A 72,089-nucleotide genomic window follows, 5' to 3' on the forward strand; every position below is an offset into this window, starting at 1 on the left:
GGTTACATATATACATGATTTTAATTTATTACCTAGTACATTTTTCAAACTTTTTAGTATGCACATTAATCTTTCAAAAACCGGACAAATAGTCTTAAATTCTGTCTCTCCAACTTTTTTCCCTTCAAAATTCGTACCAAATTATAAGGTGGATAGTTTTTGGGAAGGAGCACTAAGAATAGTATTTGTTCAGCTTTAAGTTGATAGTAAGTTTAGCTTGCAGGTAAACAATTGCGTTAACATATCATGAAAGTCATTACCTTTAGACGGCAAATTTCACGTCCTCAGTTCGAACTATGCTAGAAGGCTTCAACCAAACTCAGCTATAACCATTTGAGATGGAACCTAAGGTTTCTGAATAACTTTTGACAAACTAACCAGCAAAAATATCACATATCGATAATCGGAAGGAAAATTATGAAGACGGGATAAAACACTTACCTTAAACGTGTGAGGGCTAATTTTGGCGGTGAGAGGCAGTAGCGGTCGTGAAGCCTAAGAAGCGTGACACCCACATTATCAACACACGCATACAGGCATCATCAACACACACATACACCGTTACAGGTTACATACCAGACGTCACTGTTGCATCAGTGATTGTTGCATTCATGCATTACTCGTTGTATCGATGGAGGATAAAATAAGTAATATAAACGACATGTTAATTGTTTAAAATTAGGTAGCTAAATTCAAAATTCTTGGTGGTTGCTTACATGAGGTTTGGTACGAAAATAGTAATAAGTAAATCATACCGGAAACACTTAAAGAGGTAAAGAACTGATTACACTTGTATAAAGCACATGTTGAGAAAAAAGACCAACAATTTAAATCTTTATTCATTGATTTCATGTTGAGTTTGTCAATTTAGTTTTTCATATTCTCCTTTTCGTCCTTTAATGTTTGGTTATTGGTTACATATATACATGATTTTTATTTATTACCTGGTACATTTTTCCGTAACGTAAAAAGTATTGATAAGAAATATCATGAAAATAGACACTTCATCAGTGAAATTACCAAAATAAAGACTGACAATTGCCCATCGATACATATTGTTAGTCTATGTGGGTCTGGTTATTGCACCGTCAAGGGACCCAAACAACATTATGCATAGGTCACACCAATATAGAACCAAATAATAGAATAAATAAAGCAACTAAACAAATGAAAAGTTACCTCTATGCGGAGAGTCGCCGAAGTGGGCCGGTGTGGGAAGAATAGCAGATTAGGTATCGCAGATTCATGGGAGTAAACGGAAAACGGCCACTGTGAGCGCAAAAACATTAGGCATTGAAGATAATGGTTTTAAACAGTAAATCCGCAATAGTTTTTCGGAACATATACAAAATGAATTGACAAAGACACCACACAACAAACCCGCATGTATCGCTCAGCCTTCGTATCAACTATTCTTGCACCCTAGTATATTACACAAATGTAAGAAACTTAAATCAAGTTATGAAACCTTTAAACTCGATAGTAAACTATTTGAAACTGGTCAAAAAGGTTGGAAGTTGCCAAGAGGCGACGTCAAAGATTTGCATTGCCGTAATAAAATTGTACATGGTAACTATAGCTAACGCATTAACTATTTATTAACATAGTTTCAACAAATTAGAAAGAAAAAGTGTTTTAAAGGTCAATTGGACCTGACCAGACCCATTATAGAAAAGAGCCGATTCAATCTGAACCCATTTTGACATGTCGCCCAGCCAACCCATCTTGACATTAACTTTTACATATTTCTTCCCGTTACCTTCATTCATCCCTCGTTCATGGATCTCATCAGCGATAACATGAGTTACGCCTTGCAAGCTGCTATCTAGAAGTAATCTTCTAAGAAAAATGACAGTAGTGCAAAATAGAATATGGGTAGCCCTTCCTTTCATTCCTTCAAACCAAACTTTAGATCCAACCTTTGGAAAATAATAGATGTTTGAAAATAAAAGCATGTTACTAGCTATTACAATATTATTTAAAGCTACAGATTAGAGAAAATCGAAACACAAGTTTATATTTAGTCAAATTAACAAACCCCATGTCAAAGACAATAATAACACAGAACAAAAGTATATCCGATCAAATGTAAAACCCGTTATCAACGAACACATCAATGGTAAATATCAAAAACCTATCCATTTTGACCCGTTACTCAACCCAACTCGCCAAAATCAAAAGAATTATAATAGAGAAAAATAAAAAATGCTTCCATAAGGATATGTGATTAAGATGACATTTCAATTCTAACATTGTTCATATGACTGCATACAAACATATATATCATATATCTTTACTAAAAAGACTATCCTTTACTTAGAATTTATCTTCAAACATATACACAGATTGAGATGATATATGATTTCCAAAGACTGATATACACACCTGAACTGGCATAAATTGCATTACTCATAAGAAAAAAAATGAGCACTTAAAACAGGAAAAAAAATCAAGATATCACAAAACATACAACATAAACAAATAGGTTTTTAGACAATTTGTGATAAAATCCTTGACAGCTTGTTGTTATTAAATATGATCAGTTGTGGTTTTTTTAATCAACCCGTTTAGAAAGGAACCTGTTTTGACTTGAACCAAAATTTGAAACAATAATTAGTTAGCCTATTCTGATCCGAACCCATTTGACCCGTTACCCAACAAAACCTGCCAACATCAAAAGAATTATCATACAGAGAAGTAAAAAATACGTTAGCATATAAGTCAGAGATGCATAAAAAATACATATTGATTTTCAAAAGAATATATTAAACTACCACAAGTCTAATTCATTTACACAACACAAAAACGAACATGAATTTCTCAAAAATTTCTTATGAAAAACCCTGGTTTGAATCATAACTTTAATGCAATGGAACTCCGATTTCACAATTCTAAATTAGAGTCATAAAAAATATCCATTTCAAATCAAAATCTGAATCCGAATATCAAAGATATGAAACACGCGTGTTTCGATTAATGATTGATTCAAATTAAGATTATACACATCTGAAACACTATTCATAAAAAACATACATTGATGCAATTAGAGATCGAAGAACCTTGTAGCGGAGAAGATGCTGAATGCTCATAGTTGTTTATATTCAGAACAAATCGCCAAGGTTAAACCACGGCTGAACAATTGCAGTCCTGAATCAGTCAACTGAACCCTAGAACTTGGGTAACAATCAATAAAGAATTAGCTTCTATCAAGTCAAGAACCAAAATACTTAAAACCCCAAAAAGGTGAAATCGTGAACACCGATTATTGCAAAACACCAACAAATTCCATGGAATGTAAAGCGAAATAAACAAAGGAATCTCGGATTGAAAGATCAAGTAAACATACCTCAGAATATCACTGGTGGACATGAGAAACATATCTCGTTCTTGGATTTGTGAGACTGAATCGCCGATTTGCTGGGAAGAACTTGTAGTATTAGGGTTTGTGAATGTGGCTGATGAAAGAAAATGGGAGGAAATTAGGGTTAATGTGCGGGATAAAAGAAAAAGAGAAGCGTACGTGAGAAGAAATAGGGCCGCGTGAAAGAAAAGAAGAGAAAAAGTATTCCCGCTTATTCTGAATTCTCTAGCCTAAGAGGGTGTCCACATCATCAAAATGGTTGGCTAAGAATAAACCTTGTGGCTTAAGAGAATTCATTTAGTATAATAGATGGATATGATATAATCGTTTTTCTAGTATTGATCCTGTCTATAGTAATTAACTAGGTTATAACCCGGGAATACTCCCGGGTTGTGAATCTTTATATCTAAAAAAATAAATATACATCTATATATATTAATTAATAAAAATATATCATGTAGTTGTGAATCTTTATAACCCGGGAACTTCCCGGGCAGGAAAAATCAATTTATAATCTAATTATGTCATTAAATAAATTAAAAGACATGTTTTCAAACGTTATGAAATGTTTAAATAAATAAGTTAAAATTTGTTGTCAATACTATGCGGTACCAATGTCGAAATTAAAAGGCATGTTTTCAAATGTTATTTGCCGTAAAATAACACTTTTTTCCATGGGGCGCCTCCTTCCTTTTTCTTTACATGTGCACCCCTATGCTATGCGATACGGGTTAAGCCAAAGCACTTATGAAGAAATGAGTTAAGCCAAACCACTTTTTTTACCATAATCCCAAAGAAATAAAGGCACTTATGTTTTTACCTTTTTTAACCGAAACCCGATTACCAAACCTGAGCCAATGCTACCTAAACCAAGTATTTAACACAATTGTACATGAAGCCACACATGAGCTAAGTAAAAACATAACAAAAACTTTTCACATCAAACTTTCCACAAAAAAACTTTTAAACGCATTAAAAGAAGATAATTGAGATATATTTCCTTTTTTAAATAGCCAACAAATCAAATTTTATTAAAAAAATAGATTATCATTGTGCTAATCCACATCCAAAAACAACCAGACAACAAACTACATAGACCCAAAAAATTAACACGAAATTTCGCCAATTTTCCTAAGATAAACCAACGGATTTTGACTGATGTTTAACCCATAGGTACGCCAAAACTCTAATTTCCTACTTTAAACTCTCCACCTTTGGTTGTTTACGGTTGAAGATAATACTGTTTTGACTTCGCCAAATGCACCACACGACCGTTAGAATAATGGAGTAGACAACCTTTCTCCACTTCACAGAGCCTCTCGCTTCTTATAAAACTTCAACTGGTCCTCGAATTCAAAGAAAAAGAAGCCATAAAGCATGTACCAAGTATTAATAAAGTCCCAGATAATTTGCATCATCCCACATGATACTAAAAGATGTTCTGCAGACTCCTCATATGCTCCACAAAAGCTGCACATATTAGACCCAATACTAACACTTCGTCTTGCCGGATTTGTACTCATAGGCAAGTGATCCAACCCCAACCTCCACGCTAAAAATGACTTTAAGTGATACCCAATTGTTCCATTCAAAGACCGTGCCATGCTCCGAAGAAGATGTTGAATTCATTTTTTTGTTTGAAGTTCTTTAGCAAAAATACACCAGATGCATCCGAACTCCAGACCCATAGGTCGATGCCAAATCTGTCTGGTAAGATGGATAACAACGTTGTTATCCCGTCTAGTTCAGTTACCTCCTGGAATGTGGATGGTTGTTGAGCCTAGTCTTTTTATTCTAAAAGTAAATTCCTTGTATTAAATAAAACCAATAATCTACTTAAAATTGAACATTCACCCCATGAGAGAGTGAGATGATGGCTACCTTATACAACATCTACTCCAAAATCTTTAAATCATTCATGTAGTTGTCTCCAGTGGAAGTGCTACCTAAAGAATGGATCAGATTTAAAACATGATAAATTCAGTCAACATACTGAATATACGGGTGCGGGACATAATTTAAACTTGACAAAATCATGAAAATAGCCATTTTTATGATTGTGTTATGATTAATAGATAATTAAAATCATACAAAAAGTACTCAATATTACCTACAAATTCACAAATCTTTGAAATATATTATTTCTTATCTTACATATCCAGCACGCTTCCACCCTGCATCACATGAACCTAATGGAACAATGGAGATGTGGCAAAATAAATGGGCTGGTAACAATTCAATATATTTTTTGTCCGAATTTTTCATAATCGTAATGTACATCACATATAATTATACACTTATATACCTATATTGCAATAATAATATAACTTCTGAATAAAATGACTTAGAAGGTTTAAAGCATTAAAAATACACTTTGAACAACTAAAAGCCAGTTTTTCGCTAACTTTTTCGGTTAACCTACTATAACATGAATTAATCCATTATAGTCACTGATAAGTAAATACGACAAAAAAGCCACCTCCAAAACAAAGATATAATGAGAGTATGGTACCAGAATTCACATAAGTAGCCCAAGCGTGAATCCGTTCCAAGGGCCCATTAGGAGTGTTAAAATACACTCTATACTTGCTTCCGTGAGGAATAGCAGGTGCGTACTTCTTTAACCACGCTTTTCTTCCTTTACGGGTCTCAAACCAGTAAGCAATAGGAGCCCTTTTAGCCTGAACATTTGCTCGTATAATTTAGGAATAATTTGAAAGCATAACTTTACAAACCGATCTTTTCCGGGCTCCGAATACTCATCGTTTGCTTTTTGGAAAACTTCGTCAGCAGTGACACCACTATCACCCTTATCGTAAGACATAATTATACTGTTGAAAAAAGAGTTCATCTGGTTCTTCACCGTCTCTTAACTTATCTTCAAGTATCACGAACCAATACCCGTAATCATCGTGCCCGTATGCCCCTCTCTTGCACAATTTTTAGTCGGAGACCAATCCTTGAAATCCCCGACAATTGCACAGTAGCGCGCACCTGATTTTATTTTCAGTATTAAAAGCAAAACCCTTTTCTTTTTACACAAAAGAATCATCATCTCAGTATAAAGCCAAACCTGGTGCCTATTCCATGAAATCCACTCGATGTTGCACGTTACGGTGCATTCCTAACAACTCAAAACTATACAAAGAACGTAAAGTAACGATCAACATAGACATATGAAAAAATTTACAAAGCTAACCATTATAGGTGGTGTTTATATGTGCTTTTAAAGTGATTATTGCAAGTTGAACGATCCGTATCAGATCATATAATTTAACATTTATTTCAATAATCATTTGATCTTCAAAAACAGGTTATATGACCCTAAATTATCAGATAACCATAATCAAATAAAATATTCACCACAATCTTATTATTACTTATAAAACACGATCAACATAGAAAATTAAAACTTTTTCCACTCGATGTTGCATGTTACAGTGCATCCCAACAACTCAAACCTATACAAAGAACGTAAAAGCAACACAATCAATATAGAAAATGAAGATTTTTTCCATACCTAAACATTACATTACAGGTGGTGTTTATATGTGTTTTTAAACTGATTATTGCAACTTGAACAATCGGAACCAAATCAATAATTTTACATTTACTTGAATAACCAGTTTCAAAAACAGATTATTATACCCTAAATTATTACATAACCACAATCAAACAGAAATATTTAGAATAATCTTAATTCTTATATTTACTAAAAAACTAAGAAGAAAGAATGCATTGTAAAACTAACCAAGAAGCCATATCTCAAAAATCAATATGGCGCGTCAAGAATACGTTACAAGCTATATGACTGTGTCGTATTCGGGTCGCTTATATAATAACCCTGCTATATGACCCGTATGGTAAATCTTCTTCAAAGAATACGACTTGTTAAAAGCGTTTTCCTATGAAAACCATATAGTTCAAAGAATAGGACTTGTTAGAGGCGTTTTCTTATGAAAACCATTCAGACGAAAAGGTTCTGGTCGTTACCCGATTTAACCTGTAATATTTTTGTTTGATAAACATTTTATGGCCAAGGACTATACAACCCGCATGGTCAGAATACAAGCCGTTTAGGACTATCGGGTATAAACTACATCATCAGACTTTTGGCCTGTTTTGATATACTCAATAATTTTGCTACACCCATTTTCATCTTATGAAACCTATAATGGAGTTTATAGTCTTGCCTAAAAATTGGAGAATAGTATTACTGATGTGATTAAACCTTCTGTTCCTTACAGGTGTATAAGCATATAAATTATGCTTTGAAATGTAAGGCATGTAATATATCTTACCCCTTTGAGTGAAGCTTTTCAACAATTGATATGGCCTCGATTGCAAAGCAAGCTAGCATATTTGTTCGTCTAACGATTGGCCGAATGAACTCCAAACATCCCAAACACTCGGTCTGAGCATATCCATGACCTGAGAAATATGTTTTTTTTATCATGCTACAATATAGAAAAACTAAGCTGGTCATAGAAGTGAAAAGGTACAAGCCAAAAATCACCTTGTCGGCCCTTGTAGTGGACCCATGGAATACCATAGCATCCATTCAATGAACTTTTTGCATTATAAATGTGCACATATTGGTTTATAAAATATTAAAATCCTAAAAACATCTTTTGAACCAATTAGGGTTTGACACATACATGTATACTTGCCACTCATAAGGAGGCCCGTAGTTACAACCTTTACTATTACAATGCTCAAACTTCAATGCTACCTATAGAAGGATGCAAAAAATATAAAACTATAGTTCGATATGATAAGTTATCATGAACAAACAATGCATGTATTGTGTTAACATACCTCGGTTGCATCAAGTCCCGTTCTACCACTGCTACCTGTCACCGTCCTGCCAACATAAACCTACCCAAAACCACCCTTACCCAACTTCCTTTTTGTCTTATAAAAAAGAGAACGACCCACTTGTACCTGTGTAAAATTAACATATTAAACTGATTACAAGCCAAACATACTGAAAGAAGATAACCTTCACAAAGAATGTTAATTAGTTTGCATTATAAAAATATTCTTTCCATGTATAAAAATGCAGAAATAGTATCCTATCAGGTTCGGGAGTTGTGTTTCCTTCTTCTTCAACTCAAGTTATTCTATTAGCACTTCCTCCCTCCATAGCAATATCCTTATAACGAACACCATTTACAACAGGTTCCGCAACACCAACAACAACGTTTGGAGCAATCTCACAAGGTGCTTCCGGGTCTAACCAACCATACAAACATACATCACATTTCAAAACACATTTCATCCGTCATGCTTGACCCGAATTCAGGATTTCAACCCGAATAACAAATGGATCCCGCATCCAAAAGAGTATTTAGAATGATTCCCTCCCAAAACAGATGGCATATGACTTGTGGATATGCTTCACCTGCAAAGCAAAAGACGCAAATATTAAAACAATATATATTAAACCTTGAGGATACAAAGGTTACTTTCTCATGAAAACTCTCTGGTATTAATAGATGCTATTTAAATCGAGCAACAATAAAAGAATTAACAATAAACTTTTCAATTTCCATTTTAATAAAAGTTCAATGAAGATTGAAATTAACAACATGCAGCTTAATAATATTGATTATATCTTAGGAGTGAACATCATACCAGATTCAACTCATCAGAACCCTAGCCGTCATGTTGGAGGCGGCGGCTATGGCATTTTTTCCCAGTTTTTGGATCCGACCCACCACATAACCTACAATATTCCTGCACCCAATAAATACGGAACATTCAATATTCCTACACGCAATTTTCCAGTGCGATAGTGGGAGAAGAAATTACAATGGCGATCACATGCAATTTCAATCCATTAATCTTATGGTTTGCAAACATATAAATTATAATCATAAGAAACCCTAACTGAAATCTAGATGCTTACCATATTGCGAGTGAAGAATCAAAGATTTACACCGGATTATGCTCAGAACAAATGATGTAGGGTTTGAAACTCAGAAAAAAAAAAGCTTTGAAAAAAACTTAGAAGTTGAAGAAACACACAGAGAATCATAAATTGGAAGCAAGAATCAAATATTTACACCAGATTATGCTCATGCTTGATAGTTGTTGATGCGATTAGGGTTTGCGGGGATGAACAATTGATATCTTCTTTGCGAAACGAAGTGAAACGGCCAGAATGATAGTTTAGGGTTAAGAATCAGAAAGAAAATTGATAGTTTAGGGTTTGAAATAGGAGATGATGTCGGCAGAGAAGTGGCGTCAATTGTTGGAGGAGAAAGAAGGAGAGTAAAAAGGGATATAAAGGATCCGTATGGATCATTGGGTCTCCCAAATGCATTCGGATCCCGCCTATTTTGTGTGAAAATAGTGAACGTAGAAGCAAAAGCCAATTTCCCTCCTAAACTCACTAAAAAAGATTGCCACATCAGCAAAATTGTCCAAAATCCAATGCCACATAGCCCACATCACATCTCATTTATATATATATGTAGATTTTAGAAAATATCGTGCGTCAACACTGTATAATCTTTAAAAAAATATTTTTAATCAAAATTGATTTTTTATCATTTTCTAAATCGGGTTAATAAACATTATTTATTTTAAAATCTTTATTTTAAAGGTTGACCAATACATTTTTTGTTAAATTAAATATTCAAAATTTTCCTATAAAATAAGCTCTTACTTCACATATATATCTTTTTTTTAATTTATAATTTATAATGATAATATATTTTAATTAAACTTTACCAAAAACATATTCTTTTAAATCTTAAAATTTCAAATAAAGTTTTGATTGTATGAATGAAAAAAAATATATATGATTCTAAAGAAAGCTATGTGTTAAGACCATTTCATACCTAAAATTTATTTTTAATTAAAGTTGGTATTTTTATTATTTTTAAAATCGGGTTAACTAACATTGTTTATTTTAAAATACTTACCTTAATAATACGTATTTACTTCAAATATATTTTTAATATAATCAATATTTATAAATTATAATAATTCAAAACCATCTGAGCTCACAAGTCTTTCTCTTAAACATCTAATTGACATATGACAATCTATTATGATGTATTGACTGAATTTGAGCGGTAAAGAAAACAAGGGTGTTCAAAACTTTTTTTCTCTCCCATGCTATTCAGTCATGTATCATCTATTCTCTCAATTAAATTCGAGTTACCTAAATTACTAATTCGTTTCCTTTCAATCTTTTTTAGACCTTAAATCTAATTACATGTTTGTTATCATTCAAATATTTGTGGTCAACATTTGTTAACATTCAAATTTCAAAGTCCATTAATTTTGGCTACATTTATTATTTTCTAAAAATTGCGAGTGATTTTTTTAATATAGTAAATGTATATTTTGTAGATAGTTTTGCTATTTAAGGTAAATTAAGATTATCAGTAATTGTAACTAAAAAAAAGTTCTTTCTTGATTTTAAAAAAAGGGGAATTGGCCTGTAATAATCCCACCTAGACCTTATTGGCCATTAATAATCCCACCTCATAATATTCCACCCACCAGTCCCACCTTTCACCTATTTTTCCTACAATGGTTCCCCGTTTAAAAAACTTAACGGAGTTAAGCTTTTTTCCAAATTACAAAGAGATTTTTTAGGGCTTTTGACCAGAACGAAGATACGAGTCCATTGATGTAAAACTTGCATCGAAACGGTGCTCCAAGTGAATTAATTTTGGTTAACTGAAAATTTAAACACCCGAATTGAAGCGCCATTTTCATCGTTTGGAGCACCGTTTCGAGGCAAGTTTTACATCAATGGACTCGTAACGTCGTTCTAATCAAAAGTCCTAAAAAATCTGTTTGTAATTTGGAAAAAAAAACTTAATTCCGTTAAGTTTTTTTAACGGGGGACCATTGTAGGAAAAATAGGTGAAAGGTGGGACTGGTGGGGGGAATATTCTAAGGTGAGATTATTAATGACCAATAAGGTCTAGGTGGGATTATTACAGGCCAATTTCCCTTTAAAAAAATAATATTTTGACGTAACTATGTTATTTTTTGTTATGATAAATTAAGATTATCATTAATTGTAACTAAAAAAAAGGTCTTGATTTAAAAAATAATATATCGACGTAGCTATGTTATTTTTTGTTATGTAAGTATATTATTGTTTTGTTTTATTTAACAAGTTAATATATGTTGTTTGTTATATATATAAAATAATACAAATATAAATAAACTATTCCGAGTCTTGACTTCTTAAGGTAGGGTAGATCTTCCACAAGATCATACTGAAGTCGGAAACGTATGTCTTTCTCACGCAGCTCCGTAAAGACGTTTTCGTCAAAAAGTAACTCGACGAGCACATCTCTTATGTGGACATGTGATATTGCATCATGGAATGTAATTCCAATTAGAAGAAATATTTTTTTATATAACTGTGTAACATATGTGAATTTAAACTAGTTTATTATTACTTTAAGGCAGTGTTTGATATGCAGAAATATATGTTGAAATGGAATGAAAACAAAGTGTTTTGTTAGATAATAGAATGGAATCACATAATATGTAAGGAATCTTGTCTTTTTTTTTTTTTAAATCCATTCATTTTTTCACACTTCACTACTACCATCATCCTAGCATCACCACCCGCCGCCGCCACCTCCACCATCACACACTGCTGCCACCCACCACCACCATGTGCCGCCACCCTCACCCGTTCTCTGAAAAGGAAACTTTGAACTTTCATGTGAATAAAGAGGAATGATTGTGAATGTTTCGCATACCTCAATGGGAGGATGCCTCAGAATATATAGAACTAATAGTTACACAAAGGTACCAAAAGAATAACAAATTACAAAGTACACACACAAGTATTTAAATGTTAACATACCCCCGTGAGAGACTTTTGGTGAAGATGTCCGCAACCTGAAGCTTGGTCGGAATGAAGCAAGTAAACAACTTCCCTAAGGCAACAAGTTCTCAAATAAAATGGTAGTCGAGGTCAATGTACTTGGAGCGTTTGTTGGAATCTGGATTCTGAGTAAGGAAGAGGGCGCTTTTATTATCACAGAGAAGAGTCTGACGATCAGGAAGGAGAGCATGAAGTTCTTGTAGAAAATGTGATATCCAAACAAGTTCAACAGCAGTGCTGGCCATTGTGCGATACTTAGATTCACAGCTGGAACGTGAAACAGTGGCTTGTTTCTTAGCACTCCATGAGACAAGGTTGCCACCTAAAAATATGGAGTACCCAAAGGTGGAACGACGAGTGTCAAGGAAACGGGCCCAATCAGCATCAGAGTACCCAATAATCTTCGTCTGAGTTGGATGCAAGAATACAAGACCAAAATTAACCGTTCCCTTGATATACCGAAGCATGCGTTTGACATTCTGAAGATGATCGATAGTGGGGTTTTGTAAGAACTGGCTCACCTAAAGTGCACCAATGAGAGACCTATAAAAGGTAGGTTCTTTGTATGGAACTCCATCTTTAACAAAGGACGCATTTGGAGATAAAGGAGTGGGAGTAGGCTTGCAATCAAGAAGGCCCGCACGTTCCAAAATGTCATGAGCATATATGGTTTGGCTTAAAAACAAGCCACTCAGTGTGTAAACAACTTCAAGTCCCAGAAAGTAGTTTAGTTTGCCAAGATCTTTAATTGCAAATTCTTTATTCAGACTGGATATGAAGTTAGAGATGACAGATTTCTGATTACCTGTAAGAATAAGATCATCAACATACACTAAAAGGTACATAACACATCCATCTCGTTTGAACACAAACAAGGAGCTATCGGCACGGCTGCAGACAAAACCATTGGATAACAAAAATGCATTAAGTCTATGGAACCAAACCCTAGGAGCTTGTTTAAGGCCATATAGGGCTTTGTTTAACTTGCACACATGATTAAGGAATCGTGGATCCGCAAATCTGGGGGGTTGCTCCATAAAAATAGTCTCACTAATGTGGCCATGCAAGAAGGCATTATTGACATCCAACTGGTGCAAATCCCAGTTCTTAATAACCGCAAGTGACAGGACAATGCGAATTGTCGAGGATTTAACAACCGGACTGAACGTGTGGTGATAATCCAACCCATGTATTTGACTAAACCCATGAGCTACAAGGTGAGCCTTGTATCGATCTATGCTACCAACAACTTTGTGCTTAATCCGAAACAACCATTTAGACCCAACAATGTTTTGATCACAGGTCCGGGGTACAAGAGACCAAGTGTTGTTGTTGGAAAGGGCTGATAATTCTTTTGTCATAGCCTCAACCCACTAAGGATGATTTATATAACAACCCTCCTAAAAAAATTAGAATATCCCTATACGTCCTAAAATACACCCCGTATATGAAAATGGACCCGAAATACCTTTACTTTTATAAAAATTAAATAAAAGCAAGAAATTAAAGGCGCTCGCGGGCCGCGAAGACCTTGTCTTCGGCTTACGCGGGACGCGACAGCTGGCCACCCGCCCGCACCCCCTGCTGCCACATGTCAGGTGGCGTGTCGAGGCTAGTGGTCCGACTTGGCAAGGCTAGGGCCTACACCCCCTAGCTCGCTGGGAGCGTGAGCCCCTTGTGTATCTTACGCGAGGCGCAAGGGACTGCCGAAGCAGCCCTTTAAATTGGATCGATCGGCATTCAAATTCTGTCATTCAAATCTCAAAATTCTCTCTCAATTCTGAAGTAATAAAATTAGTATCGGGCATTATACCCCCCCTAAATAGTGAAGCTCTGCCTCGTTGTAAGTATTTTAACCCCCGTTACGTATTAGATACACTGCCCGATTGATCTAGTGCTCCGTAACGGCTGTCGTGGCTTTGCCTGACGTAGTCGTTGGAGTTCTGTCTCGAGGAGGGTATAACTAATGTAAATATGAGTTATTATACTAACGGGTGTGCATTATTTAAAATTTATAGATTATAACCAGGAAGCCACATGAAATTACCTAAGATAGCAATGTGAGTTAATCCTCCTTTTTGCAAAGCGTTTTACAAAACCTCAATGTTTTAAATTATATTATACAGTGATTGAGTATTTGTAATTCTACAATTATCATCGGTATGTTTGGGTTTTGTATACAAAATTGGTTACTACACTGTGACTAGTAACATGACCACAAGTCGGGTTGACAGTACCGTGGGTGGTAATTAAAGTAGAAAAATAAACAAATGTAATTGCGAGATCGCCCTCAATGCTGTAAACTAATAAAACCTGTTTTGATTAAATTGGGATTCACTCACCAGTATTTCCCACTGAAAAAATGTTTTTAAACGCGTTTCAGGTAACACAATGTGAATGCCGAATAGAAGCCAGCTGGACAGCACTAAAGGCTTGGAAAAGTGGCTATAAAAAGTTACCTAAATAAAGAAGATGTTTTATTTCAGTAAATTAGGGTTTATCCCTGAAAACATGTTTGTAATGGAAATTTGGGTTTTATCCCAATATATTTATTATTATAAAATGTGGTGTTTTACTCTGATAAAATATTTCCTAACTACGGTCCTAATAAAACTTCCGCTGCCAATTAATGATAAACACCGATACCACCATCTCTGAGTAGGCCGCGGCCGCCTGCCTCCCGAGGCAGGGTCGGGGGTTGCGACAGAAGGTGGTATCAGAGCCACAGCCACTGATTTCAGCCATAGAATTGTTCTGTTGACACCAAAATTTTATCTATTATGTTAGGAAATTATCTATGGGATTACGTGCATATTTTATTGTTTTGTGTTATTTGACAATTTGTTAGTTTACGGTATCAGTGATCAAGGACCTTCGGACGCTTACCGTCAACTGTCTAGTTCACCTAAGGACGAAGGAACTTCTTCCCAGCCTACCCTAACGGGGTACTCAGCTGACACAGAAGAAGGGATCTTTTTATTTAAGGCACAGTTCGAAGAACTATTCCCTCCCAAAAAGAGAGGATGGTTTAGTCGCGGAGCGCACGAGCGTGGGAAAAGAATGAGGAAGTTGCAGCAACAGCGGGCCTTAGCAGCGACAAATAGAGAAATGAATGCTCAAACCCAGGATATACTTAATAGGAGATTAGCTAATTTTCACATATTAGCTACCACTGCCGCGGATCCAAATTTAGAACAACTTATTGCACCACAGCCGTTACCACTATTTCCCACAGAACCTATGGAAATTGAACCAAACCCAATGGACCAGATTCCAGTACCTGCTTTTGACCCAAATGAAATTCCTAGAGTCCCAGCTCCAAACCCTCTAGCCTACGACCCATGGAACGACGACCACAGGGATTATCAAGAACTTTATACAATAGAGGAACCCATGCAAAACCTAGTAGCACCCTATCCCAACCTGGACCCTCTAGATCCATATTGGGATAATGACCAGTATATCAGGGAAATCCTAGAAAACCCTTACCCACACGAAGAACCGATGCCCCAGTTTCCTGACCCGATACCAGCACCAGCACCACCCATGAGTACTGAGAATGTGTAGGAACTCCGAACGTTTAGTGAGGAGTTGTTAGATGAAAGTGAAAAGATAAGATAGATAGGTGAAAGGCTCGTTTGGAAGTATGACGAGCGCAATAGAGTAAAGGTCGCAATGCACGACGATTTTGATCAATGTGTTTGTTGTATGATTGTTTGCATTAGATATTGTCTTGTTATATTTGTTGGTGCACTTCATCTGCTGATTACGTCTTGTATCGAGTCATTATCTTAGAACGTTAGATCTAGGCACGTAATAAGAGAATATGTGTAAATGTATAGATCTTAGGATAATGGATCGCTCATATGTCAAATTAGGGTTATGGGTCGCTCGAACGGTCATGTGTAGTCCGCTCAAGTGTTACATGTTGGATCGCTCGTATGGATGTTCGTGGGCCGCTCATGTGTCATCAATGTGGGCCGCTTTTGTGTCAATGTTCTGGGCCGCTCCAATGTCATGGGCCGCTTATTGGGCCTGTCCAATAAGCGGTTCCAGATCCTTATAAATACCCTAAAGGCGATCTCATTTGTAACGATTGCGTAGAAATCGTGCCGAAGCTCTGCCGGTGCGAGATTTGAGTTGTAAACGTTTGAAATCAATAAACAAGTAGTTAAAGTGATTTGCCTGCTGTTTCTACCTTAGTTTCTTGTTATTCCGCACCTGAAACCAAGGAGAAAGCCTCTGAACGACTCGTTTGGGTCAGAATACGATCCTACAATATTAATACGTGGTAAATGTTTATAATCCAGATGGACAATGAAGTAAATCAAGAAAACCTGAATAACAATAATAACGGAAACCAAGTAGACAACAGTGCCATCCAACACGTAGTGGCACAAGGAATTATATACGCAATGCCATATATTATCAAAACGGTTAGGGAAGTGTAAAATAATAAAAGAAACAGTGGAAGTAAACAACCAACTACCGAACCCGATCACAGCGTAAACAATGGACCCTTACTTCAATTGCCAATTCCAAAAAGAAGAAGAACCATGTCTTATGGTTATTCTTACAAAGAATTCTAGTCTTGCAAACCAATAGAATTCTCTGGCAACGAAGGAGCCATTGCAGCCCTACGCTGGATAGAAAAGACTGAAGCAGTCTTAAAAATAAGCAAGTGCGCAAAAGAAGATAAAATCATGTTTGCTTCCAATTTATTTAAGAATGCAACTCTAGAATGGTGGAACACGATTCTCCAGTCTAGGGGAAGTGACAGGGTCTATAATATGGAATGGAATGAGTTTAAAAACATGATTGAAAGGAAATTCTGTCCTCCCAATGAAAAGGAACAGATAGCTAATAAATTCTTAAACCTTAGAATGACTGGAGTAGACAGCAAGGGTTATACTACCACATTCTTTGAATATGCTAGAATAGTACCAACCCTAGCTTCACCAGAACCAGTATTAATCCCCCGTTACATTTGGGGATTAATCAGCGAGATTAGACACGTAGTCAAGGCAGTTAGACCACAAACTATAGAAGAATCTGTAGAACTAGCTAATACCTTGACTGATGAACTGGTACGTACACAAGAAGAAAACCAAAGGAAGAACCTAGTCCAGAAACTTACCCAGGAATTTCGCTACGGTAATTCCAACCGTGGGAAAAATATAGGTTCTACCTCTACACCTTACTGTAAAGCCTATAAGAAGAAGCATTCAGGAAGATGCTCCATCTACTGCAATTTCTGCAAGATAACAGGACACAAGGAAGAAGACTGTAGGAAGAAACCTAGTAACGGAGTATGCTTCAATTGTGGAGAAAAAGGTCACATCAAGCCAAATTATCCGAAACTAGCTCCAGCCATAAACAACAAAACTACTAAGAATGCTAGAGCATTTGTTCTAACTGCAGAAAAAGCCAAAATGATTCCGGACGTGAGTGCCGGTATGTTTTTAGTTAATGATGTTTTTGCTAAAGTATTATTTGACTCTGGTGCGAACCAAAGTTTTATTAATACTTCATTTTGCAAACTTCTCAATCAACCATTAACTAAACTCCCACAAGAATGTCTAGTAGAAACAGCAAATGGAGAATCCATTAAGATTACTGAAATCTTGCAGGGAGCAAGAATATAATTTTTAAATCAAAAGTTTATTGCAAATCTTTACCCAATGAATCTGGCAGGATTTGATATTGTATTAGGAATGGATTGGTTAGTAGCCAATAAAGCCAGTATTCTATGTGATCAAAAGTCAATACAAATAAATTCACCAAAAGGTGAATAGATCACAATTAAAGGATATAAGCCCACTAGATCCACGAAATTCATCTCTGTGATGAAAACAGCAAGTTGTGCAAGAAAAGGGTCACTAGTGTATATGATTTCCATAATCATTCACACTAAAGGAAAGGAATTGAAAGATATCCCCGTAGTATCTCAATTTTCAGACGTATTTCCGGAAGAAGTATTTGTTACCAGGAACAGCACCGATTGCCAAAGCACCTTACCGTTTGGCACCCGCAGAAATGCAAGAACTGAAGAAACAGTTGGACGAGCTTTTGGAGAAAGGATTCATACAGCCTAGTTCATCACCGTGGGGAGCATCAATCTTGTTTGTCAAAAAGAAAGACGGGTCAATGCGTATGTGCATTGATTACCGAGAGTTAAATAATGTCACGATTAAAAATCGGTACCCATTACCGAGAATTGATGATCTGTTTGATCAATTACAAGGAGCTCGATTCTTTTCTAAAATCGATTTACGCTCAGGATATCATCAATTAAAGGTGCAAGAAAAGGACATTCCTAAGACCGCCTTCAGAACAAGGTATGGCCATTATGAATTTACCGTCATGCCATTTGGTTTAACCAATGCCCCAGCCACATTTATGGACATGATGAACCGAATATGTAAAACATATTTGGATAAATTCATAATTGTCTTTATAGATGATATTCTCATTTACTCTAAGAGTAAAGAGGAACATGCAGCGCATCTGCATGCACTCCTTACCTTATTGAGCAAAGAAAAGCTTTATGCTAAATTTTCGAAATGTGAGTTTTGGTTAGAAGAAGTACAATTCCTTGGACATCTAGTTAATCATGAAGGAATTCATGTGGATACCACAAAGATTGAGGTAATTACTAAATGGAAAACCCCTGAATCACCAACGGAGGTTAGAAGTTTCCTAGGACTGGCTGGTTATTATAGATGGTTTATCCGAGATTTTTCTAGAATAGCCATTCCCTTAACTAAGCTAACCTGTAAATCTGTTAAGTTTGAATGGGGACCAAAACAGGAAGAAGTCTTTAGAATTCTCAAGAAAAGATTAACCAACGCACCCATCCTAGCGTTACCAGAAGGAACTAAAGACTTTGTAGTCTATTGTGACGCTTCTAAGTTAGGTTATGGATGTGTGTTGATGCAACGTCAAAAGGTTATAGCTTATGCCTCTAGACAACTTAAGAATCATGAAGAGAATTATACAACACATGATCTAGAATTAGGAGCCATAATTTTTGCCCTTAAACTTTCGAGACACTACCTTTACGGTAGTAAGTTTACCATTTTCACCGACCATAAGAGTTTAAGATATGTTTTTGGGCAAAAGGAGTTAAATATGAGGCAAAGACACTGGATGGAAATTCTTAGTGATTATGATTGTAATATCCAATATCATGCAGGGAAGGCTAATGTAGTAGCCGATGCTTTAAGTCGAAAGTATCATGAAAAACCAAAAAGAGTATGCTCTCTTAAATTAAATCTGCAGATAGATTTAAATGAATAGATTAGAGAAGCACAAGAATCAGTAATCAAGGATGATACTGAAAAATTTTAATGAATGATTAAGGAATTAGAACAAGGAACAGATGGAATTTGGAGATTCCATAAGGAAAGAATTTGGATACCTAAACGAGGAAACCTACGCCACCGAATATTAGAAGAAACTCATAAGTCTAAGTATACAATACATCCTGGAAGTGATAAGATGTATCAAGACTTAAGGAAAAATTTCTGGTGGATAGGAATGAAAAAGGATGTAGCAGCTTACGTTGCCAAGTGTTTAACCTGTTCACAAGTTAAAGCTGAACACCAGAAACCTTCAAGTTTATTGCAACAATTAGAAATGCCGGTATGGAATGGGAATTGATAACAATGGATTTTGTTACCAAATTACCCAAGAGAAGAAAAGGTAATGATACAATCTGGGTGATTGTAGATGGGTTAACTAAGTCTGCTCATTTCTTACCAATGAAAGAAACTTTCAGTATGGAACGGTTAGCCAAGCTATATGTAAATGAAATAGTTTCAATACATGGAATTCCTTTATCTATTGTTTCTGATAGAGATAGCCGTTTAACCTCTCATTTTTGGATTAGTTTCCAAAAAGCAATGGGAACCAAATTAAATCTAAGCACAGCTTATCATCCTCAAACGGACGGACAAAGCGAAAGGACAATTCAAACAATGGAAGATATGCTTAGAGCTTGTGTAATTGATTTCGGAGGAAATTGGGACGATCATCTACCATTAATAGAATTTTCTTACAACAACAACTATCATACTAGTATCAATGCTGCACCATTCGAAGCACTTTATGGACGAAAGTGCCGAACTCCTGTCTGTTGGGCAGAAATTGGAGAAAAGCAACTATCAGGACCCGAAATAGTACAAGAAACAACAGACAAGATTATTCAAGTCAAGGTTAGACTAAAAGCAGCACGCGATCGTCAAAGGAGTTATGCTGACAATAGACGAAAACTGTTGGAATTTTAGGTAGGAGATAAGGTATTATTAAAGGTTTCTCCTTGGAAAGGAGTGGTGAGATTCGTCAAAAGAGGAAAGCTAAGCCCCAGGTATGTTGGACCCTTTGAGATTATTAGAAGAATAGGACCAGTAGCTTACCAGCTACAACTGCCAGAGGAAATGGTAGAAATACATGATGTATTCCATGTACGTATTCTCAAAAAGTGTTTAGCCGATGAATCATTAGTGGTACCTCTTAAGGATATAGAGGTAAATGAGAAGCTTAAGTTTGTAGAAAAGCCTCTACAGATTGAAGACAGAAAAGTTAAGAATCTCAAACACAAGAGATTAGTTCTAGTTAAAGTAAAATGAGATTCCAATAGAGGACCAGAATACACATGGGAGCTTGAATCAGAGATGTAGAGGAAATATCCACACCTATTCCAGTAGAACTCGAGGACGAGTTCTAAAACAAGGTGGGGAGGATATAACAACCCCCCTAAAACAATTAGAATATCCATGTACGTCCTAAAATACACCCCATATACGAAAATGGACCTGAAATATCTTTACTTTTATAAAAATTAAATAAAAGCAAGAAATTAAAGGCGCTCGCGGGCCTCGAAGACCTTGTCTTCGGCTTACGCGGGGCGCGATAGCTGGGCACCCACCCGCACCCACTACTGCCACGTGTCAGGTGGCGTGTCGAGGCTAGTGGTCCGACTCGGGAAGGCTAGGCCTACACCCCCTAGCTCGCGGGGCGCGTAAGCCCCTTGTGTATCTTATGCGGGGCGCGAGGGACTGCCGAAGCAACCCTATAAATTGGAACGATCGACATTCAAATTCCGTCATTCAAATCTCAAAATTCTCTCCCAATTCAGAAGTAATAAAATTAGTATCGGGCATTATGCCCCCCTAAATAGCGAAGCTCTGCCTCGTTGTAAGTATTTTAACCCCCGGTTACGTATTAGATACGCTGCCCAATTGATCTAGTTCTCCGTAACGGCTGTCGTGGCTCTGCCCGACGTAGTCGTTGGAGTTCTGTCTCGGGGAGGGTATAACTAATGTAAATATGGGTTATTATACTAATGCGTGTGCGTTATTTAAAATTTATAGATTATAACCAGGAAGCCATAGGAAATTACCTAAGATAGCAATGTGAGTTAATCCTCCTTTTTGCAAACTGTTTTACAAAACCTCAATGTTTTAAATTATATTATACAGTGATTGAGTATTTGTAATTCTACAATTATCGTCGGTATGTTGGGGTTTTGTATACAAATTTGGTTACTACACTGTGAGTAGTAACATGACCACAAGTCGGGTTGCGTGGGTGGTAATTAAAGTAGAAAAATAAACAAATGTAATTGCGAGATCGCTCTCAATGCTGTAAACTGATAAAACTTGTTTTGATTAAATTGGGATTCACTCACCAGTATTTCCCACCGATAAAATGTTTTTAAACGCGTTTCAGGTAACATAATGTGAAAGCCAAATAGAAGCCAGCTGGACAACACTGAAGGCTTGGAAAAGTGGCTATAAAAAGTTACCTAAATAAAGAAGATGTTTTAATCTCAATAAATTAGGGTTTATCCCTGAAAACATGTTTGTAATGGAAATTTGGGGTTTATCCCAATATATTTATTATTATAAAATGTGGTGTTTTACTCTGATAAAATATTTCCTAACTACGGTCCTGATGAAATTTTCGCTGCCCATTAATGATAAACGATACCACCATCTCTGAGTAGGCCGCGACCGCCCGCCTCCTGAGGCAGGGGTCGGGGGTTGCAACAATTTAGAGCACTTTTGTATGTTTTAGGTGTGTCACTTGAGAACAAAGTTGAATATGGAGGATGTGTTTGGGTATAGGCAGAGTAGGTACGGTGTTTGGGTTTAAAGATACCAGACTTGGAGCGAGTCGTCATAGGATGAGAGGAGTTGCTGGTGACCGGTTGAGGGTTTTGAGGTAGGTCACTAGGAGGGTTCGGCGGTATCAGGAGATCAGGGTGAGTTGGTTCTGGTTGGGTTTGGGTATGGGTATGGGTATGGGTATGGGTTGGTGTTTGCATCGAGTCTGGGATGGCGGAAGAAGGTGGTTGTGCTGCGCCGAGAGAAATGGGTTGAGCAGTTTAAGACGGCGTGATATGAGGTGGCTGGGTAAGATTGGGAGGAACGAAGAGGGTTGATTTGGTTTCATGAACACAAAGACCACAAAGTGGATTACTGGGCTGAGGTTTTGGGGAGGTTGGAGGAGGTGTGTCACAATGATGTGAAGATGAAAAGTCATCACAGTATGTTTGCCAAGGCAATAAATGAATATTTTGTGGGTTATAACCATCCTTTAGGGGAAAGGTATGTTCATCAAATCAAGCATGTCTAGTAATAAACGTGCGCGATGAGCCCGGTTCAAAACATTTATAACCCTTGCATTGAGTATTGTATGCCAAGAAAATGCATGGAAAGCTTCGTGGTGAGAGTTTGTTCTCCGAATAGCGACGGAGATATGGGTAAACACGATACCCAAAGGCCCTAAAATTGTCATAAGTGGGTTTGATTTTGAAAAGTTGTTCAAATGGTGATCTACCGTTTAAGACAGATGAAGGCAGTCGATTAATAGTGTATACGACAGTGCAAAAGGCATCAACCCAAAAAGATGGTGACATATTGGAATTAAATAAAAGGGCCAAGCCGGTTTCAACCACATGTCTATGTTTTCTTTCTGCTCGTCCGTTCTGAGGAGGTGTATGCGGGCAGGACAGGTGATGGAAAGTTCCATTATCCTCTAACAATTTTTTAACTCGATGGTTTGTAAATTCCGTACCCCCGTCACTTTGAAATATTTTAATCTTTCTAGAAAATTGAGTTTGCACAAAGTTGATGAACACCATGAAGATGGATAAAAATTCAGCTTTGCTTTTTAGAGGATATAGCCACGTAAACCGCGAGTGATCGTCAACAAATATGGCATAGTATCGGTATCCATCAATTGATGTAACCAGGGACGGTCTCCATAGATCACAGTGTACCAAGTCAAGGGGATTGGTTGCACGTTTTTCATTTAGAGAATAGGGTAATCTTTTGCTTTTGACTATTTCACAAGATGAGCAAATAATGGGCTTGGGCAGAATAGACGTAACATTTAAACATCCAGTTTTATTAAGAAACAAAATTGTATCACAAGATACATTGCCAAAACGACAATGCCATAGTTCATAGGATGCTTTTAAAGAGGACTTTGAAGTAGCAACGAAGGACTTTGGTCCGTTATTCAACACATAAAGGCCATCTTCACACCGACCTTGGGTAAGCACCCTTCTCATCGACCGATCCTGAATATAAAAAATTGGTTGTGAAAACAAAACATCCACATTGTTGTCAGTTGTTAGTTTGCTAATAGAAAGGAGGTTGCGAACCATATTCAGAACAACCAACACATCATTTAAATGTATATTAGGTGAAATAGAAGAGTGGCCCTTTAAAGTGACTGGAAGAGATTTACCGTTTCCAAAAGTGACAGTGGTGTTGCGCGAGACTGGGATGGACTGGTTTATATTCTTTGAGGTGTTGGAGAAATGATCGGTGGTACCCGAATCCGCGGTCCAATCTGGTAAATCCGGAATAACATTACACTGAGTATGGAAAGCACGCACAAGATCTTCATTAGGGTTCCAAGAATGTGAAGCGTATGAGGCAAGATTAGGGCAGCGATTAACATAGTGGCCATTAACGCGACACAATTGGCAATGTGGAGTCCTTCTTTCGCATCCACGATTACTATTTAAAGACCCACGAAAGCGACCCCCTCGACCCATGGACGAAACTGACCAATTAGATTGAGATTGAAAAGCCATAGTTGGGTTGGGATTGGTCCCATGGATGGACCGCAAGAAGAGCTCATGGCCTTCGGTCTGAGCAAGGAGGTCCCTGAACGTCAGTGAAGGCTTAGACGCGCGCACAGTAGTGGAAAAAGTTTCAAATGACGGGCCAAGCCCGCATAGAAACTGGTGCAACTTGTCAGGCTCCGGAACCGAATGGCCAACAGCAGTCAATTGATCGCACATCTTGAATTTTCTACCAAAATCAGCGACATTAGGGTTCCTTTGCTGAGTTGGCGAAGTTGATCCTTGAGATTCTGGATGCGCTCAATGGGTGTGTTGCTATACGCAGTCTCAAGGGCCAACCAAATAGAATGTGTTGTAGGTAGGCCAAGAGTCTCTGCAAGGGCTTCCTAAGAGAGACTGACATGGAGGATGAGAACAACCTTTTGATCTTCAGAGCGCCACTTGACAAGTTCTGGGTTAGGGGAGGGTTTGTTGTCGACCAGAACTTCAGCGGCAGGGGGAGCAGTGCCATCAATATGTGGCAGCAGGTCTTGACAGGCCATAATTGGGAGCATTTGATGCCTCCAGATGAGGTAATTGGAGGAGGTCAGTTTGATAGTGAGCATGTGGAATATTGTGTTGAGGGTGACTGGAGAATCATTGGATGAAGGGGAGGCCATTGCGCCGGAAAGCCAGAAGGACAAAGGGAGGCGAAAGGAGAGAGGGGAGGGGGAGGATCACTGGCACACTAATACAATGTGAATAAAGAGGAGTGATTGTGGATGTTTCCCATACCTCAATGGAAGGATGCCTGAGAATATATAGAACTAATAGTTACACAAAGGTACAAAAAGAATAACAAATTACAAATTACACACAAGTATTTAAATGTTAACATTTCAACTTTGACTCTGATCCTCCCACTAGCTGACTTGAGGAGAGTTCCATCATTTCTCCAACCTCACATTGCCGCATAAACCATTTTCTTAAGTTTGTTTGTGGGAAGCAGACTCAAACTTAAAAAGTCAGAGATCACTTGGGGGAGGAATAAATTTACTTATATATGTATCCATACAGACTTTTTGTTTCGCAGAATTATGTGATTGTGATTTTGTTTTACATTAATAGATGATTTTCAAATTTCTGTAATTGTAGTTTTGATTAAATAAGGGAAAATCTGATGCTTACCTTTACAAAAAAAGAATAAGAGAAAATTAATTCTTAATAGAGAATTGTTTAAAAACTCTTATTCTTTAAATTTATAATTCTTAAATTCTATATAAATGACCAACCCTAGGAGTAGATTTAGAAGGAATGTGTATGTTAAAAAAATTAACGTTATTGAAAAGTAGTACCAATATATAAAAGTGATGCAACAATTTTATAATATGGATGCACGTTTATTTTACCATTGATGTTACAAAAATAAATGATACATATGACCTTTTATACAACCTTCCGTCCTTCCCTTCGAAAATCCTAGACAATAATCCAATATAGAGGGGGAGATATGAAGGTAGCTAGTAGGAAGTGAAAAACTTATATACAATATATAGTGAAATATAGATCCAGTTTTTTCTTAATCATGCAATATTCAAATTATAAACATCCCTTTTCGGTAATTTAAAAACTCATTAAAAACATCATTTTCATACCTATGTGTAAACTTATAATATAACAAATGTAGAATCATAAGAATCTGTAAGTGACAGCAATTTTGTTTGAAAAAAGAAACGGATGATATAGTAAACTACTATAAAAATTACTATCACCGATTAAAAATCAACGGCTCAAGCTTGTCGAGGATCACCAATGGATTACAGAAAATTCCAGAAAAAATTAAAATCAAATTGATAATTACTTGTCAATAATTATAGCCTGAAAGAATAAAATCCATAAAACAACTATATTAGAATTTATTATCCCCCATCGCTAACACCATCCGTAATGGGGCTTTATATCGCACTTTAATCGTATATAGCGCCCGGCTACACCATTACGGCCGGCGCTATGGGTTCTGAATTTTGAATCCTCGCGAAAATTATCACGCCTTGCCCCTTACTCCCCCACTCACACATATATATTTGCATACATATGTATGTATAACTGAAGGGGTTATATAACCCCCTTACCACTACACCCTCTTGTGATATAAAGCCCCATAAAACTCCTCTATAACACTTTTCGTCACTTGTCGCATAACGCCCATAAAATCGCTTTATGACTACACTTGGCCTAATATGTCAATGATTACCAACGAAACAATTACTAATTTATCGGTAATACATCGTTCACCAATCAGACGATGATATATACGTCTGTGATTTCACCACGTCGGTAATTCATCTGTGCATTTCTTTACCAGTACATCAATCAAACCAACAATTTTAAATCAACCATATATAGTCATTCTTATTTCACGATATTATCAAATCCTACACATGACTCCAAACACCCTTAAGTTATCGTAGTTTAAAAATGGGATGAGTATTTCCCAGAAATAGGTTTCTAGATAATATACAAATAAATAATGCCCCCATTGACCACATGCATATTGCAAAACAAAATTATATATGTTAGATCGAGGTGTAGCTAATTCGGTAGGTATGTAACTATTAACAAAACATTAGTATATATAGCCAATCATATCAATCAGTCTTTCACCATTTAGTTAAGCCACTTTAAATATAATGAGGACCCCAAATAGTGACATGGACACAGGTTTAAGGAAAGGAAAATGGAGCCATGAAGAAGATCAGATGCTTATTGCTTATATCAGTAGATATGGCATTTGGAACTGGTCCCAAATGCCAAGATTTGCTGGTAAATATACAAAATTACAAACCCTAATTTCCATATGTAACTATTTTATGTGCTATTTGTGAATGTTTTTGTTTTGTTACTAGGTTTGTCGAGATCTGGGAAGAGTTGTAGACTCCGTTGGATGAATTATCTGAAACCCAACATAAAGAGAGGAAACTTTTCAAACGAAGAAGATGAAATCATACTCCATTCGCATTCGGTTCTTGGCAATAAGTACGCATATATGTCCATTCTATTTGGTCATCTTTGCTTATATAATCAACTGCGAACATATTGATCATCTCATGCTTTTGTTAATTTATTTAGGTGGTCTGCAATTGCATCAAAACTTCCTGGAAGGACTGATAGTGAAGTAAAAAACTATTGGCATGCTCATCTAAAGAAACGTGTTAGTCGTTACAACAAGAATCCCGAAACACACGAGCAAAATGGCGAGAGTGAGTTCGGGTGCAATAACATGGACGAAATGGAACAGCCTGTTAATCATTTGAATAAAGTTTTAGAGTCTTGCTTGACTTATGAAGATGATAGTTTTCCATCTAGCACCAGTACTATAACTTCCAAAGATCAAGAAGTAGACTTTAGATATGATTATTATGACACAAGCTCACCAGGAACCATTGATGATCTTCAATCTTTCTGGCAACAGCTTTCCCCGTTTGAAAACTTGGAGCTTGGAAACACTCACCTGAACATGTTTTCTAATGACTTCTTTTAATAAGGGATCATGTTGGACTGAAAGACATTACTAAAAAAAAAGGCTATTTTCCCTCTTTTAAAGGCTTCTCCTATCTTACCCATTTAGGGTTGTTAAAATAGACTGAAACTCTTAGGGTTCTCCTATCTTACCCATTTAGGGTTGTTAAAATAGATTGAAACTCACTCAAAAAATAATTGGTTGTAAACGAGTCGGTTGGGCTCGGTTCATGTCACTTTGACTCGCCTAAGTTAAACCTTTTTTCATCATTCCACGGATTTGATGACGAAATATATAATTTTCATAGCTAATTTGTTGAACCTTAACGACGTGTATATGTTTTGTAGTTGAAGTTTGTAAAAATTTTACTATCTACACATGTGGTTTTTGCAATTTTATTGCTTTCAATGTAGATTGCTTTTTAAGTTATAATGTTTCAATTATACTCTTTTAAAGATAACTAGAATTACGATCCGCTGCAATACGGCGGGAATTCTTTAGTTATAACTAAGTCAATTTAGGATGCGTACGTTATGTTGAACCTGTCAAATGAGAACAAAATAGACGATGTAAAAACGTTCACCCACACACGCATGTTGCGTCGTGTTAACTCGCAAAATTTAGAACGAAACGTAAAAACGCTAAACCGAAGACGCACGTTGCGACGTGTGAAGTCACAAAATTTAGAACGAAGCATAAAGCGAAAAATTTGCGGAAAATGAAAACTATAAAGGACCAAAGTTGAAATTAAAAAAAAGTTGTGAGGATAGATTGCAAAATATAAAAAGTTTTGTGTTAAAAGTAAAAAACAAATAGTTTTGGGTTAAAAGTAATTTATGAAATACATTTGGGTGAAAAGTAAAAAAATCAATTTTTTTTAAAAACCCCCAAAGACAAGGTTACAACAACCATATGCATAACAATTTTTTCTTTGAAAAACCCTCAAAGCTAAGATTACAACACATAAGGAAAAAAAATCAAAGTGACTAAATCGCAAAAGATGGAAACTTTTGAATTAGAAGTAAAAAAATCAAATTAATTAAAGGGGTTAAATTACCAAAGATTAAAACTTTAAACTTAAATTGTCAAAGATTAAAACTTTAGGGTTAAAAAGAAAACAAAGATTAGAAGTTTAAACTTAAATTGTCAAACATTAAAACTTTAGGGTTAAAAAGAAAATTTTCCTTTTTTTTTTTAAAAAAAAAACTCCCAAAACTAAAGGTACAACCTTTTATTCATATATAACTTCCTTCTTTATAGGTTAATAATGTTAGCTAGAGTTTTATTCATCCCATGTGGTTTTTTCAACTTTTATGGGTATCACTCACGATAACTATATACATGAGCAACTTGATTGGCTTACGTGTTGGGTATAATCTTGATGTTTCGGGTCGGTTCAAGTCGAGTACGGATCAAATCAGTTACGGGTCATGCAAATAAAACGTGTCAACAAAAGAATTGGTCTATGCTGACCGAGTTGTATGGAAAAATCGTGGGATTGCATATTGACCTGAGGAGATAATGGGTAGCATGCAACAGATTACGTGGAAAATTTGTTCATTTTAGTTTTATTTGTTTTCTATTTAAGTAGCATGGTTTGGAACGAATAGATTATTTTTGGTACTCGATAGCAAGCAAGAATCATGTTCAAAGAAAGTCAGATTCAATTCAGTGAATCGTTAAGAAAGAAAGAATCGAACCTTGGCGGTTCGTATGGCAAGAGCAAGACCGGAACCTATGCGATTCAATCAACGAGCAAGAAGAAGAAAGAAAGGAAGGAAGGAAGCAATATTAGATATCACAATCCATGTGATATCTCTTCTTCAACAATACAACAGCAACAATAATCGACAGAGACATAGAGAGAATTTAGGAGATAATTATATAAGCGTATATCACAATTGTGAGTATCTCAGGCTATTTATACCCAAGATTTAGCGGTTAATCCTATAAGCGTTTGACTTTGCTTGGCCGCAAAGCAATTATACACCGCCATAAATAATATAACAAACTAACCTGTAACTAAGTTATACTATTCATATTACAAATATGATAGATAACATATAATTAATAAGTTTGTACGTAAACTGATGTTGATGATGCTGACATTTATATTCCAACATTGCCTCCCGAAAATTCAGCATCATCTTTAATTCTGCAGACCTGCATATCAGCCACTGTTCGAGCATGATGCAGGCCAGTCCCTTATCGTCTTCCGCTTCTTGATCGGCATCAAATCTTCTTCAATGTCCATGTTATCTTCTGCAGCGAATGAACTCTTATTTTTTATCATACTCGGTTCTCCAATCTCGTATTTCAGATCGAATTCTCTGCTCTTAATCGAATACCATTCCAGCATCTCTAAATAGCGAAGATATGTCTTCTTTCACAATGTCTACCATATCTCCATCATATCCGAGCAATCTTGTTACATATTCCCATCCACCGAACCTTTCAACTTCGTTATATCCTCCTGATTTTTGCACCACCATATAAAGATCAAGGAGACTCATGTTCTCCCCATTGTTGTCGAGTGGCGGAATTCTACACGACGCGTTAATTCTTACGAAATCCTTGAAAAACCACTCTACGACCATTTCAAACTCTCGCTCATAAACCTTCTTTTGCTTCTCTATTTCTGCCGAGACTTGTATCACTCTAACCATCGTCATGCATCTTCAATCGAGTTTATAACTTTCGGATAAACCACATGATCCTTTTCTTTATTGATCCTTTCTTTCACCTTTTTGTCTTCTATTTTCAAAGTTTCGAAATGTTTCTTGAGTATATCAGCCTCATTGATTTCTTGATCTTCACCCACATCACTAGTCGTTTCTTCATCGGTACATATCACCGCATTCCTTCCAAATGTCTTCGTTATGTAACACGTTTTTCCTTCAAACGTAACATCATATCCTTGACTTGAAAGTTGCTGCAAATTGAGAATATTTCGGTTCAAACTTGGCATATAAAATACAGATTCTATTATATGTACATCACCATCCGAACATACTAAAACTTGCCCACTCTTATGATAGCCATACATTTGCGTTTCAACACCGAAATGTAAGATTAAATATATTACGTATTAATATTTAATCTATAGCCATCTTAATCATTTACATTATAGAGATCAAAATATATTAGAACCTATTATTTAATTAGTTGGTAATTGTTGATGGACCATATTACCCTTAGTAACTAATTAGGTTTCCTCCTGGGTGCTTATATAAGGAGAGTTATGTGGAGGTTTAAGGGTTACTCAGTTACACAATTCACACACCCCATTAGTCATAACATCATCATGGAACCTCCTCTCCATAACCGATACCCTTTTCGGTTCTCTAAGTCCCCATCATCAGTCAGCACCCTAAGGAGGAACCAGATCAAGATGACAAGCATGTCGAACTCCATTACTGGATTCTCCTCTGCACTATCTGCTGTGACAGGTATGATTTATATTGTTTTCCTTCATGCTCAAACAGAACTGAACCAACATGTGGTATCAGAGCATATGTTGATTAGTCAGTTCTGTTTTCGTATCCATAATTCTGGGATTGAAACTTGGAAAACAGAATTTTTCTTTAAAAACCGTATGACCTTAACAGCCGGTTTCGAGTCATAAGAATCGACTCGAAATCATGATTTCGATGAAAAGATTAATTGTTTTGTTCACCGAATTAACTGGATTATAATTTTAGCCGAAATCTGTTTAGTAAAACTATTAAAATTCAGGTTTCGGGTTCCAGAATTTTATTTTTTATGATTAGGGTTCATCATGTTCATGTGAAAATTCGAAAATTCTGTTATGATTTGGAATGATTTAGGATTAATGGGTGTTTTTTCCATGTTTGATCTAATTTTATCTTTTAATTTTTATTCGAAACTGTTATTAGATAAACAGTTATTATTTTCGAAATATGTTGATAAAATTAGATCACTTTAAAACAGGAAATAATATCCCATAATCCCTTAGATTTCGAATTTTCAGTTATGTCATCACAATTAACAGCTGTAACAGGAAGTTTCGAGAACATGAGGTTGCTACTCGCAACCATGAGGTTGCTACTCGAGACCACGAGGTTGCTACTCGCAACCATGAGGTTGCTACTCGCAACCATGAGGTTGCTACTCGCAACCATGAGGTTGCTACTCGCAACCATAACGTCATTAGTCGAGACCATGAGGTTGCTACTCGCAACCATAACGTCATGACTCGCAACCATGAGGTTGCTACTCGCAACCATAACGTCGCTACTCGCAACCAGAATGTCATCACTCGCAACCATGAGGTTGCGACTCGCAACCATAACGTGAGTAGTCGAAACCGTAGTTGCGACTCGCAACCATAACGTGACTAGTCGAAACCGTAGTTGCGACTCGCAACCATAACGTCATTAGTCGAAATCGTGGTTGCGACTCGAAATCTCATTATTCGATCCGCGCTAACGGGTGGTTTGCTATTAAATGATTGGTTTTTGTAATTATTTAGTTAATTAATGAGGATCAAATAATGTTTTACAAAAACCAAAGTGGCTTTACTTGAATGAGCTTCTGATGCATCATTTCTGGCCAAAGCTGACTTGATGCATCTACTTATCATCCAAGTATTACGAAAGCTATGTTGTGTGTGCATCATAAGCATGAATGTCTTAATTTCTGGCCAAAGCTGATTTAATTCATTCATAGATGGCATACTCAACAAGTGCATAACTAAAGTGTTTGTCTCAATTTCTGGCCAAAGCTGATTTGTTACAACCACTTTGCACATATGCTTAAATGATTACACTTCTGGCCAAAGCTGTTTTGTCTTCGTTTAAGTAGAACTTTAAGTAGTCTATTATTTTGATGTTAGTAATAGACATATCACAACCTCTTCACATAATGATCCTTATATTAATGATCCTCAATTAATTTTGTGATCATTTTGTCTGCCTTATTCTTAGTACCCATATTTTTACTCACTATAATTTTCTTCTATAAATCTATATCTCATCCACCCTAATTCCTAAACCTAAAATGTTTTGCTTTATTTAAAGTTTCTATAAGAATTAGCTCTTAAATTAAATCCTTGATTATCTCTTAAGACACGATAACCTTATTGCTCTCTTCTGATAAGGCACTACGGAAGAAAAGTAGAGCATGATGATTAGGATAAATCGAACATGATGTCTCTTATGATAATCAAGACCTCTCTAATATAATTGCTATCACTAAAGTTATTCCAGATTAATTTTTTCCTAAGACTAATCTATAATTGTGGAATAATTACAAGAACTCCTAAGGTGCATGTCTTCATTTAACTAATTATAAATTATATGGTTAAGTGGTATATGTGAATATATTATAATGTACAATACCATGACCCGTAAAGTTAAGGGCTTACGCATGGAAATAAGTACATTTTCCAGTACATTACATACTAAGTTTTCATTTGTACAATTTGATGCATTATAAATCAGCTATAACACTCAAAAGTACCAAAGTATAACGAGTGTGTTGATAAGCAACATATGTACATCGAAATAAATGTTTGAAACTGGAAAATAAGATGTTATTCACCTTAAAACCACTAAAACCTTAAGAGAGGATTGTTCTAAAGTCCATAGACAAATTACAAGTGCTAATCCCAACGTTAAGGTTCTTCAAGGGAAAATCTCACTGCATAATTATGTCATTAGACTAGGCATAAGCAACGAGACTATCCATTATTCTAAAGAACAGTTGGATAAATTAATTAGATAGTAACTTACTAATGATATTTAAGTCTGATAATTTTAATATTCCAATTAACACATGATTAGTTGACTCTAGTTCCATACGTTTCCTTACCAGAACTCGACAAATAACTAACATGGGAGTTAGTGACAAAATTAAATGTTAAGACTATAAGAACCATAATGAACAGTCTTCCAACAACGCCTTTCGATACCTTATATATTCTGATTAATCAGAATATAGTATCATAATTAAGCAATGTTATGAAGGTTGTGAGATTTGCATAGTCAACATAAAGTCACACTTATCTTAAATTCTCATCTTATTTGTTCTAAATATCTGGATAGAAACATTACTGTGATGAAACTAGATGATACCTTACTTTTTCACAACCTTTGTCATCATGCTAACGAGAATTTGACAAAAGGAAAATGAGACTTATAAATTTCATCCATTAGAACCAAAATTCATGAGAAATCATGACATGGTTAATGAGGATGATTATTCATCTAATCTCATTTTAAGTGATTTTAACTCATGACGTTACAGCCCTAAATATTACTTGGCTTAAGGAATAAGTATGGGTCCATCATAAGTCATTCATTGACATTCGTGGAACTTATTCCAAATGGAATATTCAGACATAATTTATTTATCATTTGAAAGACTATCAACTTGTATCTAAATTTTGTCGCATATGGCCTACGGTCTTAGAAGAACTCTATTCATATATGTAGTTAATCAGATTTCTATTAAATATGTCCTTAAAGTTTCTTATGATATCTGGACATTAAAGAAATCAAATAAAGTCTAACGTATATGTGATAGGTTCCCACGTCACGTAGCTTATTGAAACTTCTCTTGTAGCATTCTAGAGATATTAAAGATCAGTGGGAGCATTAAGTGTCTCAATAATAACTTGCAATAGTCGCAAGAGGTGGGGAAGAGTGTCATTAAATTCACACCTCTTGTACAAGACATCGCTCCATCACGACACTGTTCAATCACACCTTATCTCTTTAAATCTAATGCTACTCTTACAAAAGTTTCATTGTTGCTTAATTGTGGGCGCACTTAGATTTCTTACCTAAACTAACATAATCCTCAACAAGAGAAACTACAACGACTAACGTCATTAATTTGTTTTCTCTATTAGAATTTGTTGGTCGTTAAGTATTGACCCTAAGCATGCTGAGTTCCTAAAGATTTCTAAGTTCGGTGGGAGCAGTCAAAGTCCTTATCATGATTTGCGAGGAATACAAGAGGCGGGGGGAAGAGTGTCATTAAATTTCACTCCGAATTTAACTCCAATTACACCTCTTGTACACTATACTGCACCAACTCTTACAAACTTAGAATGAAAATGATAGCAACCTAACCAAGAGCTAATCCATAAAATTGAAACTTCTAATGAACCCAATAATCAACTCAGGAGGTCATCTAGGTTTAAAAGCCTACTAACTTTGATGATTACATAACCTCCCTAATTGAAGTTGAAATGGATTTTGGAAATGTTTACTGATCCTATCTCTTCAAATTAAGCCATTAGTGTAAATCAATCATATGAATGGAATAAAACAGTTTTCTAGTAAAACTGATTTTATGTGTTCGTGTAACGTTTGGGATTTGATTGAATTACCTAAGAGTGTTCATAACTAAATCAAATCCTAAAGCGTTAAGACACTAAGAAGCATGATTGATTGTCAAAGGTTATACTCAGGAAGAGATAAATTATTAAAGAATCTTTATTACATATCTAACAAAAGAGTTCTTTGAGGATCATCACTGTTCTAGTAGCTTATAATAGTTTTAAGCTACATTAGATGAACATTAAAACGATTTTCCCTAATAAATGGCTGACACATTTACATGTTCATTAGATAACAACCTAAAGTTTCAAACTGAGGGTTAAAGAACACTTTATTTGTAAGCCAATAATATCCATGTATGGGTTAATGCAAACATCATAATGAGATGAAAAGCTAACGTAATTATTTTCATCAAGAATCAAGTGGATTAATGTACCTACCTCAAGATGAGTGGGAGCAACTAAAAATAAACTTGTCTATATAGATGACATTCTTTGACAAGCATATGTTACATAAGTCAAAGCATTGTTAACACAAACTTTGATATAATAAAACTCAGAGATATCTCTTACGTGATTGATATCATAACATACTGAGATAGACCCAATGGGATAGTAGTTTCGTTCCATAAGTTTAATGGGTCCTTACATATGTAACAATCAATATTGCTCTCCTTTAGAGGATAATAGGATAAATGAGATTATTTATTTACGCTTCATTAATTAGAAGCCTTATGTAAGTTTAAGTCTATACTCGTTTAGATATTACTCATATTGCAACACACTAGATATGTCTAGATTAATGTGTAGCATCTAATGGAGTATTACAATATCTTTAAAAGAAACGAGAGACTACAATTTAAAGAAGAAGTGAGAATTAAAACCGGTTTATTACTCTAACTTTGAGATATTCAAAGATTATAAAATGCAGTTTCGGGTATATCTTTATGTCAGCAGACAAAACCTATTTCATGGAGGAGTCATAATGCACTGATATTAACAACCTAAGTTATAACGACATAACATGGTCACTAAATGTTGTTGGAAATTTAATCAGTGGACTCATAAGTTTATTAACTCCATATAATGTTTTGAAGAATTAGTGTGATAAAGTCAGCCACCATAACTCCTTGAACAGTAACAGTTTAAGAGGTGCTGCATTAAGTTTCGATACGCAATTAATTATTCGTTTATTAACGAATTGAGGAAACTAAGTTTTGTATCGAATACATTCATGATATGCTTAAGGATCCTATAACTGAAGGGCTATTACCCATAAGTCTTATTAAGAGAGCTCATAGACGGGTATTAATTAATAGTCGTGCGCAATTGCATATCGTACTATGAATGACTAAGTATTAGTTAATTTTCCTCAAGTTTGATTTTGTATGTCTGTTAGAATATGTTCAACCGGTATAATGGCATATAGACAAATAAAAGTTACAAATCAAACAAAGGGCTTACGCGTATTTTGATCATGATGATTAGGTTTTAAATTAAGGCTATAGTATGATTAATGGGGGTCCTGAGTCGCATAATGATTCAACGGCTGTATTTTTCTGCTATAGTACTTGTTTAAGGCTAAAATGAGTGTTAACTCCTGATCAGGCTTATCTAATACTCATAGTAAATGATTACTCGGCTAAGTGGGAGAATGTAAGATTAAATATATTACGTATTAATATTTAATCTATAGCCATCTTAATCATTTACATTATAGAGATCAAAATATATTAGAACCTATTATTTAATTAGTTGGTAATTGTTGATGGACCATATTACCCTTAGTAACTAATTAGGTTTCCTCCTGGGTGCTTATATAAGGAGAGTTATGTGGAGGTTTAAGGGTTACTCAGTTACACAATTCACACACCCCATTAGTCATAACATCATCATGGAACCTCCTCTCCATAACCGATACCCTTTTCGGTTCTCTAAGTCCCCATCATCAGTCAGCACCCTAAGGAGGAACCAGATCAAGATGACAAGCATGTCGAACTCCATTACTGGATTCTCCTCTGCACTATCTGCTGTGACAGGTATGATTTATATTGTTTTCCTTCATGCTCAAACAGAACTGAACCAACACGAAAGTGTTTCTGAGTTTTAGAAACTTATCTTGATTACCACGGGCATGATTTTTCCGATTCATACTAACAAACCACATATCATGAATATCATAGTTATCGGTTCCTTTAACGACTTTAGAATTGTTTATTCTATTTGCACACACTGCCCTATTTTTCTTTGGATTGGAACAGTAATTACACGTCTGATTTTGGAATGTATACCTCTTCCGATTTCAATTATGCCTGCGCTTCTGCGTTTTCGTTAAAACAATATACTTCCTTTCCTTTTTCCCGGATCCATCGCTACCCACGCAGAACCCTCTGATTCGTTTACACAAGTCATCCAGACTTTCATTTTCTGCCTTCGCAATTCCACACGTACTTCCCGAATCCTCTGGTTAATTATGTGTGCACACTACTAAAAAATTATCTCGTTTCCGACCAAGCCTTGTAGGAAAAGATTTCCGACAAGTATCCGACTAGATTGGCGACAAATTTCCGACAAAAAAAAAGAGGTTACTATTTCCGACAAAGTACCGACCACAATTTTCCTACAGCTTTCCGACCACCGTTTCCTACTATTTTCCGACCACCGTGTACCTACGGTTTTCCAACAACCATGTTCCTACGGTTTTCCGACAACCATGTTCCTACGGTTTTCCGACAAAGTCCCAACAACAATTTTCCGACAACTTTCCGACTACTGTTTTCCTACTATTTTCCGACCACCGTGTACCTACTGTTTTCCGACCAGATTTTCTAACTTCTCTTCCCACCAATATCCGACTAAAAACTTTTTAATAAAAAAAATATAAAAAAAAAGTAAAAAATCCAGATTTTTTCTACTAAAAATGCAGAAAAAAATCCAATAAAAATCCTAAATACAATACCATTAGGAAATAAAGTTCGTCCACAAAATACAACATGGTTTTCCAACTACAAGTTCAACCACAATATGACACGGTTGTCAAATTACAAATTCAACCACAAAATATGACACCGTTGTCAAATTACAAGTTCCAACCGCAAAAGACAACAAACAGAAACTAAACTATGGTGGAGGATTGCCAGGATTACCAAATTGTTTCATAAACTCGGCCATTTGTCGTTGCATATCTTCTCTCATTTGTTGTTGCATCTCTTCGACTTGGTTTTGTAACATGTCAACGTGGGATTGTTGCGCCTCTTCGAATCGTTTATTTAACCTTTCCACCTGGGATTGCAAGTTCCGCACCTATATAATTTTTAACAAACATAATATTAGAAAAAAAAGCATATATATATATATATATATATATATATAGAAGTTTATAATCAAAATGGATAAGAGACCATAATCTTTATTCGGTACAAAAAAAGAGTTTTATCAAAGTATCATCTTTTACACATCTTTTACAAGTATATTGTTTTACATTTCTGTGTGACTTTTGCAAATGCCATTGAAGAAACTGTGTTGTTTTTTTTTTTTCACAGAAGAAAATAAATTTGCTTGTGATAAAATCTTACCAATTAAGAAACTTTTAAATGAAAATATTACCATTTGAAAAAATGTTTGTAGTTTTGTTTGGTATTTTTATTTATTTTATTTTCGTTTATTTAACTCTAGTTACAGTAAGAAACGACTTTTGTTGGCCCAAACGGGTTCGTGTCAACAAAAGTAAAAAACGACTTTTGTTGGAACGAATTTGGGTTCCATCTAACGTTTGTATGCTTTGCGCCTTAGTTCGTAAAGCCCCGGCCGCGCAACGGCTTACTGTATGAAAACATGTAGTTATTATAACCGTACACCATCATGTCCCGCAACGCGCGACATTGAATACCCCTAGTTAAATTTAGAAACCTACCCCTATGCATACACATTAATAATAATAATAATAATAATAATAATAATAATAATAATAATAAATAATGATAAAAAATAAAAAATAAATAATATTAATAATACCTCCTCTTGTGAGCGTTGGTAGTCAGCATAGGAGGCAGACCCGGATGACGAAGACGTTGTGCCGGTAATGACAAAACTACGATCCGAAGACCTGATCCCGAATCTGCTCCCTCCCTGCGCACGCTCCCACAAGTCAGCATCTCCCACCGAATGCTGAGTGACGTCTTCCCCGTACTTTTCGATCATGTATCTTGCATATGTCTCCTACCATTTATATAAACAACACGGTTGTTATTATACTAAAAGGCTAATACAATATATATATATATATATATATATATATATATATATTAAAAATGATGCAAACAACTTACATATGCTTTTTTCGATCGCGCAGTACAAAATTCTGCCACCTCCAAACTTTCATCATACATCCCTGCCCAAAAATTTTTCTTGGATTCTTTGGTGAGGTGGGTTGCAAGGAAGAGTTCTTTAAAAGTGGGTGGCCGACCCAATGTCCGTTCCTACAAAAAAAAAACATATGTATGATTAATGTAATATGTGTTAAAGAAACAAGTACTAAAGTTTATGAACATAATTATCTTTACCAAGGTGATGCGATGCTCATCATAGCCCCTAGACCCGCCTGTATGTTGGGATATCACATCGTCGGAATCGGCTTTCTTGCGGTTGCTTTTACCTCTCTCAGACTTCTTTTGCCACTCATCTGTGTTCCAACGCTATAAAAGAATAAAAATACATGTATAAATAATATAAAATGCAATAAAATATAACAATGATCACTAATGTATTAACTTGCTTACCATACATAACTCATGCCATATGTCCTCGTGCACGAAGCGCGGCGGATACTCACACATCACGCCAAAATCATATTCATTTTCTAGGATGGTATGCCCAGCAATCCTTGCCTTCTTTGCTGATTCGTCTCGGCGATCCGACATTATGTCTGGGAAACGACGCTTAAACACATTTTCAAATCCTTCTCTAATGAATTCATCATTTGCTTGATCCCAACTATATCGAGTCTTTAAAAGATTGAAAGTTAAAAGTGAAAACGTATAACAAATAAGACTTAAAATATAGTGATTATTACACATATCTCCATATTTAAAACACTAATTACATGTTTACCCAACTCCAAAATTAAATTACAAATTTCCCTTTAAACAAAAAAACCATCAGACCCTTCATTTAAATAAAAAAAACCATCATACCTTTTATTTCAGTTTAAAATAAGGATTAAAATATAAGGATTATTACATATATCCTCCTATTTCTGAAATCGAGGGTTTTGATTGGAGATTCTAGTTTAAACAATATCAGTGTCTTTTGCAAATTCGATAAAGTTCTGATGTAAATAAAACTTTAGGTTGGGTATATATATAATTTATAAAGTTAACAGGGGATATATGTAATTGCCCTTAAAATATATAAATAACTAACTAATGTATTACCCTAAAGCGATCAAACATACGATCCACATGTTCCGTAGGCATTTCTCTGTATGTTGACCAAGCTCCATCAAAACACTCATTAAATAACATTCTGATCGCCCTATGCACTTTACCATTTCCAAACCTACAATATTGAAATAATCGAATAAGTATATGTATAACACAAATAAACAACATTGGTTAAAATGTTAAAAAACATACCCCATCCCAACCCGAAAGATAACTTCCTTCTGAGAGCGACCATGAGGAGCGGCTGCAGCATTAGAGGCAAGTTGAGTAGCATTTGCGTCCTCCTCTTCATGATAATCACCATCATCGGACTCAGCATGATCTCTAACTATGTTAAACCCATGCTGGGATCCCCCAGAACCCTCATGCTGAAACTCCTCCCTGTGCTAATGTCAAAATACCCCCTGCATATCAGCCATAGGATCAGCGTCACCAGCACGGCTACTACTCCCAGCATATCCGCGGCCTAATGTCCTACTATACCCAGGACTCAACTCTATAGCGTGGTCACGTCCATTACCACGACCAGAGTTTGATGCTCGCTCAGGTCCAATACCGGAGTCCGATGCCCGCCCACGTCCAGCACCGGAGTCCGTTGCCCGCCCACGTCCAGCACCGGAGTCCGATGCCCGTCCACGTCCAGCACCGGAGTCCGATGCCCGTCCACGTCCAGCACCGGAGCCCGATGCCCGTCCACGTCCAGCACCGGAGTCCGATGCCCGTCCACGTCCAATACCGGAGTCCGATGCACTCCCATGTCCACCACCCGAGTCTGATGCCCGCCCACGTCCATGTCCGGAGTCAGATCTGCGCCCACGCCCACGCCCACGACCAGATGATACATCTCCCGGAGGAGGGACACGTCCACGACCAGTCATTATATATGATAGCTCGGCTAAGACCCTACATTTAAGAAAACAAAAATGGCCAGATGAATAATATAAGAATAACAAACCAAATGATAGCAAGTATTTAGAAAGGACATACGATATGATTAACCAGCAAGTAATTAGAAAGGACATACCATATGATAGCAAGTATTTAGAAAGGACAACTTTCCGACCAAATGTCAAGTTTCGTCGGTAAGTGGTCGGAAATTTCCGACTATTTTCCGACAACCACATCCGTTTTTTCGGTTTTTCAACCTTCTAGCATGGTTTTTTTTATTACGTATTTTGTACACCTTATTTATACATGAAAAGTTCTTACTTTACCAAATTATACGTATAATTATAACCAATCATACATGCGTGTACGCTATCGGGACCCATTACTTAAACTAGGCTTTACTATTGTATAAGTGTGTTTGTATATATGTATATGTATGTGTATGCACTGATACAACTACATACTTATACACACATACACATACATATACATATAGACACAAGAAATACGTTTATATATACGGATAAACACCTACACATAATTAAATATGAAAAGAATAAATGTTTTAGTCGGAAACTGGTCGGAAATTTCCGACAACTTTCCGACCAAATGTCATGTTTCATCAGTAAGTGGTCAGAAATTTCTGACCATTTTCCGACAACCACATCCGTTTTTTCGGTTTTTCAACCTTCTAGCATGGTTTTTTCATACGTATTTTGTACACCTTATTTATACATGAAAAGTTCTTACTTTACCAAATTATACGTATAATTTTAACCAATCATACATGCGTGTACGCTATCGGGACCCATTACTTAAACTAGGCTTTACTATTGTATAAGTGTGTGTATATATGTATGTGTACGCACCGATACAACTACATACTTATATACACATACACAAACATATAGACACAAGAAATACGTTTATATATACGGATAAACACCTACGCATAATTAAATATGAAAAGAATAAATGTTTTAGTCGGAAACGGGTCGGAAATTTCCGACAACTTTCCGACCAAATGTCATGTTTCGTCGGTAAGTGGTCGGAAATTTCCGACCATTTTCCGACACCCACATCCGTTTTTTCTGTTTTTCAACCTTCCAACATGGTTTTTTCATTACGTATTTTGTACACTTTATTTATACATGCAAACTTCTTACTTTACCAAATTATACGTATAATTATAACTAGTCATACATGCGTGTACGCTACCGGGACCCATTACTTAAACTTGGATTTACTATGGTATAAGTGTGTGTGTCTATATGTATGTATGTGTATGCACCGATACAACTACATACTTATACACACATACACATACACATACATATAGACACAACAAATACGTTTATATATACGGATAAACACCTACGCATAATTAAATATGAAAAGAATAAATGTTTTAGTCGGAAACTGGTCGGAAATTTCCGACAACGTTCCGACCAAATGTCATGTTTCGTCGGTAAGTGGTCGGAAAATTCTGACCATTTTCCGGCACCCACATCCGTTTTTTTGGTTTTTCAACCTTCTAACATGGTTTTTTCATTACGTATTTTGTACACCTTATTTATACATGAAAACTTCTTACTTTACCAAATTATACGAATAATTATAACCAGACATACATGCGTGTACGCTATCGGGACCCATTACTTAAACTAGGCTTTACTCTTGTATAAGTGTGTGTGTATATATATATATATGTATGTGTATGCACCGATACAACTACATACTTATACACACATACACATACATACAGACACAAGAAATACGTTTATATATACGGATAAACTACTACGCATAATTAAATATGAAAAGAATAAATGTTTTAGTCGGAAAACTGAAACTGGTCGGAAATTTCCGACAACGTTCCGACCAAATTTCATGTTTCGTCGGTAAGTGGTCGGAAATTTCCAACCATTTTCCGACACCCACATCCGTTTTTTCGGTTTTTCAACCTTCTAACATGGTTTTTTCATTACGTATTTTGTACACCTTATTTATACATGAGAACTTCTTACTTTACCAAATTATACGAATAATTATAACCAGTCATGCATGCGTGTACGCTATCGGGACCCATTACTTAAACTAGGCTTTACTCTTGTATAAGTGTGTGTGTATATATATGTATGTGTATGCACCGATACAACTACATACTTATACACACATACACATACACATACACATACACATACATATACATATAGACACTAGAAATACATTTATATATACGGATAAACACCTACGCATAATTAAATATGAAAAGAATAAATGTTTTAGTCGGAAACTGGTCAGAAATTTCCGACAACTTTCCTACCAAATGTCATGTTTCGTCAGTTGTCGGAAATTTCCAACCATTTTCCGACAACCGTATCCGTTTTTTCGGTTTTCCAACCTTCTAACTTGGTTTTTTCATTACGTATTTTTTACAGCTTAGTTATATGTGTGTGTGTATGTGTATACTCTGTGTCATATACATACACATACATATATATAGACACAAACTAATACATTCACATGTATACATATAGCTCAATATAATTTAATAAAAAAATAAAGATTTTTGTCGGAAAATTATCGAAAATTTCCGACAACTTTCCAACCAATTTTTTTCTTTTCTTTTTATAGTTTTTTTGGTCGGAATTTAGTCGGAACTTTCCTTCAAATTTCCGACGACTTTTTTCTTTGTCGGTAAGCGGTCGGAAATTGGTTGCTAATATTTGACTTTTATTCTAGTCGGAAGTTTGTCGGTAAGTGGTCGGAATTTCCAATTGAATTTCTTTTGGTCGGTAATTTTGGTAGGAAATCATCAATTTTCTAGTAGTGGCAGGGACGTCTTCGTCGTTGAATCCCAACGATGGACTCATTGGAGCACAATCAACTCCATCCCGGCTTCTCGCCATATACACGTCTTCCATGTTTGCACTTCACAGGTCCTTGGAACGTTGTCTCTGATGCCACTTATTAGATATCACAATCCCTGTGATATCTCTTCTTCAACAATACAACAGCAACAATAATCGAAAGAGAGATAGAGAGAATTTAGGAGATAATTATATAAGCGTATATTACAATTATGAGTATCTAAGGCTATTTATACCCAAGATTTAGTGGTTAATCCTGTAACCGTTTGACTTTGCTTGGCGGCAAAGCAATTATACAACCACCATGAATAATATAACAGACTAACCTATAACTAAGTTATAATATTCATATTACAAATATAATAGATAACATATAATAAATAAGTTTGTACGTAAATATACTAAATAAACTGATGTTGATAATGCTGACATTTATATTCCAACAAGCAGCAACACACAATTCATGTGTGTGTTTCTGTTCGTTACAGTGAGAAAAACGCACAACAAGTATTTTTGTTAATCGCAGGCAAGAAGCAAGTTTTGTTTCAGTTGTGTATAACAACACCCAAGTACGAGAAAGAAGAGGCGCCACAAGAAAGAAGAAAGTAGGAAAGAGGCTGGTGTCTCTTAACAAGAAAGAAAGAAAGGCCTCGCAAGAAAGATACCGGTGCAGTAAGAAAAAAAGAGAAAGCATCGGCTAGAAAGAAGAAACGATGAGCGTCAATAAGAAAGAGAGAATGAAATCGACAGCCCAAAGAGAGAAAGAAAACCAAAAGTTAGCAAGAGACCAGACCGGTGTGGTTCGTAGTAAGATCGAATCTTCATGATTCAAATAGCAAGTTTATAGCAAGAATGAATAGATGCGTTGAAGCAAGCAGGTTAAAGAAAGAATAATGACAGCAACACGATAATAAAGTCAGTGGTCGGCTACAATGCAGGATGATAAATGTGCAGCAACGGGGGGTGATCTGTAGCAGGTGATCACAGACGGTCGTTCAGGGCTGTTGTTGGTCAAGAACGGGTGGCTGATCACATCAGTCAAGCAAGGTTAGCAAAAACGGTACGGTTTAATCCGGAAAGATTGTGAGGACCATGATCGTCTTCAATAAATGCTCCAACCGGATCGGTAATCTACGTGCAATGTGCAGAATCCATGCAAGAGATCGATATAAAGACCATACAGGTACCGTTAAGATCACTTCTCATTAATGTTTGAAGAGTTACAAATCCTGGAGAAATTTTGGCAGAGCTTCGCTAGAGTTTGCCAAAAAGTTACCTAACAAATGAATCCAACACCCCTATATATAGAAGTTGTGGCTTCGTACGGAGGCCCCTGTGGCTTCGTACGAACCAGAGTGTTAAGCCAAAACATACCAAACTGGCCTATTCTATGTCCCTTCGTATGAAGGGACCATTACAAGATAAAACCTAATCAGTTCAGTACAAACACATACATATACATATACATTAAACATAGACTCGATACTAGACGTAAGCTACAGACATACTGCACTCACAGACTCCCCCTTGGATGTAGCTGTAGTCGTCTGTATAGTCTTCAGTCAGCTCTTCCTGTATCTTCTCTTCCTATACTTCCGTTTTCTTTCTTCTGCTCGTTCTGCCAACATCAGTTTTCTTTTATGCCTTCCTTCATTGTTCCACCATTCACACCATTCCTTTATACCATCCCTTTTATGCCTTCCTTCGTTAATCCACCATTCGTTCTTCTGATTCAATTGGAGTTTGATCAGTATCAAATTGCCCTATTCCCAATCTCCCTTTGGCCCTTTGTGCTGCTTCAGCCATCTTTCTATCCATTCTTTTGTTGTGTCGCTATTCTTTTAGAAATTCTTCACGTTCAAGATCTCTCCAGGTAGACTCCCGGTAGCGGCCTGAATTTATATCTTTTTCAAAGCATACATTCACTACCTTTTGATACTGCAGAGCCTGTTCTTTATCAGCTTCATTGAACATTATCTTGTTGAAGAATAAACAGTTAATATCCTTCTTAGAACAGTTCACCAACCACATCGGATCAATCAGAAAGATACGCCTGTAAACCATCTTCTCATCACGTAGACCAATCACTGCTTGACATGTTTTAGGATCATATGCTCATCCCCTAAAGTCTTTATAGAAATCTTGCTACATCTCCTTTAGTGGCATATTTTTCATACATCGTGGTCGCTTGACATGTAGAGTGATACCCTTCTCTCCTGTCACTGGATCAATAACAACTGTACACTTCGGGGGGAACTGTGGTTTCCATTACGGGAAGTTATCACATGCTTGTCCACGAATGTAATTCCATAGTCTTGATTCATAATATCGTGCTTAAGAACCCCATTCGAGTGGTTGAATATTCTTCGTTTTGACCAACTCTTCAACGTCCCACCATGGCAACGTCTTCAAATCTTTGACATATTCGAAGTATTGAACTCCGAATTCACGTTTTATAGCATAAACTTTCAGATCATCTAGATATCCCCAAGATAAGATATCTCCGAGAGATTCGTCTGGATAACTCTTGAAGAACTTCAATGGTCTTTTAAACTTACGCTCCTATGGCATCGGTTTGAACCATTTCTTGCGTTCCTCTCGGAGTTCTTCTTTAGACAACTTCCTAGGAATACCTTCTTCACCGAGATTTTTAACGATCTTTCTCTTTAAATTATCTTCATTATGAGTTTTAAACAACTCTGCGGATGTGGGAAAATTATAATCTCGACCTGAATAATGCATATGTTCTTCATGGTCAGAATCGGAATCATCTTCGATCACCACATCATTAAAGTTGTCAGCTTCATCAATGAACTTAAACACATACTCATCATCTGGACCATTATCCTTTATATCTTTCTCAAAGTCAAACGTGAACTTATCTTCATCATTTAGACCTAGAGTTTCTTTCATTGATTCCCTCATCCAATTCTCGACTAATTCACCTTCCTCAACATCATGTTGTATGAATATAACTTTAGAAGTAGATGAACGTTTAGTACCTGACGATGACTCCCCCTGAGGATGAACATCCTCAACTTCTTCATTCTGCGTGTCATCTAGGAAGTCAAGATCTTGTTGATTGCTCGTTCGGCTCACAACTATAGCACCAATGTTACCATCATCATCGTCATCATCATTATTACCATTATCACCACTTCCTTTATAGTCGTCTGTATCTCTGAACACTTCATCTGTATTCTGTTCCTCATCATCTTCCTCAACTTCTTCGTCGACTTTCGTATCATCTTTCTTTGCTTTGCCACGCTTTACTTCATTTCGCCTTCTTGTTTCAGCTTTACTATATGGAACATCCACTGGCCCTCCTACAATAATAAATTGTTGAGCAAAAACAATGGCTGTTTCAATGTTAACTTCAACATTGCTTGACGATTGTTCCTTTTGACTCGACAATTCCAGAACCTCTTCTTCATCTATGCTCTTCCCTTTATTCTGTGCAGCATACGCAACTTCTTGTTCTTCAAGTCGTTGTCGTTCCATCCTCCGAGCCTCAGCTCTTTGGACTCCTATTTCATCAAAAGCTACATGAACATTTATTCCATATAATGTAAATGATTATAATGGCTACTAGATTAAATATTAAATCATAATATATTTAATCTTACATTCTCCCACTTAGCCGAGTAATCATTTACTATGAGTATTAGATAAGCCTGATCAGGAGTTAACACTCATTTTAGCCTTAAACAAGTACTATAGCAGAGAAATACAGCCGTTGGATCATTATGCGACTCAGGACCCCCATTAATCATACTATAGCCTTAATTTAAAACCTAATCGTTATGATCAAAATACGCGTAAGCCCTTTGTTTGATTTGTAACTATATTTGTCTATATGCCATTATGCTAGCTTGACATATTCTTAGAGACATACAAAATCAAACTGATGAGGAAAAATTAACTAATACTTAGTCATTCATAGTACGATATGCAATTGCGCACGACTATTAATTAATACCCGTCTATGAGCTCTCTTAATAAGACTTATGGGTAATAGCCCTTCAGTTATAGGATCCTTAAGCATATCATGAATGTATTCGATACAAAACTTAGTTTCCTCAATTAGTTCATAAACGAATAATTAATTGCGTATCGAAACTTAATGCAGCACCTCTTGAACTGTTACTGTTCAAGGAGTTATGGTAGCTGACTTTATCACACTAATTCTTCAAAACATTAATTATATGGAGTTAATAAACTTATGAATCCACTTATAAATTTCCAACAACATTTAGTGACTATATTATGTCGTTATAACTTAGGTTGTTAATATCAGTGCATTATGACTCCTCCATGAAATAGGTTTTGTCTGCTGACATAAAGATATACCCGAAATTACATTTTATAATCTTTGAATATCACAAAGTTAGAGTAATAAACCGGTTTTAATTCTCACTTCTTCTTTAAATTGTAGTCTCTCGTTTCTTTAAAGATATTGTAATACTCCATTAGATGCTTCACATTAATCTAGACATATCTAGTGTGTTGCAATGTGAGTAATATCTAAACGAGTATAGACTTAAACTTACATAAGTCTTCCAATTAATGAAGCGTAAAGAAAATAATCTCATTTATCCTATTATCCTCTTAAAGAAGAGCAGTATTGTTTGTTACATATGTAAGGACCCATTTAATGTTAAACTTATAGAACGAAACTATTGTCCCATTGGGTCTATCTCAGTACGTTATGATATCTCTTACATAAGAGACATCTCTGAGATCTATTATATCAAAGTTTGTGTTAACAATGCTTTGACTTATGTAACATATACTTGTCAAGAGAATATCATCTATATAGACAAGTTTATCTTAGTTGCTCCCACTCATTTTGAGGTAGGTTCATTAATCCACTTGATTCTTGATGAAAATAATTACGTTAGCTTTTCATCACATTATGATGTTTGCATTAACCCATACATGGATATTATTGGCTTACAAATAAAGTGTTCTTTAACCTTCAGTTTGAAACTTTAGGTTGTTATCTAATGAACATGTAAATGTGTCAGCCATTTGTTAGGAAAAATTGTTTTTAATGTTCATCTAATGTAGCTTTAATTATTATAAGCTACAAGAACAATGATGACCATCGAAGAAAACTTTTGTTAGATATGTAACAAAGATTCTTTAATAATTTATCTCTTCCTGAGTACAACCTTTGACAATCAATCAAGCTTCTTAGTGTCTTAACGCTTATATTAGGATTTGGTTTAGTTATGAACACTCTTAGGTAATTCAATCAAATCCCAAACGTTATAAGAACACATAAAATCAGTTTTACTAGAAAATAGTTTTATTTCATTCAGAGGATTGATTGACACTAATGGCTTAATTTGAAGAGATAAGATCAGTAAACTTTTCCAAAATCCATTTCAACTTCAATTAGGGAGGTTATGTAATCATCAAAGTTAGTAGGCTTTTAAACCTAGATGACCTCCTGAGTTGATTATTGGGTTCATTAGAAGTTTCAGTTTTATGGATTAGCTCTTGGTTAGGTTGCTATCATTTTAAGGATTCTAAGTTTGTAAGAGTTGGTGCAGTATGGTATACAAGAGGTGTAATCGGAGTTAAATTCGGAGTGAAATTTAATGACACTCTTCCCCCCGCCTCTTGTATTCCTTGCAAATCATGATAAGGACTTTGACTGCTCCCACCGAGCTTAGAAATCTTTAGGAACTCAGCATGCGTAGGGTCAATGTGTAACGACCAACAAATTCTAATAGAGAAACAAGTTAATGACGTTAGTCGTTGTAGTTTCTCTTGTTGAGGGTTATGTTATTTTAGGTAAGAAATCTAAGTGCGCCCACAATTAGGCAACAATGAAACTTTTGTAAGAGTAGCATTAGATTTAAGGAGATATGGTTTGATAGAACAGTGTCGTGATGGAGCGATGTCTTGTACAAGAGGTGTAAATTTAAAATTTTCACTCCCCCACCTCTTGCAACTATTGCAAAATATTATTAAGACACTTAATGCTCCCATTAATCTTTAATATCTCTAGAATGCTACAAGAGAAGTTTCAATGAGCTACGTGACGTAGGAACCTATCACATATACGTTAGACTTTATTTGATTTCTTTAATGTCCAGATATCAGAAGAAACTTTAGGGACATATCTAATAGAAATCTTATTAAGTATATATATGAATAGATTTCTTCTAAGACCGTGTGCCATATGTGACAAAAGTTAGATACAAGTTGATAGTCTGTTAAATGATAAGTGAATTATGTCTGAATATTCCATTTGGAATAAGTTCCACGAATGTCAATGAATGACTTATGATGGACCCATACTTATTCCTTAAGCCAAGTCATATTTTAGGGCTTTAACGTCATGATTTAAAATCACTTAAAATGAGATTAGATGAAAAAATCATCCTCATTAACTATGTCATGATTTCTCATGAATTTTGGTTCTAATGGATGAAATTTATAAGTCTCATTTTCCTTTTGTCAAATTCTCATTAGCATGATGACAAAAGTTGTGAAAAAGTAAGGTATCATCTAGTTTCATCTTAGTAATGTTTCTATCCAGATATTTATAACAAATAAGAGGAGAGTTTAAGATAAGTGTGACTTTATGTTGACTATGCAAACTTCACAACCTTCATAACATTGCTTAATTATGATACTATATTCTGATTAATCTTCAGAATATATAAGGTATCGAAAAGCGTTGTTGGAAGACTGTTCATTATGGTTCTTATAGTCTTAACATTTAATTTTGTCACTAACTCTCATGTTAGTTATTTATCGAGTTCTGGTAAGGAAACGTATGGAACGAGAGTCAACTAATCATGTGTTAATTGGAATATTAAAATTATCAGACTTAAATATCATTAGTAAGTTACTATCTAATTAATTTATCCAACTGTTCTTTAGAATAATGGATAGTCTCGTTGCTTATGCCTAGTCTAATGACATAATTATGCAGTGAGATTTTCCCTTGAAGAACCTTAACGTTGGGATTAGCACTTGTAATTTGTCTATGGACCTTAGAACAATCCTCTCTTAAGGTTTTAGTGGTTGTAAGGTGAATAACATCTTACTTTCCAGTTTCAATCATTTATTTCTATGTACATATGTTGCTTATCAACACACTCGTTATACTTTGGTATTTTTTGAGTGTTATAGTCGATTTACATGGCATCAAATTGTACAAGTGAAAATCTTAGTATGTAATGTACTGGAAAAATATACTTATTTCCATGTGTAAGCCCTTAACTTTATGGGTCATGTTATTGTACATTGTTATATATTCACATATACCACTTAGCTTTATAATTTATAATTTTAAATGAAGGCATGCATCTTAGGAGTTCTAGTGATTATTTCACAATTATAGATTAGTCTTAGGAAAGACCTAATCTGAAGTAACCTTTTAGTGACAGCACTTATGTTACAGAGTTCTTGATTATCATAAGAGACATCATGTTCGATTTATCCTAATCATCATGCTCTACTTTTCTTCTGTAGTGCTTTATCAGAAGAGAGCAATAGAATTATCGTGTCTTAAGAGATAATCAAGGATTTAACTTAAGAGCTAATTCTTATAGAAACTTTAAATAAAGCAAACATTTTAGGTTTAGGAATTAGAGTGGATGAGATATATGTAAAAGTAAATTATAGTGAGTAAAAATATGGGTACTAAGAATAAGGCAGACAAAATGATCACAAAAATTAATTGAGGATCATTAATATAAGGATCATTATGTGAAGAGGTTGTGATATGTCTATTACTAACATCAAAATAATAGACTACTTAAAGTTCTACTTAAACGAAGACAAAACAGCTTTGGCCAGAAGTGTAATCATTTAAGCATATGTGCAAAGTGGTTGTAACAAATCAGCTTTGGCCAGAAATTGAGACAATCACTTTAGTTATGCACTTGTTAAGTATGCCATCTATGAATGAATTAAATCAGTTTGGCCAGATATTAAAACATTCATGCTTATGATGCATACTTAACATAGCTTTCGTAATACTTGAACGATAAGTAGATGTATCAAGTCAGCTTTGGCTAGAAATGATATATCAAAAACTCATTCAAGTTAAGCCATTTTGGTTTTGTAAAACATTATTTGATCCTCATTAATTAACTAAGTGATTACAAAACCAATTGTTTATCAGCAAACCACCCGTTAGCGCGGATCGAACTGAGTTATGAGATCTCGAGTCAGTTATGAGGTCTCGAGTCGCAACCTTCTTGTCACGAGTCGGAACCATGGTCTCGACTACTATATCTTATGAGATCTCGAGTCATGATGAGGTCTCGAGTCGCAACCTTCTTGTCTCGAGTCGCAACCTTATGGTCTCGAGTTGTGACGTTATGTTCTCGAGTCGAGATCTTATGTCTCGAGTCACAATCACGGTCTCGAGGTATGACGTTATGGTCTCGAGTTGAGACTAATGGTCTCGAGTCGTAATCTGATGATCTCGAAGCTTCCCGTTAACAGCTGTTTATTGTGATAACATAACTGAAAATTCGAAAATTAAGAATTGTGATAGAGTTTCCTATCATAACATTGATCTAATTTTATCACAAAATTTCGAAAATCATAATCTGTTTATCTCATTAACAGATTTCGAAAAAACTTATTAGATAAAATAAGATCAAAATTAGGAAATCATTCCACAATTCAAATCACATTCCAAAACATAAAGGAAATTTCGAATTTCATCTAAGAACATGATGAACCCTAAAAATTAACCTTAACCTTATATCCGAAATCTGGAAAATTTATCAATCATTTAATCAATTCTAGAACATTATGATTTCGGAACAGTAATATTTGATGAAAACATATGGTCCGATATAGTTTGAACAGATCCGAGATGGGGTTTCGGATGAAAAATCCGAAATTTATTTAGGGTTTTCTAATTCCGTTTTCCAGTTTTATTCCAGATTTATGGATACAAAACAGAACTGACTAATCAACATATGCTCTGATACCACATGTTGGATCAGTTCTGTTTATTCATGAAGAAAAACAAGTGAACATACCTTTGATTGCATCAGTACAGGCCAGCAGAGAATCCAGATGTAGATGCAGCAATAGTGTTTGACATAGTTGTCAGTTTAGTCTGGTTCCTCCTTAGGGTGCAATCTAATGATGGTGGCGATGAGAACCGAACAAGGGAATTCGGTTAGGAAAGGAGGTCGAAAATTATGATGTTATGGCTAATAGGGTGTCTGATTGTGTAACTGAATAATCCCCTTAACCTCCACATAATTCTCCTTATATAAGCACCCAGGAGGAAACCTAATTAGTTAATAAGGATAATATGGTCCATCAACAATTACCAACTAATTACTAATAGGTTGTTATATATTTTGATCCATATAATGTAAATGATTATAATGGCTACTAGATTAAATATTAAATCATAATATATTTAATCTTACAACAACTTGTATTTACTAGCCATGTTCAAAGCATAGAGCTATAATCTAAATTCAATTTCAAACCTAGATCTCCCGATTATAAAACATACATGGTTTTGTGTGAATTATACATACATACGATTACCAACTTAGGTTATGTCCTTTTGTTTAAAGATCACGTCCGTTAGAAAATTATTTATAGAATATTTATTACTTTTTGTTTAAAAGTCGGGTCTATTAGAAAATTAAGTCCCGTCTATTGTCCTTATGTCTAAAATCCTTATGAAATGAAATGCGGCCCCCTTACATCTTTTAACAGGTTCCTCCAATTTCTCAAAGTTTCTGTACTCTAATAATAATTCCCCCAATTTCCCTTAATATTGTCATCCAAACAAGCCCTTTAATTTCCCCCTATTCCCGTTCATGTTCTGATTCTTTGAAACTCAATTTTTTTTCAACTAAAACCAAATCAACAACCCCTTTAATATCTTCTTATCCCGTTCTCCTTTCTTCAAATGTCAAATATAAATGTAACATTCGCCAAAAACGAACCTCCGAAACCCGACCTGGATTGTAAAACCGGACCCTTAAAGAATTAAATAAAAATGGGTAATTTTATAAAATTTATCATTTTAATATTTAAGTAACATCGTATATCATATTGGGTAAAACTAGGATAAAAACGTTAAACGTATAAAGTATTTCGGTTAGTATGGTTAGTTTCATATAAGGGAAGCCTTAATGACGCTTTTCATGTTGGTTATATGCCAAGGGATTATTATGTAATTATTAGAAACTATTCTACAATTTAGAATCAGCAAACTAAGTTAGTTTAATTAATATAAATCAAGTTAACATGGTTATAAAAAGTTAAGGGGTTAGTTTGAATTTTTGGAATTTATATTATAACTTGAAACCCACTAACTAGGTTAAGATATTTAAATAAATCATGTTAGCTTAGTTATTGAAGTTGAGGGTCATGTTTGCAATTAATAGAAACCTTAAGGCTAAACAAAACAACGAACTAGGTTAGTTTATTTAGTGATAAATCAGGTTAGCACATGTTATCCAACTATATGGACCATGGTGGCATTTATTGAAACTTAAAAATGGTTGAAAGGGTAATAACTATATACTAGTAGGAAGACCTGTTTGAACACACGGGTAGGTTTAATAATGATCGAAATCAAATACTAAAAGACAGATTATAATATATCATTTAAATTGTTTCGTTTAGTTATATATCTTTATAAAACAATGTTAAAGACAGTATGTATTAGCACATAATTTCATCGTTCAAACTGAATCATTAATGACTCAAGGTGGACACCAGTCCGATGGACGTGTAGAAACCCAGGTAGAGAAATATATTGATATGCCATATAATTTTTATATAAAAATAAAGATAAAACAATATTAAAACGATTTCGTCAAATAGACCCAACAAACATGAAATTTAGGTACCTTCAAAGTGACATCAAACAATACCAAACCACACTCATTCTTAAAGTTAGATGCGATTAAGCTTCTCTAAGGGTGAAGGGGGTGCTCACCTAATAGGTGAGTCCCCTCTCTTACGCCAAACCAATCCCCGTGTGCCACGTCAAGTCCCCTCTTAAACTCCCCTAACACCCCAATTTGATGGCGCCACTCCCCTCTTAGGTGAATTGGTTTTTTTTTTTTTTTAAAAAAAAAAAAAAAAAAAAAGGAAAGCTGTGATTGGACAAGGCCTCTCTCTCTCCTCCCTCTCTCCTCTCCTCTCTTCGGTGAGCCGCCACCCATTTCACTCCCCTCACCCACTCACCTAAGGGATGGCGGCGGTGTTCCCCTTAGGTGAATGGGGTCACCGATTACATTCCCTGCTTACACCCCGTATACCCTAAGGCACATTCCAACATTTATCTCCATTTGAAAAAGCATGACTATGAGACTCACGAAATTTATCCCTCGATTATAGGAAGAAATCATACTCATTAAAAAGAAATCAAGAAAGATTTAATAATTAAGGTATTAAAAATCTGAATTCAAGTGACAATTTAATTTAATGGAAAATAAACACCTACCTCAACCTAGTTGTGCAATGGCGCTCCACTTTTTTTGGGTAAATGCGACAAATTTGGTAGCTTCCTTTTAATTTAATGGAAAATAAACACCTACCTCAACCTAGTTCTCTTTCTCTAGACCTGTAATATCAAAATTAGATAACAGAAGAAGCAGAAATTTAATTTTCAGAATATAGTGTTAAAAAGATGAATCATACCAAAGTCATGCCTATATTTTTAGTTAAAATCGAAGGTTATCTTTGTGAGTCCTGTCGTTAAACAGATATGCCCATTGTTATAGATAGGAAGGTGAAGTGGAACCAAATACAAACAAAAATATCACCTGTCATTTCAACAAATAACTTGTAATCAATATAACTATGATTAATCCATACAACATTGCAAACCTTAACTAACATATATTCAATACATATACACATGCATTAGAATCATCAGTGGTGCAAATTTACATGATGTATTCTCACCATAGCACGCAAACCTTAGCCTTTCGGTTTCAGCAATTTGGACAAATTTACCCATGTTATCAAACTTTAACAGTCCAAAATCAGATGCCCGACTAAATAATGTAACACCTCATTTAAGTATTCCCAGTTTTGTATTGCCTGGATTGCATCTCTCTAATTAGTATACGTTAGATATATAACAAAAATAAAAGTAAGATATCAAAATTTGATGGACGATACATAACGTGTATGTCAACAAAAAACAGTGGAATTATCTAATAGTATCCATTTTCTAATTACCCTCAACTCAATAGGATCATCTGCAAATTTTGCATCATATCTAATTTAAATCTGCCAAAAAAAAGGATGATCCTTGTAGCATTTTGCTAATATATAAAGTAATATACAGTACTAACCTTCTTGCTTACTTCACTGTAAGTTGGTGACTATTGAATTTTCCATAGCCTAAGCTTTTTCATGCATACATAATAATATAATAATATAATGATAAAGAATTAGCGAACTAATGAAAAATTTTTAATTAAAACATAATAATGGTAAAACTACATGCAATTAACAATACCCGTTATGACCCATTACACAACCAGCCGACATTTACACCTCTAATGGTATCCTCTATTAGGGATAATACCGGTACCGAAAAACAGGAAAAATGGTACCGGTACCGAAAATGGCCGGTACGGTACCGGTACCCGATACCAAATGTTCATCCCTATCCTCATTAACTACTTTTACATTAAATGTTTAAATCGGTTCTGGCAAGAACCAGTTAACCCGGTTCCGAACCGAACCGGAACCATTAAATTACGGTTCTTATATTTAGCATTTAAGGGTTCCGGTTCGGTTTTAAACCGTTGCACAGCCCTAAATTATTAAATGTTTAATACTTACTTTTAAACACATAAAGTTTGAAACACATTCCTTAAATAAAACCCACTGGCGCCACCGCCACTTCAGGGTCAATCAATTTACTGGTGCTGTCGTCATTCTGCAAAAAAAATAAAAATAAATCACATGTTAGATCAAATTGAGCATTACAAACAAACTATACAAATATGCATTTAACATGGTTGATATTGCAAATAAAGATTGTTACAGAGTCACCCGATAACCATACCCTTAATCGAGCATATAGGCCCCGGAGTTGCATAGCCTTATCTACGTCAAGCTGTGGCCGTATAATTGATAGGATTAGTGCAAAAAAGACCTGCTTGCCAGCTGGCCGACGCATTGCATTAGGCGGCTGCCCTGTTTCCATTGCTTGGTGATTACCCATTCTTAGAAACTGAGATTTGTCTTCCAGGGTTGGTCCTATGTTTTGAGCAGGATTTTTATCAGCAATCTGCGTACCTGTAGCCAGGTCCATATTCTGTTGGAGTACTTATGCCTTGAGATAAAGCTGCAATATATTTTTTCATATTCATAATACAAAGGAAATGATTAATCATGTTACTGACACATCCTTTATTTTGTTTTATAACCTTTGCCGAAACATCATGATCTTTCTAAGAAGATCCAATACATTTGAGAGCTATCCGAATTCAAATTTTACACAATAGTCCATTTGACTGCCATTGACTTTTTAAAAGTTTGCTATGAAATTTTAGTCGGCGAACTTATTAAACCAAAATTTCCAACCAAATCGGGTAGGGGTATCCAATTGAGCCTACCCCTTGATCCCTTATGCCAAGATGAAAATTAGAGATAACCAGACCATGGATCCAAGCTTTCAAATTACACCAAGACCATTATTAGAATTGCAGATTGTCTCCGCAATAAAAGTGAAGAGTAATCCAAAATTTGTTATTATAGAAAAAGAGTTGTTTCTAACACACATAGTAGTTTATCATATTCCTCTTTGTATACCTTAAATATGTAACTCACTATTACAGAAAAAGAGTTGTTTCGACCGCCATCTATTGTTCCAATTCTGGTTGCTATTGTAGCATCTTCATAGCCCGCCAGGTCACCATGAAGCTCAACAATCTGTAAATTAAAACTTTAGGAATGGTATTTCACATTTAAATATTCATATCATGTCACGTTTGTGGTAGACCTGATTATATATAAAAAAAAATTCTAAATCAGTTATAAGGAAACCATCATGAGCATAATCAACTATAGGTAGCTCACATACCTGCGACTCCATTTCCTGCTACAAATAAAGCAACAGAATCAAAGAGATGAGATTCCATTGCAGCCGGTTTAGTCGCAGCTTCTGAAATTGTCCAGCCATAAAGCAAGCTGAGTTGGCCGGCACATTTTCAACCGAGCCGACTCACTCTTTTCAGATGTATCAAGATGCCAAAAATTTATAAGCTTTACAAATGACATTTCCAAAAATTATAAGATTTACAAAATTGTAGATAATCTACACTGGAAGGTAGCTTCATCAAACACAGTTTAAAAGCTACAATGGATCGGATTATCTTATCTAGGAACAATTTTCTTCCACTTTCAACAGATTATTCTTAATCTTTCGCATTGTCAGAATACCAGGCTCAGATTGTGCATAAAGATGACAACACCATGGCTGCAAGAGAGGTTGCATGAACAACTGTCATCCTACAACCTTGCCATGTCATGATGCTATCTTCATTCAGTTTTTACTCGGATCTACAAAATCATCATAGCCTCATCTTGAAAGGACAAGAAAAATGCACTTTGCATTCATTTTTATTCACCATCACAGTCAACCCTAAATGATTCAGGGTGTAATCAATACATAAACAGAAACCCAACTTACGAAAAAACCCCAAATCAAACATGGAAACAAAAAACCCTAAATGATTGAGGGTATAATCAATACTTAAACATCGCAAGAGCCAAGAAGGCATGAGAACACAACATTCAACCTTGATACAGATCCAAATCAAATAAGAAACCATTAAACATAGTTGTCGCAAGAGCCAAGAAGGCATGAGAACACAGCATTAAACCTTCATAATCTGTTTCGGAGATGATCGGAGGTTGTTGTTTTCTGGTAAATCGGAAATGTTCGGATTTCATGAACCCAGGTTGCAGGAACCTTTTCAGGAACCACAGAGAAGGTGTGAGTGAGAGAGAGTTGATGTTTTGAATTTTTGAATTATGGATTCTGAGAGAGAGAGAGATGCTTTTTAGATTTTGAGGACATTTATTGAGAGAGATATTATATTAGGTTGTTTGAATTTGAAATTTAAAACACCCGGGTTTTTTTTCAACTCCCCTTTATTAGATATTAATATATATTTTTTGATATTAGAAAAAGGATATAAAGTTGTTATTTATGACATCAGCAAAACCTACGTGGCATATCTAATTAGTTGACACGTATGCAAATCGAGGTCAGCGGCTAATCTCCTTTTATAGATAGTATAGATTAAATAAAGAAAAGAAGGGGAAAGGGTGTGAGGCGGGTTTCGAACCCCGGTACCCCCACCCAACAAACGTCCACGTAACCATCTGAGCCACATTGCTTTCCTGCTTGAAACACGATTCTATATATTTACAATCATGTTGTTGGTGCAAATGTCTATTGCCTACGTATTGGTGTCATGTCATGATTTATAGAATAATGTGACTTGTAATAGGTTGGTAGTTTGTGTTTTGTATTGTAAAGTTTCTCATTCGTACAGATGAGTTGATCTACACGGATGAGAGCCTCATCCTTACAAATGAGTGGTCCGCCCTAAATCACCTAATCAGTGTCTATAAATAGGTGTTTGGGGTACAAGACTTAGTACAAGTTATTCACTCTGAAGCGAAGCTCTGTCAAAATTCAACCGTGTAATGCAATACTGTTAAAAGTTAATGAAAATAGAGAAAATTGAAGAATTCTTGTGTTTCTACTTTTCTATCATGGATTCTGCACATTATAGATCAAACCGATCCTAACAAGTGGTATCAGAGCTACGGTACCAATTCAATCGATCTAACAGTTGATTGAATCACCTACGCTCATGATTTATGGGTTTTTAACGTAAAACATCAAATTGAAGGTGAATTCATGGATGGAATTTGAAATTGAAGACATCAATGCATTCATAATTGATTTGTAATTAAATAACTTATGTTTGAGACCGAATATTTAATCTGACTATGATTCCATAGTCTAATTCTTTTTCAGCGACGAAAAAGGTTAAATGTGGGGATATTTGATGTGGTCTAATATATATATTTATATAAATATTCCTACACTTTTAAGTGGATTTATGCTTGTTTTTGTTATATATTTTATATAATAGTAGCAATGCCCGCACGTTACGCCAGGTACGTTAAGTAGCTAAAAGTAATTGTCTAAGGAGCTATAAAAACCATTATTGGTAGTTACATGTAAGAAACACTCTTATAAAAAAAAATAAAAAAAAAAAAAAAAAAATAAACTCTATTACATCTTACCATTTCTTATCACCCAAAAGCCCTTGGACAACAGAAGTTTGGGCATGTTTGGATGGGCTTCTCAAAATGACTTATTAGCTTATTAGCTTATTGATAAGTCAATAAGCTATTTTTATGTTTGGATAATGGATAAGTCCTTTTTGAAATAGCTTAAAGCAAAGAAGGAAATTGAAGGTTTTGAAAAGCCAAGAATTCCTGACTTTTGGATCCAAAAGTGACTTTTCAAAAATGAAATTACCAATATAACCCTTCTTTACCCCCTTATATCTAAAAGAATGCCCATTTTAGTCATTTTACATCAATAAGCTAATCCAAACACTTTTTTTTAAAACTCCTTTTCAAAAAGTCCTTTTTCCAAAAGTCCTTTTCCCAAAAGTCCTTTTTTACCTCTAATAAGCTTAGCCAAACATGCCCTTAGACAAACCCCTCAGTTCCTAGATTAGATTAGAAAAAGATTATTAACGAAGTCTTTATACAAACTGTTGTGTAATATAAATCAATTGACATAAACATGTTGCTATGCATAACAAATAACATAATTATCAAGATTCATAACTTAAGATTATTTTGCAGTGGAGTACCACTAATTATTATACAATGAGCACTCGGTATGACATGTAAGCTCCCGCTGCGATGCGGTCGAGGCTTACAAATTAAGACATAACATGTACATCAAGATACAGTCCTCCAATGCAACTCAATCTGGTTCTTCCCATTCCTTGAATCAATAAGACAGTATGTCTCATTGATTTTTCTGTTGTGCACAAACATCCCCCATACTGATGTTCACATAACCCAATGATTCCTGTTTTTATACAACAAAACATGTAAGCCTAATTAGTATTGATAAGTTCAATAGATCGCATACCTAAAAGGATGATCACATACCTAAAATGCTAAAACGCTAAAGCGGGTCAATTTAGATAATGTTGTATCTCCAATGAGCTAAAAAAGGAGGTAAAGCTTAAAAAGTAGGTAAAACTGAAACGGATCGACACTCGAAATAAAAATGCTTATAAACTTCTAAATCACTTTTGTTCATGCTCCGTAAGCCCTAAAGTCCAAATATTGGGTTGATGGCATAAGTTATAAACTATAACCAAATTGGTCTTAAAGTTATAAACTATAAACAAAATGGTTTTAAAAAGATGAACCGTTCATAATCTCTTCATGTCATCATATCAATATATATAGTGTAAACAAATTATAACTATACGGATATGAATCTAAATTTAAATAAATAGACATGACTATAGCTTGTAGGAAACAAAATATTCGTTTAACTACTCATCTTGTTATTGGTTGACATGTTTTCGAAAACTAAATAACAACTAAATAACATCATGAATAATTTAAAAACATACCGAACATTTTCATGATGAATCTTATCTACGTTGTCATACGAAAGAGTAAATTCGAAATCAAGTACCTAAAAAAAATTGTAAAACATTCAAAAAAAAAAAAAAAAAAAAAAAAAAAAAAAAAACCTAAAACGGCATTCATTTTCTCAGCACCCTTTTTCAGATCAATCTGACGCGTCAGGTTCGTTTTTCCTGAATGAATCATGAAAAAACAAATATGAGAGAACATATTATTTTTTAAGAAAGTGACAAGTGGTGAAACACATAAGAAAGTGGAGTTATATAACTTGAGTGAATAGTGGGGGTTATAAAGATGTGGGGTTATACTATGTATATATGAATGTGTATATATATATGTGTGAGTGAGGGAAAACAAATGTGTAGTGCCGTTGTCACAATAGCAGGCTTCCAAATTCTCAAGCTATAGCGCCCCGGGGGCGGTGTTCCCGGGCGCTATGGGGCGTTTTGGTGTTAGGGGTATCGGATCAGAGTAGGCTCGAGCGGAAGCGGAACAAACACACAAACACTAGCAGAAAATAAAGAACACGAGAATTTACATGGTTCGGTCAAGGGTGACCTACGTCCACGGGTTGCAACTAGGGTTAGGATTTTATTACTGAGGTGATGCCAATTACAAAGATCCTATCAACTATTTATAATACCCAAATTAGGGTTTACAACTTGTTGACCAAGAAACCGTAAAATAGGAAACCGGATATCAGACTTAACAAAAAACTAGCGCATATACGTATCTGTTCCATATTCCATATTAGCGCATCTAGCAATAGTAGCAATAGATTAGAGCATCTATCTTCTATTATCATCTATTAGAGCATTTGTCACAATTAGAGCATCTGTGAACACTAGATGCAATAGATTAGAGCATCTATCATCTAGAGCATCTATGAAACACTAGCGCATCAAACAATAGAGCATATGCAGATGCTCTATTCTGTTCCTGCATTCCTGCAAAGCCTTCATATCTAACAATCTCCCACTTGGAGGCTTTGCATAAACCACAAAGTCTATCCAAGTAAACCTATCACCGGTTCAAGTCTTTCAAGCCTCCAGTTCCCAAGAACAAGCTAAGACTTCAGTCACATCCAAACCACCTAGTTGCAACCACACCTCTCATCAAGTACCTGAGAGACCAGTTGAAGCTCACACAAGCTCCAACCCAGCCATGACTGAAATCGTCACTGGCCCATCCTCTGTCTCAACCGGCTTGCACGATCCACCAGCTCTAGAGATACACCGAGAATCAATACCACTCTCCATATTTTGCAAACCATTTCCAGAAGAGCATTTTTCTTCAGTCGGAACTTTCGTCTTCAAAACCCAATGGTTCTTCGTGATTGTACCTGGAACACGACCCGTGCTCCCACTATCACCAATTCCCCTGACTGGCTTAAACTTAGACCACCGACTACATTCAACTGACATCCCCAAAGCACCAGGATTCAAGTTCGCAAATTGAACCCTCTTCCGCTTACTAGATTCAGTGAACCAGACTTTATGTTGTACAGGGACGGCTACTCCCTCAACAGGTATCTCAACTAGATACAACGATTCTCGTCTCCTCCCACAGGCAACAACAAGATTTCCATCAATCACCTTCCACTTCCCACCACCAAACTTAACATCTAGTCCCTGTTTATCCAGTTGACTAACAGAAATAAGTTTCTTCGTTAAACCTGGAATTACCCTGACGTTCTTTATGTTCCATGTAGTGCCCAGTGGAGTCTTCAGATTGACATCTCCCATACCCGTAACATTAAGAACATGACCGTTAGCTAATCGTACATTTCCAAAAGTCTCCTTTTTTCAGATTCACCATCGTCTCCCCGTTGTGCATGGCGTGAAACGAAGAACCAGAATCCATAGCCCAAGAATCTATAGACTCTTCACAGCAAACCACTACGTCACCGTCAGATTCATCTGACACAACACTGTTTACATGCTGCTTACCATCCTCTTTCTTAGGATCAGGGCACTCGTTTTTAACATGCCCCTTTTCACCACAGTTCCAGCACCTCACATTCTTCCCAGCTTTAGACAAGCTTTCCCACGACTCCCACTGCTTCTGTTTTTACCTCTTCCCCTGCTAACACTGAGCATACTAGAAGTAGATCCTCCACTAGTGTTCCTCCGGCGAACGTCTTCACCCAAAACACTATCCCGGACCCGATCAAACTTCAAATTTCCAGTTCCAGCAGTTTCAGTGACCGTTGTCACAAATCCTGACCAGCTATCAGGTAAGGAAGATAACAAGACCACAGCCTGAGTGTCATCATCCAACTTCATGCCCACAGTTGCTAACCTGGACAAAATTGAATTGACTTCGTTAACGTGATCAGCAACTGAACTGCCCTCGTTCATTCTCATATTAAACAGTTCCCTCATCAAGAACACCCTATTACCGGCAGACGGCTTCTCATACATATTTGACAGAGCTGTTAACATATCACAAGCAGTTGTTTCTTTCATGATATTAAATGCAACGCTCCTCGTCAAAGCCAATGTAATTTTACCTCTTGCCTTTTTATCCTTTGAGTTCCAAATTGCCTCGGCAGCTTTATCCATTCCAGCAGGTTTTTCTTCCAGTACTACATCCAAATCGCATTCACCAAGCAACGCCTCTATTTGCATTCTCCACCATGCAAAATCAGTACTGTTGAACTTCTCGATTCGGAACTTCCCGTCTTCAGCCATAGCAAACGAGAAAACCAGAAAAAAACAGAAGGAACCAAGCAACCGAAACCCTAATCGCCAAACACCCTAAAACCACGAGATCTGCAACAGCAAACCCTACGGCGCAAACCCTAGACCTTACGAGCCGTAACCATGTCAGCGGCGACGGCAGCAACAGCAGATCAAGATCTCTCGTCCAGCTCTCTCTCCCTCTCCTGTGATAACCGTGTGAACCGTGTATTTAACTGAACCTTTGGCTCTGATACCACTTGTTAGGGGTATCGGATCAGAGTAGGCTCGAGCGGAAGCGGAACAAACACACAAACACTAGCAGAAAATAAAGAACACGAGAATTTACGTGGTTCGGTCAAGGGTGACCTACGTCCACGGGTTGCAACTAGGGTTAGGATTTTATTACTGAGGTGATGCCAATTAGAAAGATCCTATCAACTATTTATAATACCCAAATTAGGGTTTACAACTTGTTGACCAAGAAACCGTAAAATAGGAAACCGGATATCAGACTTAACAAAAAACTAGCGCATATATGCATCTGTTCCATATTCCATATTAGCGCATCTAGCAATAGTAGCAATAGATTAGAGCATCTATCATCTATTATCATCTATTAGAGCATCTGTCACAATTAGAGCATCTGTGAACACTAGATGCAATAGATTAGAGCATCTATCATCTAGAGCATCTATTAGAGCATCTATGAAACACTAGCGCATCAAACAATAGAGCATATGCAGATGCTCTATTATGTTCCTGCATTCCTGTAAAGCCTTCATATCTAACAATCTCCCACTTGGAGGCTTTGCATAAACCACAAAGTCTATCCAAGTAAACCTATCACCGGTTCAAGTCTTTCAAGCCTCCAGTTCCCAAGAACAAGCTAAGACTTCAGTCACATCCAAACCACCTAGTTGCAACCACACCTCTCATCAAGTACCTGAGAGACCAGTTGAAGCTCCCACAAGCTCCAACCCAGCCATGACTGAAATCGTCACTGGCCCATCCTCTATCTCAACCGGCTTGCACGATCCACCAGCTCCAGAGATACACCGAGAATCAATACCACTCTCCATATTTTGCAAACCATTTCCAAGAGAGCATTTTTCTTCAGTCGGAACTTTCGTCTTCAAAACCCAATGGTTCTTCGTGATTGTACCTGGAACACGACCCGTGCTCCCACTATCACCAATTCCCCTGACTGGCTTAAACTTAGACCACCGACTACATTCAACTGACATCCCCAAAGCACCAGGATTCAAGTTCGCAAATTGAACCCTCTTCCGCTTACTAGATTCAGTGCACCAGACTTTATGTTGTACAAGGACGGCTACTCCCTCAACAGGTATCTCAACTAGATACAACGATCCTCGTCTCCTCCCACAGGCAACAAGATTTCCATCAATCACCTTCCACTTCCCACCACCAAACTTAACATCTAGTCCCTGTTTATCCAGTTGACTAACAGAAATAAGTTTCTTCGTTAAACCTGGAATTACCCTGACGTTCTTTAAGTTCCATGTAGTGCCCAGTGGAGTCTTCAGATTGACATCTCCCATACCCGTAACATTAAGAACATGACCGTTAGCTAATCGTACCTTTCCAAAGTCTCCTTTTTTCAGATTCACCATCGTCTCCCCGTTGTGCATGGCGTGAAACGAATAACCAGAATCCATAGCCCAAGAATCTATAGACTCTTCACAGCAAACCAGTACGTCACCGTCAGATTCATCTGACACAACACTGTTTACATGCTGCTTACCATCCTCTTTCTTAGGATCAGGGCACTCGTTTTTAACATGCCCCTTTTCACCACAGTTCCAGCACCTCACATTCTTCCCAGCTTTAGACAAGCTTTTCCCACGACTCCCATTGCTTCTGTTTTTACCTCTTCCCCTGCTAACACTGAGCATACCAGAAGTAGATCCTCCACTAGTGTTCCTCCGGCGAACGTCTTCACCCAAAACACTATCCCGGACCCGATCAAACTTCAAATTTCCAGTTCCAGCAGTTTCAGTGACCGTTGTCACAAATCCTGACCAGCTATCAGGTAAGGAAGATAACAAGACCACAGCCTGAGTGTCATCATCCAACTTTATGCCCACAGTTGCTAACCTGGACAAAATTGAATTGACTTCGTTAACGTGATCAGCAACTGAACTGCCCTCGTTCATCCTCATATTAAACAGTTCCCTCATCAAGAACACCCTATTACCCGCAGACGGCTTCTCATACATATTTGACAGAGCTGTTAACATATCACAAGCAGTTGTTTCTTTCATGATATTAAATGCAACGCTCCTCGTCAAAGCCAATGTAATTTTACCTCTTGCCTTTTTGTCCTTTGAGTTCCAAATTGCCTCGGCAGCTTTATCCATTCCAGCAGGTTTTTCTTCCAGTACCATATCCAAATCACATTCACCAAGCAACGCCTCTATTTGCATTCTCCACCATGCAAAATCAGTACTGTTGAACTTCTCGATTCGGAACTTCCCGTCTTCAGCCATAGCAAACGAGAAAACCAGAAAAAAAACAGAAGGAACCAAGCAACCGAAACCCTAATCGCCAAACACCCTAAAACCACGAGATCTGCAACAGCAAACCCTACGGCGCAAACCCTAGAACTTACGAGCCGTAACCAGTGAATAGGTACAGGCCGTAAACATGTCAGCGGCGACGGCAGCAACAGCAGATCAAGATCTCTCGTCCAGCTCTCTCTCCCTCTCCTGCGATAACCGTGTGAACCGTGTATTTAACTGAACCTTTGGCTCTGATACCACTTGTTAGGGGTATCGGATCAGAGTAGGCTCGAGCGGAAGCGGAACAAACACACAAACACTAGCAGAAAATAAAGAACACGAGAATTTACGTGGTTCGGTCAAGGGTGACCTACGTCCACGGGTTGCAACTAGGGTTAGGATTTTATTACTGAGGTGATGCCAATTAGAAAGATCCTATCAACTATTTATAATACCCAAATTAGGGTTTACAACTTGTTGACCAAGAAACCGTAAAATAGGAAACCGGATATCAGACTTAACAAAAAACTAGCGCATATACGTATCTGTTCCATATTCCATATTAGCGCATCTAGCAATAGTAGCAATAGATTAGAGCATCTATCATCTATTATCATCTATTAGAGCATCTGTCACAATTAGAGCATCTGTGAACACTAGATGCAATAGATTAGAGCATCTATCATCTAGAGCATCTATTAGAGCATCTATGAAACACTAACGCATCAAACAATAGAGCATATGCAGATGCTCTATTCTGTTCCTGCATTCCTGCAAAGCCTTCATATCTAACATTTTGGGTGGGTATGGCGCCGAAAAACACACGACTACGGAAGGTCTTAGTAACTGGGAAGGGTACCACAACAAAATATTATATTTAAAATATTAGAAATTGATGAATTTAAGAAGTATGAAACAGGAACACATGAAGTATTAGTCCAAAAAGTAAATATATATAGACTTAATATTCATGAGCTAACCTCAGAAAATGGTGCAGCAGCGATCTATTCTTTACTCACCTGTAAATAGTAGCACAAAGCAAGAATATAAAATTACTAATAAGCAAACTGATTAGTATATGAAATTAGTCCCTACCCTACTTTACATTGTTAGTATGTGGTTAAATAGAACTGTTGGGAGCAGATGGAAAATGAGACAAACCAAAAAGATGTGTAATTGCATTGAAGATAGCAAGAGTAATGCAGGCTTCATTTCCTCGTCGTACTTTCTCCAAGCAATAGCTTGGAAATGGTTCTTTCATCAACTGAATCTCTACAACTAAACATCAAAATTCAAGAACTAATTAATAAACAAAAATTCTTTGGTAGATATCAGTCTACAAGGTATGGTGATGGTCCATCCTTGGAGGATGATCCGCCACGTAGGCGACACGTCATAGTCCTCCCAAGGATGGATCATCCTCCAAAACTAGAGGGCATGGGAGGATGGTTCTAGTCATAGTCCTCCACCACTTTTATGTTTTTTAATTTTTTTAATCTTCAACTTTTATTTAGCATTTACCAAATAAAGTAACAAAATATTTTCATTAATATTAAAAAACATTACATAAACTTAAAAAAAATTAAACTTAAAGAAATAAATTTAAAAAAAACATAAACTTAAAAAAAATAAAGTTTAAAAAAAATAAACTTAAAAATATCCTAATATATTAAAATAAGCTACTAGTCTTCGTCTTCCATGTCGTGGCCGGGTTCGTTTTGAGCGTTGTTCCAAACGTACTCCACCAAGTCCGCTTGTAGTTAATATTAAAAAACATTATATAAACTTAAAAAAAAACAATACATAACAAAAGAAATTATGAAAGGCAAGTTAGTAATGGGCTTTTGGGTGGGTCATAAACTTAACACAAAGTTAAACAAATAGGCCCAACTTTTTTCACACATACATAAAACCCTAGAGGTACCACTTTCATCAGTTTACACCTTCTTCTTTTTCACATCGCAGTTTACAGGTTTGAGAAATGGGAGAATTTTGTACTCACATGGACCTTCTTCTTCTTCGCATCTCAGTTTACACCTTCTTCTTCACACCTTCGTACACACAAACACAAAACAAACACCTAATTGTGCATATGTAATTTATTGCATTGAGAAATGAGAGAATTTTGTCCTCACATGGATCGTCTCAATCGTCCAGATCTCGCTGCTGAGGACGACGACGGGGGTGCCCAGCACGGTGTTTGGTTCGTCGCCGGTGCTAGACGGGTGGGGGACGCTCCCCATACCGTCTAGCCTCAGCATAAATTCTACTTTCCCACCTTAAATTTATCAATCATAAAACAAAAATTATAAGCAACTAACTGGTCCAATTTCCCTTATTTTCAGTGAAAATTGCGTTTATATGGCTCCATTCTCTTTCTTAAGTGAAGATGCATTAACAAATTTGAATTCAATTTTGGTGTTCTTATGTCATTATGCAACATTAGAAAGACAAATACATATGAGGTCACAATATCACTCAGAATCAAATCACCAAAAACATGCTTGATACAGTAAGCTAATCAAATTATACATACATTCTACTAAAAAACAACTCCTATATCAATATATTTCCATTAAAAACAAATACTTTTTCTCTCTCCTTTCAATTAAATAATATTATCATTACCTTTTTTCTCTCACTTCCACTCACAACCACTTTCAAAATATATTAAAAAATTATAACGGGTGAACAGTGTCCCCCCAAATATACAGATGAACAGTAACATTTTCTCTCTCCTCTACTCACAACCACTTTTTATACCCTTTATAATATAAAAACCCCTCCTCACATAATTTGATGATTAGGATGTGAATGCTCTAAACTACATACCTTAAAGCTTTAACATAGTAATCATGTCAATGTTACCGTCCTATAAAAACTGGTAGAAAATAAATGCAAACCCTTATGAAATCAAGACTCTCACCAATTCCAACTGATACTACATATCTACAATAATAATAATAATTTAATTTTCCCTTTGGCATTATACAATACGCATACACACCTTGGGCTGTGTCAATCTTAGTACTATTCTTATAAACCTTATTGTAACTTTAACCCATAACCTTATTCTATTAACACTCTTCTAGAAAAGGGGAGTCTCAACAAAGAGTTTTATAAAATCATAACAAAAACATGCCTTAAGAAAGTGAGAAAAGAGAAATCAAGTATTCTGTGAGAGAGATAAACCTGCTAAAAGAACTCAAGAAACCAAGATGCTAATTCACCTTATCATCTTTCAATCGGAGACGGTGTATCTCCGGTAATTTGTGCAGCGATTGAGTTTTGGGTTTTCTAGGAAGCGAACAATAGAAGATGGGTCGATTGAATTGCATGTGGGGAAACGAATCGATATCGCCTTCAGTCGCCTGTAGCATTAAATTGGCATGGAGAAGGTACAGTTGAAGGGCAAGAGATTAATAACTATAATTGATGTTTGAGTTATAGTGATGAATCTGTATAAGTGAAGAGGAGGTTGTGTGAGAAAAGCAAAATCATTCAATTACCATTACCATCTTCACTACTTCCAAACCCTAGCGGTCCGTATTACACTCGTACGGTTTCTTAGACAATTTATTGTGGAATCATAAACCCAGGAGGAGGAGGATGATTTCCCAATTTTACCCTTAAAAGCGTCTTTAAAGTTTGTATAATTTGTTGTTTTAGTCCCTCTCAAATGGCTTGAACAATTTGGACATATGGTAAAATTATCAAAAGGGTAAAAAACCCAGTTTTCCTTAATAATGTAGTATATAGATTAATCAAAGTTTACATGTACTCATCTATATCTATATCTATTCTCTATATATAATAAACAAAACCATTGGGGGACACATGTCACCCATTGGTTTAAGCCAAATAAGCTGCACATGTGGCAGTACATGTGGCATAGCTCTACATCAAGCATTGGAATAGCTTCTCTCATACGATTCATTATACTCTCTCTCTCTCTCTCTCTCTCATTCCAATCAAATCCTAAAAAAATCCGGTTTCACTTATTGACTTCCTCCGCATCTTCATCCTCTGCGTCTCTCTTTCTCAATCCCCTCGGCAACAACCTTCAATCTGATCTTTCATTCATCATTCAACGGATTTCAAGAATCTAAAGTCGACGGTAATCGTTATTTTGTGGTTTCATTCTATTATTTTGTAGTTCAATTGGTCTGTTTTCGTAAAGAGTTGAATGATATTTAGGTTTTTAGCCGACAGGGATGTTATTTAGGGTTTATCATCCACGTTGATAGTACGAAGTTGATTTTTGATAATACTCTTATGATTTGGTTGTGGAGAATGCTCTTATGATTATTGTTTACTGATTTGAGTTTTTTTTTTTTTTTTTTTTGGATGATTGATTTATGATGATTATAGATAGGGTTTTAATCGGCGATATTAGGGTTAAATGTTGAGTTAGTGAGTGAATGTTAGATAAATATTGAATTTATGTTGTCTGTTTGTTTTTTTTATTTTGGTTTGATTGTGTGATTTTGGTTCCATATTTTCATGAACACATCCTCTGTTGTTAGTTATTATTGAGGATTAAACCGCGATTGAATTTTTTTTTTTTTACAGTTTTAATGTTATTTGAAAAGTCTCTTCATATGGACTGGTTGTTTTTTGTTTTAGATGAACACATTGATTGTTGATACTCAATATTGAAATTGATACTCACAATTTTGTTGTTTATTTTTTTCACTAATCAGTCTGTATATCGTTTGAAGCAGAGATGGTGTACGGATTCGCAGCCCGTGTGTGGAAGAACGACAAAAAATCGCTGGTTAATATAGCTATTTTAACCATTTATAAATTCACTAATATTATAATTGCCATTAACGAGTTTGCCTTTTCC

At 36.0% G+C, this 72,089-nt stretch overlaps 4 protein-coding genes and 2 long non-coding RNA genes across 14 annotated transcripts in view; 2 read left to right on the forward strand and 4 right to left on the reverse strand.

Annotated features, from left to right (window-relative positions):
- Positions 1-4,386: 4,386 nt before the first annotated feature.
- Positions 4,387-9,631, reverse strand: LOC110869595. Of its 8 annotated transcripts, none has more exons than XR_004866971.1 (11): positions 9,273-9,629; positions 8,999-9,100; positions 8,180-8,765; positions 8,020-8,093; positions 7,878-7,930; positions 7,663-7,792; positions 6,435-6,499; positions 5,874-6,355; positions 5,516-5,550; positions 5,243-5,307; positions 4,387-5,155 (listed from the first exon to the last, which is right to left on the reverse strand). It is a non-coding gene; the product is annotated as an uncharacterized LOC110869595 (long non-coding RNA). The 8 variants fall into 8 exon arrangements; XR_004866970.1 differs by having other exon boundaries at positions 5,472-5,550; XR_004866972.1 differs by lacking the exon at positions 5,516-5,550.
- A 17,374-nt stretch (positions 9,632-27,005) lies between these two features.
- Positions 27,006-27,856, forward strand: LOC110913543 (transcription factor MYB53). Its single transcript, XM_022158389.1, has 3 exons — positions 27,006-27,138; positions 27,222-27,351; positions 27,445-27,856. The coding sequence occupies exons 1-3, from the start codon at positions 27,006-27,008 to the stop codon at positions 27,854-27,856; spliced, it is 675 nt and encodes a 224-aa protein (XP_022014081.1).
- A 10,263-nt stretch (positions 27,857-38,119) lies between these two features.
- LOC110937291 lies at positions 38,120-40,905 on the reverse strand. Its single transcript, XM_022179689.2, has 7 exons — positions 40,775-40,905; positions 40,574-40,697; positions 39,920-40,144; positions 39,704-39,835; positions 39,470-39,619; positions 39,156-39,359; positions 38,120-38,444 (listed from the first exon to the last, which is right to left on the reverse strand). The coding sequence occupies exons 1-7, from the start codon at positions 40,777-40,779 to the stop codon at positions 38,262-38,264; spliced, it is 1,023 nt and encodes a 340-aa protein (XP_022035381.2). The 5' UTR covers positions 40,780-40,905; the 3' UTR covers positions 38,120-38,261.
- A 69-nt stretch (positions 40,906-40,974) lies between these two features.
- Positions 40,975-41,460, reverse strand: LOC110937300 (cell wall protein IFF6-like). Its single transcript, XM_035988107.1, has one exon. It carries the CDS (start codon positions 41,458-41,460, stop codon positions 40,975-40,977), a length of 486 nt encoding a protein of 161 aa, XP_035844000.1.
- A 26,759-nt stretch (positions 41,461-68,219) lies between these two features.
- Positions 68,220-70,842, reverse strand: LOC110869636. Its single transcript, XR_002553064.2, has 4 exons — positions 70,433-70,842; positions 69,243-69,518; positions 68,402-68,518; positions 68,220-68,259 (listed from the first exon to the last, which is right to left on the reverse strand). It is a non-coding gene; the product is annotated as an uncharacterized LOC110869636 (long non-coding RNA).
- Positions 70,843-71,043: 201 nt separating this feature from the next.
- The window catches only part of LOC110869622, a 2,325-nt gene continuing 1,279 nt past the window's right edge, over positions 71,044-72,089 (forward strand). For both annotated transcript variants that reach the window (XR_004866988.1, XM_022118870.2), the window contains exons 1-2: positions 71,044-71,357; positions 71,965-72,017. Coding sequence is in view for 1 of the 2 variants with exons in the window: in XM_022118870.2 (XP_021974562.1) it covers positions 71,967-72,017 (51 nt within the window). In the remaining variant the exon portion in view is untranslated. The remainder of the gene's footprint in view (positions 71,358-71,964; positions 72,018-72,089) is intronic.

This window comes from Helianthus annuus, chromosome 1 (genome assembly GCF_002127325.2).
Source record: "Helianthus annuus cultivar XRQ/B chromosome 1, HanXRQr2.0-SUNRISE, whole genome shotgun sequence".
In the NCBI taxonomy this organism is placed as follows: domain Eukaryota; kingdom Viridiplantae; phylum Streptophyta; class Magnoliopsida; order Asterales; family Asteraceae; genus Helianthus; species Helianthus annuus.

What these genes read in the sequence shown, in the direction of transcription:
- LOC110913543 (XM_022158389.1), top strand. Translation starts at nt 27,006, where the DNA reads ATGAGGACCCCAAATAGTGACATGGACACAGGTTTAAGGAAAGGAAAA. An exon ending in CCAAATGCCAAGATTTGCTG is followed by an intron (nt 27,139 to 27,221) that starts GTAAATATACAA and finishes TTTTGTTACTAG; the next exon opens with GTTTGTCGAGATCTGGGAAG. An exon ending in CATTCGGTTCTTGGCAATAA is followed by an intron (nt 27,352 to 27,444) that starts GTACGCATATAT and finishes TAATTTATTTAG; the next exon opens with GTGGTCTGCAATTGCATCAA.
- LOC110937291 (XM_022179689.2), bottom strand. An exon ending in CGCGATCGAAAAAAGCATAT is followed by an intron (nt 39,360 to 39,469) that starts GTAAGTTGTTTG and finishes TATAAATGGTAG; the next exon opens with GAGACATATGCAAGATACAT. An exon ending in ACCAACGCTCACAAGAGGAG is followed by an intron (nt 38,445 to 39,155) that starts GTATTATTAATA and finishes AAAATTATATAG; the next exon opens with GTGCGGAACTTGCAATCCCA.
- LOC110937300 (XM_035988107.1), bottom strand. Translation starts at nt 41,460, where the DNA reads ATGACTGGTCGTGGACGTGTCCCTCCTCCGGGAGATGTATCATCTGGT.